The sequence below is a fragment of the Gastrolobium bilobum genome, unplaced genomic scaffold, assembly GCF_033153095.1.
Source record: "Gastrolobium bilobum isolate Gb01-03AN ecotype WA unplaced genomic scaffold, APGP_CSIRO_Gbil_v1 utg4431, whole genome shotgun sequence".
Taxonomy (NCBI): domain Eukaryota; kingdom Viridiplantae; phylum Streptophyta; class Magnoliopsida; order Fabales; family Fabaceae; genus Gastrolobium; species Gastrolobium bilobum.
This window is the reverse complement of record NW_026899844.1, coordinates 615666-676613: the sequence shown is the minus strand read 5'-3', so window position 1 is coordinate 676613 and position 60948 is coordinate 615666. Positions and strand designations below refer to the sequence as shown.

Here is a 60948-nt window from a genome sequence, read left to right as displayed (position 1 = left end):
AATCGCGGCTATCCTCGTGATTTTCCACAAAAAGAAATTGAAATATTTTACCTCCACTTTCCCCGGCTCTTTTTTCTTTAGAAGGGCTACATGCAATTAATATAAATTGCAGTATGAAATTATTATTATTTTTTTAAAAAAAAGAAAAAGAAATGTGAGAGCTTACTCTCTTTATTTTCTCAGTGATATCAAATCTTGTTGACGAGTGCAATCTTCACAAAAATGCCTAAATTATACTTCACACTTTATATGGTCTAAATCCAATACTTTTGTATTACATGCTATTTAAATCATTGGACGCCCGAAAAATAGCAAATTTCTTATGAAATGAACTGCAGTCTCTCAGGGTGAATAAAAATTTGAAATACCAAAAATACCAGTGTTATAAGTACACCAAAAGTATAATAATATCTTTGTGATTGTTGACGATAAATGTCTTGAATTACCACTATTAAAAAAAATGCTTTAATGAAAACAGAATACAGATTCTAGTTTCAGAAATATGCAGGGCGGGCGAAGTGTAAAACCTATGAGCATTAGTGCACCAGGTAAGAACGTTGGCTGCCAATTAATACCTCTCATTCCTCTACTACAAAACTTGGTTGAGTATTCTACTCCCCATTTTCCAGACCGTGTTCCTCTTTTGAAAAAAATTCGTAATGAAGTCAGTATAGGCGCAGCTCAATTGAATTGAACATGTTTCAATGCCCTGCAACCAAAAAACCAACAATGACTTCAGAATCTCACACCATGGCGCAGAATCTCCTCTGCCCCTTCCAAACAAATCTGGAGCATTAGAACCACCGGGGTGTTTCATCTTTTCCGGTCATATAAAATCACCATAAACATACACACAGTGAAGCAAGGAAAAGGTAATGCTTGTAGATTAATGAGTTACATAATAAGCCAATTATAGAAACCTCTTGCAACACTTATAAGAAAATAGTAACTGAAGTTATAGTTTGAATTTCCATCCTTTCTCCACAAAATTGCTCACTCTTCTCAATATAAGTTGCTATTAGGGGGAAGAATAAGGAGCGAGGGGAAGGGAGACCGGTTATGGTGGAGATAACACGGGTCGCTGAACCTTCAGTTCTGAATTACTCTTTTCATAAATATCATTCAGACTAAAAATAATGCAATTAGGCCTTTGATTTCTTCCCTTTGGCTTCATTATCTGGTTTGGTTCCTGAAAGGTAGGAAAGTCTTTCCACCCATGAATGGTCTGAGAACTTCTGGTATCTCTACACCATCCTCCTTCTGGTTGTTCTCTAGTATGCAGCAAATGGTCCTCTCAGTTGCTGTGAGAGTAGAGTTCAACAAGTGAACATATTGCTTCATTTGCTCATTGCTCTGCAACACCAAAAACGATGCAAGGTTTGGTAATTTGTATATATTATTTCTGGGAAGTAAACAAATTTCTTTTAACAAGTTTTGTCAAGTCCATTTGAGTAGCACTATTTTGTGATTTACTCTTACCTATTTTGGCTGTAAATTTTTATAATGCTTTTTTTGAAATATAATTTGTGTTCTATTAAATGTTAATATTTTAATGTTTAGTTTGAAGGAGACTGAGACACTGCAGACTTTTTACGCCCACCTACATCTCACCAAAGGTGTTAATTGGACCGAAGAAATATGGGTCAACATGAAGCGTTATTATGAGGAACGATCGGGATACTGTGCTTCTGTGTCTTCGCTTAAACGAGCCTTTAAAAAATTTTCTGCTGAATATAAGTTGGCAATGGCGCTAGCTGATTTTGGATTACATTTTGATTGGAGATGTAACATGTTAAATGGCACGGATAATTGTTGGACTGCCACTGAAATGGTAAGTTCGTTTTTGCTATAGTTTTATTTATAGTTATCTTGATTTTACTTGGCTATTACAGTTTTTTGTGATATTTTTTTGGTTTTCAGGGCATGCCGGATGATAAAGAGAAAATACAAGCTCTGAGAGGACGCGAGTTTCAGAATTATTATCTGTTTACTAGTGTTTTTTCTCATTTTGAAAAAGTTCGTACTCATGGTGATTCTTCATTTGCTGGTAGCGCTTCACTTGAGTCAAGAGTCGCTGATTTAGAAGCACGACAATCTCGCACAGAGGCCGAGATTGTCGAGATAAATGCATCGCTACATGATATTTCCAGCCAGTTAAAATGTATGAATATAAAAATGGATCGTATATACATGGATCATCATGGGTACCCCATTATTGAGTCAATAGGTTCTGCTGCGAATGTCCATCCTTAAATTGTCACTTTTTTTATTTGTGTTTAATATTGGATTCTTGGATGCTTTTGGGGATCCCAATCCCTAGGTTTTGTATTTAATGTTGGATTCGTCATTTATGTTCCTTGTAGTGTTGTGAAATTATGTGTTTGATTTTGTGTGACTATACCCTTATACAAATGAACTCCGCCCATGTGTGCTTGCATGCATGGCCTGTCCCAAGCCAGGATAAAGGAGGAGGGTTGGCGTCAGGTGTTGCGAACCGGCCGTAAAAAGCAGCTATATTTTTATGTGATGAACCTATATGATTTTTCGTTGGGGCGTACCCTTCATAGCGACGCGTTGCATCGGGCCCCGGGTGTAGCGAAAAATGGGCTAGGGTCCTTGCCACAAGGCAAGGCGCTCCATCGGGCCCGGGGTGTAGTGAAAAGTGGGCTAGGGTCCTTGCCCCAAGGCAAGGCGCCAGGTCTTCATCCGGATTTGGTGAGAAGTATGCCAGGGTCCCAACACGCAGATGGGCGAGCGTGGCGGGCAAGCACAGCCCAGGGGTTAAGGATGAGATTAGGAAGCTGGAACATAGGAACCTTAACGGGTAAATTGAGGGAGTTGGCAGATGTTTTTGCTAGAAGGAAAGTGAATATTGTGTGTTTGCAAGAAACTAAGTGGGCTGGAGAAAAGGCCAAGGAAGTGGATGGAACTGGTTTCAAGTTATGGTACACAGGTACGAACAAGAGTCGAAATGGTGTTGAAATTATGATCGATAAAAGTTTCAGAGATAAAGTTGTGGACGTCAAAAGGAAAGGCGACAGGATTATTCTGGTTAAGCTTGTTGTGGGTGACTTAATCCTGAATATCCTCAGTGTGTATGCACCCCAAATTGGATTGCAACCAACTGATAAAAGCCAATTTTGGGAAGACTTGGAGGAGGTTTTGAGGGGAATACCTCGAGAGGAGAAGATTTTCGTAGGAGGAGATCTAAATGGTCATGTTGGTAAAAGCAATGGAGGTTTTGATAGAATCCATGGAGGTTTTGGCTATGGGACGAGAAACGAGACTGGAGAAGATATCTTGAATGTTGCACTAGCCTACGATTTGATGTCAGTGAACACCTTTTTTCAAAAAAGGGAGTCACACCTAATCACTTTTCATAGTGGCCATAATCGTAGTCAGATTGATTTCTTTCTGGCTAGAAGAGAAGATAGAACTTCTTGTGTCGAATGTAAGGTCTACCCTGGAGAGTGTGTCGCTACGCAACATAAGCTGGTAGTCTTGGATGTTCGGTTCAACAAAGTACGTACAATGAAGAAGAGGGCTCAGAATCCAAGGATAAGGTGGTGGAAGCTTAAGGAGGGAAAAGAGAGAGAGTTCAATGATAGAATGTTGCACGAAGGACCTTGGGAGTTTGATGGAGGAGTAAATGCAACATGGAATGAGATGGCTAAGTGTATTCAAAATTTGGGAAGGAGGGTGTTGGGAGAAAGCAAAGGAAATGGATTTCATACAAAGGAAACATGGTGGTGGAATGGAGAGGTGCAAGAGGCAATTAAACATAAGAAGGAGTGTTTTAGATCTTTGCATAAAAGTCCCAGTGCAGAGAACCTGCAAAAGTTTAGATTGGCGAGAAAAAATGCAAAGAAAGCAGTGCGAGAAGCTAGAGGCAAGGTTTTCGACGAGTTGTATAAAAATCTTGGGAGCAAGGATGGTGAAAGAGGTATTTATAAACTTGCAAAGATAAGGGATAAGAAAAGTAAAGACCTCACCCAAGTTAGATGCATCAAGGATGAAAATCAAAAACTTCTGGTGAGAGATGAAGATGTAAATGAAAGATGGTTGAAATACTTCAACAAGCTGTATAATGGGGATGGAGATACAAGCGAGGTGGACTTAGAGGACGCGTGTGATGATATGAATAGTTGTACGCAGAATTAATACACATGAAGTTAAGGAGGCTTTAAAGAGGATGAAGACTAATAAAGCCTTAGGGCCTGATGGTGTCCCTATTGAAGTGTGGAGAGGCCTGGGGGATGTGGCAATAAAATGGTTGACCAATCTTTTTAATAAGATTCTCCAGATGAATAAGATGCCTGATGTATGGAGGAAAAGTATGATTGTGCCTATCTACAAAAACAAGGGAGATATACAGAATTGTTCAAACTATAGAGGCATTAAGCTAATGAGCCATACTATGAAGTTGTGGGAGAGGGTTATTGAACATCGCTTGAGGAGAGATACCAAGGTTTCTGTAAATCAATTTGGATTTATGCCAGGAAGATGTACCATGGAAGCAATTTTCTTGATGCGACAACTAATGGAAAGATACCGAGAAAAGAAAAAGGACTTGCATATGGTGTTCATAGACCTTGAGAAAGCATACGATAGGGTTCCAAGGAAAGTTTTATGGTGGGTCCTGGAGAAGAAAAAGGTTCCATTAAAGTATGTAAAGGCAATCAAGGATATGTATGATGGGGCTACTACATGTGTAAAAGCTTGTAACGGATCATCAAGTTATTTTCCTATCACGGTAGGTGTACACCAAGGGTCGGCTCTAAGTCCTTACCTCTTTGCCTTAGTTATGGATGAACTAACAAAAGATATTCAAGAGGAAGTGCCATGGTGTATGCTTTTTGCAGACGATATTGTGCTTATTGATGAGAGCAAGGAGGGTGTTAATAGAAAACTTGAATTGTGGAGAAGCACATTGGAATCCAGAGGATTCACATTAAGTCGAAGCAAGACTGAGTATCTAAAGTGTGAGTTTTCTCTGGTACGAGATGAGGACCAAGAACCTGTGCATCTAAATGGTCAAGAGGTACCCAAAAAAGATGCTTTTAAATACTTGGGCTCCATTTTACAAAACGGTGGAGAGATTGATGAGGATGTAAATCACAGAATCAGAGCAGGGTGGATGAAATGGCGCAGTGCATCTGCATTTTTGTGTGACGGCAAAATCCCCCTGAAGTTAAAAGGAAGATTCTATAAAACGGCAGTAAGACCGGCAATGCTATATGGAGCAGAATGCTGGCCAGCACATAGGCAACATGAGCATAAGATGGGAGTAGCAGAGATGAGGATGTTAAGGTGGATGTGTGGTTACACAAGGATGGATAAGATAAGAAATGAAGATATTGGACGAAAGGTCGGAGTAGTACCGGTAGCCGAGAAGATGAGAGAACATAGATTGAGGTGGTTTGGGCACGTGATGAGAAGACCCATGGATGCTCCTGTAAGAACAGAAGTTTGTTACCAAGAGCTCAACACAAAAAGAGGCAGAGGTAGGCCGAAGCTTACTTGGGGGAAAGTAGTAAAACAAGATTTAATGGAGTGGGATATAGATTGGCGGACAGTATGTCTTAGAACGGAATGGAGAAAAGCTATAAGTATGGTGGAGGGTTAGACCCGCTGTTATTCTTATGTTCCAGATGGTCCCTTTTTAGTCCTTTTCCCCTTCATTTCCCCCACTTCTTCTTGTCCCTTTCTTTTTTACTTTTATTTATTTATATATACATATATTGTTATTTTATTTTATCTTATTTTATATTTTTATTTTATTTGTTTATTTTTATTTATTTATTTTTGGCTTTTTTACTTTTTTACTTTTTTATTTTTATTTTTTTTATTTTTATTTTTTTTTATTTTTTTAACTTTTTTTCAACCGTTTTGTATCTTTCATGTGGGTTCATCTACCACCGGCCCCAATTAATTTGGGATAAAGGTGTTGTTGATGTTGATGTATACCCTTATACAAATGCTATCAGGAATTGTGATCCTGATGGACCTCTGATGCTTTTATCTTCCGAAGCTGAACTTACTTGAAGAGCAGGTAAACATTAATTTGCACTAGCAAAGTGAAAATGATTAGTTTCGATGCTGTGCTGTTGCAGGCATTTGAACCCTGTGTTTGCTACTAGAGCATTCGTTGTTCCAGCATCTGTTTACTTTGTTCATAAAATAAGTAATATTGTAAAATTCATAAAATATAATTTATTTTTAATTATTTTTTATTTTTTAGGCGGGTTGACCTGCCAACCCACCATAAAACAGGGTGGATTGGGCTTTTCAATCCACATTCAAGAGACGGGGCGGGACGGGCCGACCCGTTTTGCCACCTCTACCTATCCCTATAATATAGCAGAGGCCTGTAACCGTTATCTAATTATATTGCTATTTAAAATTTGAACTAGTATAGAGGAATGGTACTAAACATATACTAGTTGCTTAATGAGGGGATAGAAACATACTGCTTTGTAGAAATCTTCAGAGTTCTTTAGCATTTCCTCATGCATGTCCCATGAATCATTGTCATTTGGGCTAGTAATGCAAAACTGCTCCACTTTCTCAAATTGATGAACTCTGAATATTCCTAGAGTATCTCGACCATGAGATCCAGCTTCTTTACGAAAGCATGATGAATATCCAGCATATCTATCAAAAGCATCTTTCCAAAGTTAAAGACGATGCAGTCTTCCAATGTTACAATGCATCATCAAATTCATATTACCTTATGGGTAGCTGGGAAGGGTGGATCCAATCATTTAAGTGATAGGCACAAAGGGGCTGTTCTGCTGTTGCAATCAGATATTTGTCGTCTCCTTCACCAGTTACCTGCATGATAAATAGTCGGACATGCTCAGACGAAAATTTTAAGCTTTGACGATTTTGAATGTCACACTACAATAGGGCTATCAGCACTAAAAGATTAAGCATATTAACTTGAGATTCAAGTGATGCAGACAAGAACTTAAATGATTTACTTGAGTAAAATAATTGAAATTGTATATAAAGGCTTCACTAACATAGACCACATCAACAAACTGTTGATGCTCATGCAGATAAATAATCGATTCATCAACTTACAAAATTTACCTTGTAAAGTTCTTCATCAAATTGGGCTTAATTGAGCACACTTTGACATTATATCTTTTCTCATGAAGAAAGGAGTATGCAATAAAGTATATCCTCTTTTCTCCAAAAAATCAAAGCCGAAGTTTATTAGAGCTTGATTAAGACGAACGCCATCTCCTTTAAGATAGAAACCTCTACCTCCAGCTACATTAGCTCCTATTAGATATCAAGTAAGAAGATAAAAGATTAAGATACATTCAGAGGAGATAGAATCAGAAATGCATGCATTAGTGAAAGACTTGGCTGGATCCGCTGAAATGCAGTAAACAATGTTCCATGCACTAGAGTGATGATTAATAACATGAAGTCTTCATGTGGCAAATGAGATGATAAATACAGCGTAAAAATGTAACTGCACAATGAATCACTGCATTTTTTAGGAAGAAGTTTGAATTCTTCCATACCAAAATTTTGTGCCGCAAGCAAAATGAATTAAAAATTAAAATATGGCCAAGATAGGTAGTACTGTAGTAGCAGAAAGAAAGGCATTCAAATGTGAAAAAAAAAAATCATACCTTTCTTTGTATCTGCTATTCCGAGAAGGTCAACCAGATCGACATGATTCTTGAGATTGGGCTCCACTCTTCTCTCTCCCCATGTTCGAATCACGGCATTGTTGGCCTATAATAACAATATAGAAGATATCATGTGATTGATGATATTAGGATAAATATAAAATTCAGAGAAAGGAATGAGAAGAGAAAGCAAACCTCATCATCACTGACTGGAACTGAATCGTGAACGAGGTTTCCAATGGTTTCCAATTTAGAATTCAAGAGTTTTAGAGTGTCCCCAACTTCAACCTCTTTCTCTGCTATCAGTTTCTTAGTCTCCTCCGATTCAGCAATGATCTTAGTTGCATCTTTACCACCCTAACACACGCACGGACACGGCATGAGTTACTTTATAATGATGAAAATATATAAATAAAAAAAAAATTAATTAGAAAATGAAAGGGTTTCGGGTTTGGACTGACACGCTTAAGTATAGAGACTTCCTTGTTGATCTTATTGAACTCTTTGCGGAGATTCTCTAGCTCAAATTGACGATTGCGCCATTCTTTGTCGAGATCGATGACCTGGTTGACTAGGTCGACGCTGGCGAAACGACGCCGTTGAGATTCGCGGATGAGTTCGGGGTTGTGCCCCTTTTCCTTCCTAAACAGGTTAATGTCCAACATCACGATCACGGCGACGGCGACGCCACTACACACAAACACCAATCACTACTAATGGCTACCGAATAAACTTACAACGAAACTACTCGTTTTGTTACGTTTTATTATTTTTTTTAAGGGGAAAGCAAACGTTATATAGATTTTATGTTTATTATTTTACATAACATAACTTCATTTTTTTACACACATTAAAGAGGTAAGGTCTACATATTTTTCTTTCTCTTTCATTATTTCATTTTCTCTCTCCTCATTATTATGTGTGTTAGAAACTAATGTTATGTAACATAACATTAATAAAACCCAACTCACGTTATATTACATGAAATATTTGTTTCCTCCCGCTCTCACATCGTTTTTTGTGCAAGTTTTTTTCTTTATTTTATTTCTAATATTTGATGGGTCCTACAAAAGCATGTTAACATGATGTATCTATTTTCATGTTACATGAAATTAACAAAATCTTTTTTTTAATTTATAAAAGTAGAAATAAAAATAAAATGGAGGAGACAATGTAAAAATTTATCAAAATGACATAATTTCATTAAAAATAATATAATTTTATATCATTTAAAATGATGAATATTTTTTTCGTAAAATTCACTCAAAACAAAAATTCTACAAAAATAGAAATATTTTTTCCATTTAACAATTATGTACATAACAATTTAAAATATATTTAATTTTTATTTATACATTGATCATCTTATGTGCTAATTAAGATGACCATATCATATGGGGAAATCATAACTATACATGGGTGAGTTAATGGTGATAAGAGAGGAGAAAAAAAAATATAAAGATAGAGAGTTACACAATCATCACCGTTAATTTAATTATTAATGATTAAGATCCTCGGATGACATGATCATATTACACATGGAAGAATCCATTTACTTTTTGCATATTTAATCGATAATCTAATTCGAACTGAATAATACCGACAAAATTCTCCTTACAAATTTTGTACACAACTGCATTCATTACTAGGGATTCATTTAAGTTGGAACGGAACAATCCCGCATGCTTGGTGATTTTTTTGTACATTCACTTTTACTCTCGCGACAAGTTGTTTTTTGTTAAGTTTTAATCTTGCGCTACAAGTAAAGGGCATCCCCATCCCATGTAATTCAATTAGCCAATGTGTGGTTGATGGTAATTGAATAGTATATAAATGAAACTGAATGTTTTGGTGCATAAACGTAACATATTTGGTCAAATTGCTGTGAACAGCAGAAAGAGAGGTGGTGTAACGCACACAAAAAAAAAAAATTAATATATTGAAGTGAAAGTTACGTACTTGTTAAGTGAGAAAAGCACAACATTTAGCTAATACTAAGAATTCCCTGATAAGAGAGAGATTCACTGGCAGGGTTGTCTGAAATATCTTAAAAGAGTTACATGAATAACATCATTACATTACACCACATAAACTAATCCCTAATTAAGTGCACACAACATTTACACGAGGAATAAAATTAAAGACTAACTAAACATATATAATGAAGCTTAATTAGAAGAAAGAAAGCGTGATATCAATCTTAGCTAGCAGTAGCTAGTTGATCATCATCACAAGCAGCAAAGGCAACAGCAAGAACTCCATCCAAGAAGGTTTAGCATGCAGAGAAATTGAAGCAGAGAAAGTTCCAGTGGTTGTGTTGGTAGTGAGAACAAGAACCATCCAATCGTGCTCGGAACCAAGCCCAGCTCCTGTGTACCTAGAATTGTTGAGATACCGTGCGTACCGATCAGAATGAGTGTAATTAGAAAGCAAAACAGTGGGTTCCAATTTGGCTACACAAACAGGAAGAATAACACCATCTGTGGTGGTGTTAATGTTAATGTCACATTTATCTATATGCTTCTGCAAGTTTGGTATTTTTATGTTTGCACCAGCTGGACCAGTAGGTGCTGGGTAGAATTGATTCACATTTTCACAGTGCTCGTCCTCTATTTCATCTGCAACCTCATCAGCTAAACATGATGCCTTGGCTACTCGGTTCAGGGGTGGGAGGTTCAGTGTTTGCCTGTAGCTATTTATTCCCTTAAACACACTGTCCTCTTCATCTAATGAAAACAAACATACATGTATAAGATCGTTAATAATAGAACAAATTAATCAAAACAAACATGCATTTGTTATACAATCAACCAACAATGTCATGGGATTATGTAATATGAGATCCATGGAAGAGTTTCATCATGCATGTAAACTAGAAAGTTTATGCAATATCATGGGATTACCGTTCATCCACACACACACACAACGAAAAAAAGAAAAGAAAAAGAGAAAAGACTTTATATATCTTGGAATTAGGTACTATGGTCTTTCTTGTAGAGAAAAAGGTGGCTAACTTGGGGGTAATAGACCAAATAGTTTACGGGGAAAGTACTTCTTATGTGACTGCAGAAGGGAAAACTTACAGCAACACTGGATACGCGTCCGAATCCTGGTTTTTTTTTGTTTTTTTTTTTTAGAATCCGCACGTGTATCCTAGGATCCACACGTGTATCCTAGTGTTAAAAATTTGCTGCAACTTTTTTCATCAGCAGTCACATGAGAAGCGACGGACCCATAGTTTATATTGCACGAAATATGGTAATTAGACTCTTAAACCATTTATTTATTAAGTTTGGTTCAATTTTTCATGCTTATAAGATGCTTCAAGTAAGTGAAACAAGTATCTCTCCTTTTGGAAAATTAACAGAAGAGATACATAATATGAAAAACAATTACATAGATTAGACCGCATGCATGTGTAAGGGAAAGAAAATACCTTTACACTGCGCTGGACTAGAAAGGAATAGGAAAGCAAAAACAGGTGCAAGAAGGACGAGGCAAAGTTTGAAGGAGGCCATGGTGAATTTGAGTCCCAAAGAACTTGACAAACTTTATGAGAATACAGTCTAAACTCTGAAGAGGTGGAAATCAAATTTTAAAATTGGTTCCTATGTATGACAGGTATCAACTGCTTCATCTTCCACGTGGCTGGCATGCAAGGTAACAAGTTAAGTCCATGATCTGATTAGGTCTGATAACTTCTGCTATATTAATCTTACATATCTACAATAATTGCCATTCATACACCGCAAGTAAATGACATTAATTAATAGTTATGACGACTTCGATTCAGCTTGTGACTTTGTTCCAAAGTGGAATTCAATCCTACTCCACGTGGCAGGAATATACTAATTAATATGACATGTAGAAGGAAGCTATATTTAATTATATCCATTAGACAAGTAAGTAAATGGTTAGTTAACATGAACGTAACCCAAGGTACTATAATGCGACCCTTGTTCCAAATTAAAGGATAACCATATCCAATACTAATACTAGGAAGGAAGCCACACCCACACTCAAAACCAAACCTTGTGTTGGTCTACTCTAGAGTACTGACCGTTTCTACAGACGTGTCCGCTGCATGCGATAAATACGACACGTCAACACTTCCTTCTGCCACTCCACACCGCGTGGCAAGCTCAAATTCTTTAAAAAAGAACATGTGTACATGGATAATACACATAGAGAGACATCAGAGCAAAGTGCACCACTACTATATGTTTACACGTACGGCACACACTTTTTGTTCAACAATTAAGATCCTTAAAAAAGCATCTCCATATATATCTTGCTTTCATTTCAAAATCAACATCCACTCAAGGACTAACTAAAACCACATATATTTCCATCAACTCAAAAAGATTCCCTTCTCTGTTCCCAAAAGCTCGTTTGTGAGAATGGCTTCCGGTAAACAGAATTTCCCCCCTCAGAAGCAACACACACAGCCTGGGAAAGAACATGTCATGGATCCAACACCCCAATTCACCTGCCCAGAATACAAGCCATCAAATAAACTTCAAGTATGCATATATATATATCACAGTTTCCCTTCATTCATTAACTGACTTTTTTCACAATTTAATCGATCAGTTCTATTTGTGTGTTAATAATTTTCAGGGAAAGATAGCAGTTGTAACTGGTGGTGACTCTGGTATTGGACGTGCCGTATGCAACTTGTTTGCATTAGAGGGTGCTACTGTGATTTTCACGTATGTGAAGGGGCAAGAAGACAAGGACGCGAGGGACACTCTTGAAATGATTAAAAAAGCTAAGACTGCAGATGCCAAGGATCCAATGGCTATACCAGCTGACTTGGGTTTTGATGAGAATTGCAAGAGAGTGGTTGATGAGATTGTCAATGCTTATGGCAGGATTGACATTCTGGTCAACAATGCAGCTGAGCAATACGAGTGTGAATCAGTGGAGGAGATTGATGAGCCAAGACTTGAGAGGGTGTTCAGAACTAATATCTTTTCATATTTCTTCATGGCCAGGTAAATAAATAAATAAAATTGGTTTTAAACATACATTAATTCACCTTATTTAGATTTAACTAATTAACCTTAATATATATATATATATATATATATATATATAGGCATTGCCTCAAGCACATGAAGGAAGGAAGCAGCATTATCAACACGACATCAGTGAATGCATACAAGGGACACCCAACATTATTGGACTACACGTCCACCAAGGGTGCCATTGTGGCATTCACTAGGGCCTTATCGCTTCAGCTGGTGAAGAAGGGAATAAGAGTGAATGGGGTTGCTCCTGGTCCCATATGGACACCATTAATACCAGCATCTTTCAAGGAGGAAAAAACTGCTCAATTTGGTAGCGATGTGCCAATGAAGAGAGCTGGCCAGCCTATTGAGGTTGCTCCCTCCTATGTGTTTCTTGCCTGCAACCAATGTTCCTCTTACATAACTGGCCAAGTCCTCCACCCCAACGGTGATTAAATGATACTTTTATATATGCTTCTGAGTTATTTTTTTACACCAGAATCAGAAGGTGATCGTTATATAACATTTTTTTTTTCCTTTTCAGGTGGAACCGTTGTGAATGCTTGATGATGAAGGATAAATGATGCTTGAAAAAAGATCGATATGTAAAGTGTTTGTGGTTCTTGTCGTCGTAAACTATGTTACAAATGGCAAAAAGTACGATGTATATGAATAAATATATGTATTCCAGCAGCTTCTCTGTACCTTATGCTTTCCAATGTAGAAACCTAAGAAAATATAGTTCTTTTGTGAAAGTATGTGCAAGTACTTTTATACATCAAAATTTGTGTGGTTATAGAATTTCGTTAATTTTACCTGAGAGACTTGATTAGACGACAATTTAATCCATTCACAAAAAATACCGTCACACTGGGTCATGTAGAATCCTGGAAATTCATTTCATTTATCCTTTAAATTTAAAGATCAAGATAAGGATTAAGGAGAGCAAAACTGGGTTATGTACTAATGAGAAATCAACATCTGAATCACTGACCATGGCATGCAAAAATGTCTTTTTCTAAAATGTTTTCCTACAAAAGTTTCTAATTTTAAATTTAACTTTTTGTAAGAAAATGCACCTATTTTTATATTTAATAAATGGGTTTAGTGTTTTAAGTAAGCAATAGAAATTATGAGAGAGAAATAATATTTAAATAAAAAATATTAAGTTGTGTCTAATTAAAATCAATTTTAATAATTCATGTAATTTACACTCATGATCTTACATAAAATTTATTTTGCTTCATCTAATCTTTGACATGACTATCCACATCTAAAAACATAAAAATTTACATTTTTGTTTTTATTGAAGTGATACTTTTTAGTACGCGTAATCAATTTTTTTTAATAAAAAAAAATAAAAAAAATTTATTTCTATTTTCTCCAAATTAAATGCACAGTAATTTTTTCTTCTAACTATCTAGAAAAAAAAACTCTAGAGCGAGAAACAGCTGTATTTCCATTTAAAATCATGGGAGAGAAAGTGAGTGATTTTTTTTAATATAAATTTTAAATAAAAAATATTTTTTTGTATCTATCTCTCTCTTAAAGTTACATAATTTTATGTCATTTAAAATGATAAACATTTTTTCTTATATATATATATATATATATATATATATATATATATATATATATATAGGGGCAGACTCATCTTACACTGGTGTAAGAATAACAAGTCTTACACCAAATTTTAACGATTTTCTGCATCTAACGCTTAAGATTTATAAGCAGCACTCATTAATTAATTTTTAATTCTCAATAAATTTCAACCGTTGGATGCACGAAAATCAACAGTTAAGATTTGGTGTCAGATTTATTATTATTACACCGGTATAAGTTGATCTATTATATATATATATATATATATATATATATATATATATATATCTTGACTTTAATTAATAGAAATTTTATGTTTTGGGTCATTTTTACGATTTACATTTCTATCATTCTCTTACAACATAGAAACTCAATTTTGACAACACTAAACAGAAAAACAAAATCCACCTCTTTCTACTGACGACAGGCAGGACTAGCAAACAAGACATAGTTGGAATCATGAATAAACTCAGGAGGCGGTGAAGCTTTGTCTTCAACATGATCCAAGACAACATTTAATCCCTTGAGAATAGAAAGAGAAATTCCACAAGCAATTGATGAAGTCCAGGGCTACAAGTTATAACAACATACTTGCGGATAATGAAGACTGAGAAGTGGCATGCAATGATTGGGACTGACCTTGGGAGGAACTCTCCTTAACCAGGTGGTGGGAGCAAATAGAAAGGTTGAGAAGGATGGGCGTGGGCATTAGAACTTCAAGAAAGGTCATGGGAGAATGGTAACTGATGCTATGAGTATGAAGTGAATGATGGATTATAGTGAATCTTATTAACCATGAACAAGTGTATGTATTACAAATTACATAAAATTGCTCCCGTAGTACAAAACACTTGGTAACATACAGATGATATCTTCTTAACCATGAACAAGTGTATGCACTACAGATTACATAAAACTGCTCCTGTAGTACAAAACCACTTGGTAACTTACATATGATATAGTCTTGGATACGCCAGTCCACAAGTCCCATTGACAACCATGTTCTGTACCCAAATCATATTCTCCAATTTCCGTTGAGGATTCAACAGAAGTCTAAAATTAATTCAAAAATAGAAAAGAAAACGTTACAGATTGATGCACAAGATGCTATTTATTTGAGGATCAGATCCCTTGATCATTGATGTCGCTCTTTGGAAAAATAAAACAGAGAAAATCAAGATGACACCCCAAAGCTAATTTCAACACCTTTCCCGCCAATTCCGGCAATGAAACATTGGAACCCGCATGACTCCAGTTCAGCAATTACTTTGTCAACAACGGTGCCTGATAGCACTGATTAGAGCATGTCAAGGAAGGGATATAAGAAACCGAGATTAAAGAATATATTCAAGATACCAAAAATCTATAAAATCATGATGGGTTGCAGAGACTAGGAAAAAACTTTGGTTTCTGTAGCATAAAGACAAGAAAACCATCCACCCCACCCCTAGAATCCTGGTTGGCTCTTCCTAATCCTATATGCCTCTCACATCAAATTTTTTTTTCTTCTTCTCCATTAGTGTTTTAATTACCTAAAGAGTATCTATCGAAAAAAACTGTGACGTTAGAAGTAACTTGAAAGTGCGGGGAACAAAGGTGACACGAGAAAGATAAAATGGAAGACTGCACTGGGTGTCCTCGTAAAAATAAGTATTCACCGTCACTAGCTGGCGTTCTTGCCATAATGCTTGTGTAGGTTTTATAAATGCCTCTATGCATACAAACACATGTGCATGCATATCTCCCCAGGCAGCACACACACGCTTGTGTGTCATATGACAAGGTCCACCCTCCAGGACAACTCGTGGCAGAAAGTAAGAGATAAGTTTGCCACATATGTAGGATTACTAAAGCATAAGCAAACATAATGTAGGCTATCAACTAAAAGTAGACAAGAAAATCGAAAAAAAGAAAACCAAAAATATAATGGAAAACCTTAGAAGCACAAGGAAAAGAAGACAATATAAGTGAAGAGGATACAGGTTGGAAGCAGCGTCAGAACACAGCCCCCGCCACCGGCTCCTGTCAATTTGGAAGCTAACTTGTACTTCAATGTTGTTCGAAGAACAGTTTCTATTGCGGCATGACTGACTCCCATACACTGGAGCAGACCTTGATTCATTTCCATTAGCTCTTCTATCTTCTCTTCTTTCTCAGTTACAGAGAGATCATCATCTGGTGTGGGAGACTTGAGAATGGTAGTCAATTCCTGGCTGATAGAATCAACAGCACTAAAAACAAAAGCCATTGCATCCCGGTGCCTTAGCATTCTCTCCGAAACACCAGACACCAATGCTTTTGTGTTTCTCCCTACTTTGGTGTTAGTAATGAGCATTTTAATCGACACATTCGACTTCATATGTGTCAAGCTACCAGACTTGAAGCTGATAACGTTGCCTGATAATGGTAGCTATTGAGTGAGTTGCACATTCAGAGGAAATAACTTACATATGTTGCGAACAAAGTACATGGTAATTGAACATTCCAAACAAATCACAATTTGTACAGGTATAATATATATTTCCCACCTAACACTATTGTGTCTTTCTAAACTCACTTGTACAAACCAATAGCTAATGACCTTAAATTATTCCTCTACTGCTAAGTAAATTAAATTTGATTCTAGGTGAGACTATTGACTGACCCACTAAAAGAGAAGACCTGCTTGTTCCCGTAGCTTTTCATAACCACAGAAAGAATTTTGTTCATCCCCCCTCCCCCCCCCCCCCCCCCCCCCCCCCCCCCTCTTACACGAGGAGATAAAAACCCACCAATTGCATTCCAATTCATTCTGGGCATACAAAAGGTTCGAATTATAATCAGTAACAACAAAAATTAAAAAAGACATGTTCCAAATAATTAAAATAAAATCAATGAAAGACAACGGAATTTTCTAGCAAAACCCTGGCGTACCATATGTGCTTACTGTGTTGTCAATTCCAGACGGCTTTCCATGAATGATCTTCTCACCTTCAAAAGCCCATTTATTTAACAAATCAAGTTCCTTCTCCCCAAAAGACAACCATCCTTGGTGGTTCACATCCACAGAAACAGAATCAGTGAAAGCAAGCAGGACAGCCGCCAGTGCCACACAGAATGCTGCTGATGAACCCAACCCTGAACCCAAAGGAAGTTCAGAAGAGACCACCACAGTAGCAGGCTTAAATCTACATAGAGAGATACAAACAGAATCAAAACTACAGAAAAAAACCCAAAAAAAAACTAGAAAAGTCAACAAAATGGATTCACAGTTTTTCACACCCTTGAACAGATGTGTATAGCCATAGAAACGCAGAAACACCAGAGGCAAGTCCAATATTGGCCTCTGGTATATTTAGTTCTTCAACTAGAGCTGCAATTGACTTGGCAGACTCCACAGAGCATGAGGTAGGCGTTGAAGATAACGGAACAGCAGATTCAGGAAAAGCTTCTCTTATTCTACTGATTGGCCATGAGAATTCTAATGCCATATCCTTAAGCTGGAGTTTCAATGAATCTTCATTATCTATGGCATAAATCATAAATTCCAAATTGAATGAGAAATCAATCATAAACAAGCGCATTGTATTGGCAAATACCATATAATTGAAATTCATACTTCTTTTAACCAAATTATTAGGTTAAAAAAGGTGTCCTATTTCTCAGCTCAGAACTACGTTTGGATCTTATATTACGAGCATAAAATGCATTCAAAGAACGTTACGAGTTGGAATCAAATTAAAGAGGAGTTGTTGGTAAAATGGATCGAAGTGAGGGAGAGAGTACCGGAAGGAGTAGAGAAGCGAAGAGAAACGTAGGTGAACAAATCAATAGAAGAAGCAACAGCGGTGGATCCATGAACCACAGCATGTTCACCGGCCAAGATAATCTTCCCAGGAGCTCTAGCTTTAACCTCCATTGTGTATTGTTTTATATATCTTCTGATCTATCTCACTCGCTCTCTTTCTTTCTTTCTTTCACTCACCATTCATTTTATTTTATTTTCCCCAATCAACAAGGTTTTCTCTATTCTGTTTTTTGTGATTTTGTTCTGTTCTTTCTCCTTCGATGAATGGGATGCACCATGTTTCCTATTTGAGTCGAGTCCTGACACGAGGTCCATGCGCAATGCGTGTCGTTTTTATTAACATCTACTACTGGAATAAATCTTTGGTGCTCTTGTTCAGTACATCCTACCAATAGAAATATTAAATATCAGTTAAAGTTTTCTTAAATATCAGTTAAAGTTTTCTTTTCTTTGTCAATTTTTTTCTCTCTCATATGATGTGTAATGCTCCTATTGACGAGATGCACTGAATCTTGGTGCATCAGTAGCACCATAGATTTTTCCTACTACTGCTGACCTGGCCCACTGCATAATTATACAACTTATTTTATATTTAGTCAGCACAAAATATTTTTTATTTTGGAATTAATATTTTTCTGCAATCTTGTTTGAAAAAAAATTTAAAGGGTATTTTAATACCGTTGGATTAGTTGTAAAGAACCACTTTAACTCAAAACCTAAAGGTATTAGGTGAGGATCTTTTTAATGGTTTATATCTAACACACACTCTCATGCAAGAGCTCTTTGGGCGGATCGAACTCGTGATCTTATGGCCAAGTTCTCTGATATCATATAAAGAACTACCTCAACCCAAAATCTTAAGGTATCATGTGAAGACCTTTTTAATGTTTTATATTATTCTTTAACATTAATTGGTTGAGCATGAATTTAGATCCAAGAAATGGATACAAGTAATTTAATAATGACGATATTTATTAAATGGTGGTAGCTCAGTTGGTGCATGGGAGCTAAGCAGGTGAGAGTGAGAGCATGTGTTCGAATCTTCCCAGTATCACCTTTGAGAGGTGTTTAAAGTCTTAATCCTGGACTCGCCCCGAATCGGATTAGTTGCGAAACAATGAATCGATTGAAATATTTCAAAAAAAAAAAATAACGATATTTGCAAGTTTGTAGATAAATTTTATTATAATTATTTCACATAACAAGAAAAATTACACTTGAAGATGAAGATACATTATCTCCATTTTGAACACGATATTCCTAAACATTGAGATTTGAATAATTTATCAACTATAACTGAGTTATATCAAAGATTGGCAAAAACTGAAAAATCAAATATTTATCCTCTTAGTGATAGATTGATTAGACTTGTACTAACTCTCTCAGTTATTACAACAATTGCTGAAATAGCTTTCTCAGCTATGAAGATAATCAAAAGTAAACTTCGAAATCGAATAGAAGACCAATTTCTTGATGATTCTTTGGTTACATATATTAAAAAAGAAATTGTTTTGAATTTTAGCACAAATTCAATTACAAAAGAGTTTAATAATATGAAAAAGTCTAGAGGAAGAGTTAAGTGAATTGATCTTGAATTTTATAATAAAACTCTTTCAAACTTTCTACATTAGGTTGATATATGTAATTTTTAATATAAAAAAATTTATTTTCGCCCCCAATATAAAAAATCCCGCCACTGATTATGTTTGGTTCATTTTTTAAGTGCTATCTGTAGCCTATATAAAACACACATTAATCAGGTATATCACTGTTGGCAAACATTCTATTTCAATAATAACATGTGTATGTGATGGTCAATACTATAGTATTTCATTGCTCTGATAATAATATTTAAGTTTATTAATATCTCCTCTGGAATTATTCCGCCAAAGAATGGTAATTCATTCAAATATTTAACAAATCAGATCGATATGCTTCTCTGCCACCTGATTAATCATTGTGGCTCAATTTTCCTGTCCACTTATAGCCACATAACATAATGGAGAATGGATACAAACTCATCACTTTCATTATTATATTTACATTTTCATTCCCATTCTCCTGTCAAACTGAAACAATTTGTTCACTGTAGTTTTTTCACTTTAATGTTTTGAAGTGATTATGGCATTAGTCCTGATAGAGATGGATCAAACTAGTTAGTTTATGGTTTCATAGGAATAAACCTTATAACAGCCCTTAATACAAGGTGGGTCTAGGTGGGATTGTTTGTGATTAACCCAAAATTTGAGGATGATACACCAAAACACCATTCTCTCTCTGTTAGCAAAATGCAAAACCATGAGGGATATGAAAAAGTTGCATGGGCTATTAATCACGACCCCAACTATTAAAAGTATAATCCCCTTGAGCAAGCTTATTGACTTCTGTGTGGATTCAGAATTTGGGGAGATCAATTACGCACACTTAGTATTTCGCCAAATCGATGCCCCAAGCATTTACATTTGGAACTCCATGATAAGAGGTTATGCTAACTATTACAATCCAAGAATGTCTATACTTGTGTATAGACAAATGATACAAAGTGGGTATTCCCCAGATCATTTTACCTTCCCATTTGTACTCAAAGCAAGTTCTGTGATTGCTGATCAAATTTATGGAAAATGCATTCATACCCGCATAGTGAAATCTGGGTTTGAAGCAGATGCCTATGCTGCTACTGGGTTACTCCATATGTATGTGTCATGTGTAGATATGAAGTCAGGACTTAAAGTGTTTGATAATATTCCCAAGTGGAATGTGGTTGCTTGGACTTGTTTGATTGCTGGGTATGTGAATAATGATCAGCCATATGCAGCTTTGAAGGTGTTTGAAGACATGAACCATTGGGGTGTAGAGCCCAATGAAATTACCATGGTGAATGCTTTGATTGCCTGTGCTCGTAGTAGAGACATTGATGCTGGAAGATGGGTCCATGAACGCATTCGTAAGGCTGGTTATGATCCCTTTATGTCTTCATCTAATAGTAACATCATTCTTGCAACTGCCATTCTTGAAATGTATGCCAAATGTGGTAGCTTGAAGACTGCAAGAGACCTGTTCAACAAAATGCCTCAGAGAAACGTTGTTGCTTGGAACAGTATGATTAATGCTTACAATCAGTATGAGAGGCATAAGGAGGCGCTAGATCTCTTTTTTGATATGTGGGACAATGGCTTTTATCCCGATAAGGCTACCTTTCTGAGTGTCTTAAGTGTTTGTGCCCATCAGTGTGGTCTGGCATTGGGACAAACCGTTCATGCTTATTTATTGAAAAGCAGCATTGCCACAGACATTGCCATGGCAACTGCTCTTCTTGACATGTATGCCAAGACTGGTGACTTAGGAAGTGCGCGGAAGATTTTTAGTGGTTTGGAAAAGAAAGATGTGGTGATGTGGACTAGCATGATTAACGGTTTAGCAATGCATGGTCATGGAAATGAAGCATTGAATATGTTTCAAATAATGCAAGAGGATAGTTCTCTAGTCCCGGATCATATTACTTACATTGGAGTTTTATTCGCATGTAGTCATGTTGGATTAGTTGAAGAGGCTCAAAAACATTTCTATCTAATGACAAAGATGTATGGTATAATGCCAGAAAGAGAGCATTATGGTTGCATGGTTGATCTTTTGAGTCGGGCAGGTCATTTCAGAGAGGCAGAAAGATTAATGGAGACAATGACGGTACAACCAAATGTTGCAATATGGGGTGCGCTTTTAAATGGCTGCCAGATTCATGATAACGTTTCTGTTGCTAATCAAGTGAAAGTACGACTAACAGAGCTTGAACATGTTCAAAGTGGAATTCATGTTCTTCTATCTAATATATATGCTAAAGCTGGCAAATGGGAAAACGTAAATATGACTAGAAAAGTGATGAGGCATAAAAGGATTACAAAGACAATTGGTCATAGTTCAGTTGAAATGAAACTGTTAAGCTACTGATCATCAAAAGATTCATTTGTTGTGTCATATGATAAAGTATTGATTCTTGGAGTAACTACAAGGGGGAAGAAGACACTATCCACATACTCTCAACCTCAAGAGTTTGAAATGCAAACTCAGAACCTTTGTCCACCGGGGCATTTCTTCATCTCGTTTCAGTTGCCTCGCTCGGTTGATCCCTAGCAATTTTCAGATAACTTTGGCATGATGGGATATGCCTTGAAGGAACTGTCATGAAAGGGAAAGACATACATGATGGCAAAGTTCTGTCTGATTAGAATCCTTCCTTTTCTTCCAGCGGTGAAGTTTACTATAAATTGATCCAAATTTATGCAAAATGTCAAATAGATGTGATCCAGACTTGAGTGGTAAAATTCTGTATAGTATCTCTTTATTTTATTTTTCAGTTTGACTAAATGGCATGTTGAACTGGCCATGGTATGATCAAGATTAACCTTGGACCGACTGAACCAGCTTCTTGAACGCAAAACTTTTCTTTCGCTTATTTTGGTTATATAACTACATACATGCTTCAACTTTTCCAATTTTGGTGGTGAATTAACCGTAGTAGTGTAATACTCTATTTCCAACTGTCCATGTTTTGGTTCACCGTCATGTTGTAAGTTCAACATGCACAATCATATCATTCACAAATATCATTATTTACCCAGCTGATTGTCCCCCTTGCCTTCTTCAATGCAGAAATGCTTACATGAAAGGGGACAACTCCATCAAATTTTACTAATTTTTCATTTTCACTTTCGATGCTCCATCTAGCCATATCATTAGTGATCTTTCAATGGTTAGATTTCTTAAAAACATTTTGTATAAGCATGACTTCTTAAGCCAAGAATATCCGGTGGTAAAACATTTAATTCTTTATTAATTAAAAAAGAGTAAAGTATCATTTGGATCCTCAACAAATATTACAAGACTCAATTTAATCTCTTAAGAAAAAAAATCGACTTGTAATTCCTTTAAAATTTAAAATAGACCATGTTAATCTTTTTTGAAGGACTAACATAGATTTTTTTTGAATTTTTGAGAGACCACGATTTCAACTAACTTAGTCTATTTTAAATTTCAGAAAAATCACAAATTAATTTTTTTTCTAAGGGATTAAAATATATCCCCTGATATTTGTTGTTTAAATGGAAAAGCTCAACCTCGACGAAGCTCCATCTAACCTCTCCGTAGACTTAACCATACACAAAGCCCTCTAGCATTTAAATTCTATTTTTATGAGGTAGAAGGTGTAATTTTGTCGGTGGAAGTACATACAGGGTGCATATATTATAAAAGCTCTCTAAATGTGCTCTCGCGCAAGTTGTATGCAAAATTATGTGACACAACTCATAATGCTATCGCAAAGGGAATGACAGAAAAGATGGCATAAATAAGTGCATAAAATGTAGCCATTACAAAGAAGCTAAATTTAAGTAAAAATCCAGGAAATATTACCATCTGAAGACCAGAAAATTAAACCATGAAAAATACCATCTTATCCAGTTTAATCGAAGTTATGGTAAGTTTTCACTAGCACACTATCTACATATGTTTATAGTCTGCATTCCTTGTAAACTATCAGCTATCGCTATGGACCTTCCCAACCATTCAGTTTGACATTCTCAACTGATTACAATGCCAGATAATCTGCAAGCCAGGAAATGTGCGCAATATTAGACACAAAAGGAACTATGATCTATAAGAGTACAGTAAAAAATATAAAAATAATTTAAGCTGATCAAGTAAATAAATAAATAAATAGAAAAAAGCTTTAGGTTGAAACTCGGTAAAGCTTATTTATAAAACAGCAGTACAAAAGGTTATGTGCATGTTTTAAACGAGTAAGATTCTATAACAGAAAAATATTAAATTCCATTAAGAAAAAAGAAGACAAATAAAATTGAAAACTTGCAGAATCAAAATTTACTATAGTATAATGTACTGAATAAGCATTTTAACGTAAAAGTTTAGTTCAAAACCTGAACAACTAACAAAAAGGACAAAGAAAGAGAGAGAGCCTAAAGTTCACCTTAATTTCCATGAATATGCATAATACAGCAGCTAATGATCAGGAGATGATTGTCGTTGGTCTGGTGGCTGTGGCCACATTTGTGGTGCCATGTATGAATGAGTCTGCTGAGCATACATATTTGGGTCCATCACAGGCTTACCCATTATGACACCAGCAGTTCCAACTTGGGGAGCATGCTGGGGTGGCATATAGCAATAAGGAAGTGCATCAGCAGGCCCTGCAACAGGCATTGTTCCTCTTGGGATTGAAGCAAGCACTTCATCTTTCAAATCCTCACGAGGGACAATGTCAACCAAGAAATCAAAGATATCAGTCCTTGTGATTGCTGCTGCAATATCATTTTTTTGAAGTGTTCTCCTTTTGTTCTCTTCAGTGTGATTCCAAGAACGCAGGGTTAACTCTAATATGAACATTTCACATGCCCTTGCAAATATGACAGGTGCCTCAGCTGATATCATTCTAACATCCTCATCAGCCTTCATAATCTTCTTGATCCTAGCCAGGGGAAGACTGTGGTTCTTGAAATCAGTAACCTTCTCAATTTCTTGGTATTGATTTGCCCAAAAGGCCTGGAGCTGTTGCTGAAGTTGCTGCTGTTGTTGCTGATGAATATGCTGATAAGCAAGTTGATGCTGTCCCAGCTGAGCTCCAGCAGGTTGACCGGAGGATTGAATGGTCCCAACTGATGTAACAACCGATCCAGGAGGCCCAGTTATCTGGCTTGGCTGATATGGGTTAGAACCGTACGTCAATTGAGCTCCACTCCCGACAACCCCCATAGATGGGTTCTGGCTATGCCCTTGATGATCCATTCTGTTTCAGGTGAAACCAAAACAACATCTCATGAAATCATTAAAGCAACTTTGCCCATGTACCAGTAAATTAAATGAAAACATGGAAGCAATAAGAAAAATGGGTCCCCAATGCAGTGCTCTCAATCATGTGTCATGAGGAAAAGCAACACAAGCTCTGTGCAAGAAAGAAACAGGCTTTCCTTTGCGACAAAAACAAAAACCATGCAGTCATTAAAGCAAATTTGTCAATGTATTAGTAAGTATACCATAAGTATGTTATTCAATGCAAACATGAAATAAGAAAAATAGGCCTCCAATGCAGTGCTCTCAATCATGTGTGATAATAGAAAATGACAAGCATCTACTTCGCAACAAAGACAACAAATCATGCAATCATTAGAGCAAATTTGTTGATGTATTAGTAAGTATACAATGAATATAAACGTGGAAGCAATAAGAAAAAATGAGCATTAATTGCAGTGCTCTCAATCATGCGTCGAGATGGAAAACGACACAAGTTCTGTGCAAGGAAGAGGCAGTCATCTTCTTTGTGACAGAAACAAAAAAACATGCAATCATTAATGAAAATTTGTCAATGTATTAGTAAGTATACCATGAGTATGTTACTCAATGTAAACATAGAAGCAATAAGAAAAAATGAGCATTCAATGCAGTGCTCTCAATCACATGTTATGATGGAAAACGACAAGAGCTCTGTGCAAGAAAGAAACAAGCATTTACTTCGCGACAAAAACAACAAATCATGCAATCATTAAAGCAAATTTGTCGATGTATTAGTAAGTATACCATGAATATAAACATGGAAGCAATAAGAAAAAATGAGCATTCAATGCAGCGATCTCAATCACGTGTTGTGATGGAAAACGACAAGAGCTCTGTGCAAGAAAGAAACAAGCATCTAATTCACGACAAAATCAACAAACCATGCAATCATTAAAGCAAATTTGTCGATGTATTAGTAAGTATACCATGAATATAAACATGGAAGCAACATGAAAAAATGAGCATTCAATGCAGTGATCTCAATCACGTGCTGTGATGAAAAACGACAAGAGCTCTGTGCAAGAAAGAAACAAGGATCTACTTCGCGACAAAATCAACAAACCATGCAATCATTAAAGCAAATCACGTGCTGTGATGGAAAACGACAAGAGCTCTGTGCAAGAAAGAAACAAGGATCTACTTCGCGACAAAATCAACAAACCATGCAATCATTAAAGCAAATTTGTCGATGTATTAGTAAGTATACCACGAATATAAACATGGAAGCAATAAGAAAAAATAAGCATTCAATGCAGTGCTCTCAATCATGTGTCGTGAACTCGTGATGGAAAACGACACGAGCTCTATGCAAGAAAGAGGCAGTCACCTTCTTTGCGACAACAACAAAAAAAGATGCAATCATTAAAGAAAATTTGTCGATGTATTAGTAACTATACCATGAGTATGTTATTCGATAAAAGCATGGAAGCAATAAGAAAAAATGGGCCTGCAATGCAGTGCTCTCAGTCATGTGTCGCGATGGAAAACGACAAAAGCTCTATGCAAGAGAGAAACAGGCATCTCCTTTGCGACAAAAACAACAAAACATGCAATCATTAAAGCAAATCTGTTGATGTATTAGTAAGTATACAATCAGTGTGTTAGTCAATGCAGAGCTCAATCATGTGTCGTGATGGAAAACAACACAAGCTCTATAAGAAAGAAACAATCATCTCTCCTTTCCTTGGAGTGCACGAAGCATAAAAGCAGGAGTTTCAGTCTACCCATTCTCAATTGTATCTCAAACACAAGAAATTCTTTTGAAAGACTTTGGCGCCTAGAAACGCATATGTGAAAGCAACATGCATGACACAACCAACAATTCACAAAGCAACATAAATATTAAATTTGATCAACAAATCTTCCTCCAAAGATCAAAATGCTTTCCATTTAAGAAGCTTCATATGACTCAAAAAATCACAGGACAATAACCCAATCAAACTAAAGAACCTTATGGTTCACAAAAGGTATACACACCTGAGAAGTAAATCTGTTAAGAAATTTATGGCTCTACATAACATACATCCGCTATATGTATTCTATTCCTTATTCAGAGAAGATAAAGTGGGATTTCACAGTGTGTCTGATATTAACAAGGAACCATCAAAAAAGGAGAAAACTTTAGTTGTCCTTATTTTCTAACAATTAAAATCAAAGAGAAGAAACCATAAAAAAGGAAAAACTTTTATTTTCCTTGTTTTCTAACAACTAAAAACAAAAGAGAATTATTGGCTTCCATCACATGTCAGTTCCACAGATGTGAAATTCACCACGGAAAAATCACGCAAAGGAACCGCAATGAAAAGAGCAATAGAAAATGGAATTACGGAAGCCCAATAAAAATTATCAAAAAAAAAAAATAGAAAGAAAAAATGCAGGGAAAATTATAAAGAAGACCATGTTACAGCATACCATAAACAAAATCACATATAGATATGTATTCGTGGAGCAAGAGTTGTTACCTTCCCTAACAGACGATGCTGTGCTCCGCAAGACCGCAAACACTGAGAACCCAGAACCTGAAAGGGATCAAAAGAGAAACAAAAAAAAAAATGATCAGAAATTCTCTTTGATTCAAAGATCTACGGCATGGGAATTTTGCTGGGTCGAACACAAGAAGCTCTTTTTTGGAATGCTTTGGAAGATCCCAAAGCTTAGAGCGGGCAAATATTTAGGGTTTCAGAAGAAAAGACATGAAAAAGCAGAGTTGTCGTCATGATTGATGATGTTTCTCTTTGGAACGAACCTTAGATAGCGAAGTGCGAAAAACAGCTCTGTGATCGATTCTGACTAACATTGTCAGAACCTAACTCCTTATATTTCGAAGTTTTTCCTTTTTTTATTTGCTGACGAATTTGCCCTTCGCCAAATCACCCCAGTTTTCCTATTCATTTTTTTTTTTTTTTTGAGTTACCCGACCCTAATTATCTTTGTGAGACGAGTTGGCTCCCTCCGGTATCCCCACGAGCTTCGACTCTTTGAGCCGGCTATGGGACTAATCCGGAGTGCGGGAGAACAGTGATGGCTAAAGGTTCAGCCCCCTATTCATTTTTTTATCTTTGGATTTGCATTCATCGTTTAATATAAGCTTAAATGTTTCTAGAGTGTAAGCTTTAATGTTTCTAGAGTGAAGGTAGATGAGTTATCTACATTCGCTGCTAAAACGACGTCGATTTGAGTTAAAAAATTAAAAATTTATAATAAAAAAGACTATTATAACCCTGAAATAAATTATAATTATAAAAATACCTTGATTTTCATCTCAAAACGACATCGTTTTGGGTTCAATGTAGATAAGTCATCTACATTGACTGTACAAAAAAACGAACCCTTTAATATAACCACAAAAAAGTTTTCTACACACACAATATTTTGTGGGACCCGCATATTTTGAAAAAAAAAAATTACGGCACGCAAAACGAATCTCTATAACATAACACAATCATTTTTCGTACAACACAACTCTTATAAAACTCTTTCTCTTTATCATAATTAACATAAGAGAGATATATTGACAAGTTTTTTTTTTTTACAAATTTATGAATTACACACAAAAATGTCTTACGAGTAAAATATAGTATAGTTTGTAAAGTTTATAAATAATAAATTTGTAAATACAAACAACCAATTAGGATTACTATCAATCAATTTCACTGTTATATCGATTATATTGATCCAACGGTTATATTTATTTTCATCTTTATATGATTGTGACTCCCCATATTTAATACGTTATATTTATTTTCATATTTAATATTTTCATATTAAATATGAGGAATCATAACCATACAAAGATAGAAACAAATATAAATGTTGGATTAAATTGATAATGATGAAATTGATTAGTAGTAACATTGGTAATAATCCTAATTGGTTGTTACAATATCCTACCATATATTATTTAACTATATTCTTATTAAAAAATGTTTAAGTATACTGATAAATTTTAACAACTATATATATATATATATATATATATATATATATATATATATATGTTACATTTAATTAACTTTCTATAAATTTTAACAATTCCATTCTTAAAGAAAGTGTTAGATTAACATTAAAGTACTCAGAATTGTAGCGATTGTTGACCCTAGTAACTCAATTAGTAATTGAGATCATTAGAATTAGCAATTGAGAAATGTACATTGAAGTCCTTTAACTAAAGTGTACTTATCCTACACAAAATGAGACTGTTAAATTCTTTTAATTTTTAGGGATTAACGTTTCTCTTATGAGATAAATTTATCTCATGCAATTTCAAAATTATATTATTTTGGGATATGAGAAAAAATACAATACATTTTAATAAAATTACATAATACAAAAGAAAAGTAAATTTATTAAAATATTCTGTATTTTTTTTCAAACCCTCAAAATGATATCATTTTGGGTTATATATATCTCATGTTTGAGCGGAAATATTTGTCCTTTATGAGAGTTCATATTTTTTAACATTATAATAACAAATATGTAAATTACAAAAAAATAAATTTATGTTTATGATTAATTATACTATAAATTAAATGCATTGCATTGTGTGTAGCTTTTACGATTTTCTTTAATAAATTTTATTTATTTGCCTTACTTATTCTATATTTTAAAATATTTATAATGAAAATGATATTTTTGACTTTGATGCTTCTCATATTATAGAAGATAAAAGTATCTCTTACATACATAAAAATATGTGGAATCCATATAAGATTATGTGAAGAGAAGAGAGAGAAAAAAATATAAATAACACATATTTTTATGCGTATATAAAAAATAAATTTATTTCCTATAACACGAAAATAAATTTCTATTTCTTTTAGCAGGCAGCACTATATATTTTTCAATTTTAAAAAAAAAACTATATAAAACTACCAAGTTTGGAGGTGGTCAATTTAACATTGATGATACAGTAAAGAAACTGAACAGAAGCTGGAAACTTTTTCTGAGCATTAGAAACAAACAAACGGACTCTTAAATCGCTCAAAAAAGCTCTCTCACTCTCTCTCTCATCTTTTTCTAACGTCCACCCTGGTTTCCCTGAAGTTCCTCAATGTTCAAGGTCTGTTTGTTTGTTTATAGAGTTACTGCTTCTGTTTCAGTTTCTTTACAGCATCATCAATGTTAAAGTGACCACATTCAAAGCTTGGTAGTTTTATATTGCATCATCAATGCTATTTGGCAACATTCAAAGCTTGGCAGTTGGCAGCTTTGAGTTTTTTTTTTTTTTTTTTTAAGTTAGGAGTGGCTCTCGTATTATGTGCAGCTTTTAGGATTTTCTTCAATAAAAAGTATTTATTCGTATTAACTTATTTTATTTAAAATTTTGTGCAATTACACTGTTATAAAAAATGGGTAATATATTTCTTCTGTTGTTAAGAAAAATATTAATATTATCTTCTACACTCATATTTTTTAAATGGGACGTCTCACAAGAATTTTTTTCTCACCTCTAACTTTTTTTTTTCTCTTGTTTATTCATTAAAAAATTGTTACATTTTTTTCAATTTGTATAAGAGGATTATACTGACAAACTTTTTTTTTACAAATTTATAGATTTGATTATGTCTAATCAATAAGACTTCATTCAAGAATATCTTACCAGTAAGATATAGTATAATTTATAAATAAAAAATTTATAAATATAATTTTGTCATAAAACTAAAAATTCATTTATGAGATAAAATTTACAAAGAGAGAAGACTGGGTGTCTCGTGATGATATATATATATATAGAGAGAGAGAGAGAGAGCGCTTTTTTGAGTGATTTAAGGGTCCGTTCCGTTTCAGCATCTTTGCTTTACTGTATGATCAACGTTAAGAGGTCATATTCATAGCTTGGTAGTTTTGTATTGCATCATCATTCATCAATGCTAAGGGGCCACATTAAAAGCTCGGTAGCTTTGTGTTTTTTGAGGCTGGGAGTGACAACTAAGTTGAGTAGTTTTATACTTATCCATTTACATTTTATTTATTTTTTAATCTTCTTTCACTTTTCTCATTGCTTCCATGCCTTACAATATATTGATTTCTTGTTACCTGCCGTTTAAAGTAAATTACATGAAAATTTAAAATGGTTATTATAAATTTAGTACTAAAAAAGTATCTATTTAATTTGATTACCTTTTCTTTTCGGTGGGCTAATTTAATTACCTTTTATTAAAATACTTAAAATATTGTTTCTCTTTATTAATCGTTAACATTAAAATAGGCAGATTTATCGCATACATCATCTAAGATATAAGATTAAATTGAAGCTAGTTTAATATCTCAGTTTAGAGATGTAAGCATAAATTTTAGTGCCTGTTTAGATCCTTTTATTTTTAAATTCTCTTCTACTTATAAGTAGAAATTAGACCAACCAGGTTATGAGAGATTTTAACATAATTATATATTCTTTAATTAGATCATTTGTCTCAACAATTTTAGATAAATTCTTAATGATACACATATCAATTATATTGAAGCAAGAAATAATTGTTATTTTAAAGAAAATATTTGATTATCTATATTTTAAAGAAAATAAGCAAGAAATATTTGATTATCCAACACTGAAATTGTTCGAAGGCTAGAGTGAATAATTCTGCAGCCAAAGCCTAGCCAGTAGTGTACATCTTAAGTTCTAGATTTCATGAAATAACCTAAGATTATATGATCATTTAGACTTCTTTCCTTGTTTTTTCTTGATAACTTCATCAACATACATTATGCCCTTGCCTTTGTAAACTTCTGGTGGCTTACAATTCCGAACAGTAGAAGCAAACTGGTGCACCCTCTGCTTGTCTATTCCAGTACAACAAATTACATTGTTTTTGAAGCAGAAAACACGGACAGCATGAGGCACACTTAATTCAACCTCATGACTGTACCCCAATTTCAGATACAATAGACGTCCTGCAGCTTCAGCTCTGGTTTTGTACCCAACACCCACAATCTTAAGAAAACGAAAAAAATTTGCCTCCATCAATTCCAAAGCAAATCAGTTGCCTAAAATTGCCAGAGAACAAAAATTATGGAAAAAATAGAATCAAACCAATGGGAACAAAACACAAAAGAGCAAGGTCTCACATCCTATCTTGTATAGAGAAATCCATACCCATTATAACAGAAACATATTGATTTTCATTTGCTAGCAAGCCGATGCAGACAGGAGATCAGGCACAGTTAATGAAATCAAAGCAGACACAATAAGATAAGTAGTATGCATACTAAAAGAGTGGATGTAAATTACCATGAGTTAAAGCAAACGAATTATTGAAATTGCATAACCAAGGCATTTATAATTATAATCACTTCCCATTAAACCCGACTAGCGAGAATGAGGTGGGTGCAATCCGTTTACGCAATCTTATTTCTCGGATTCGAACTCATGACCTTTTAATCATAAAGGAACAGCTTTATCACTACTCTAGGTTCTCCTCTTTTTAAGGCATTTATAATTATACAAACAAAAATGTGTGTAAAATATAGCTCCACCTGATGTGAAATTCACCACGGAAAAATCACGCAAAGGAACCGCAATGAAAAGAGCAATAGAAAATGGAATCACGGAAGCCCAATAAAAATTATCAACAAAAAAAAAATAGAAAGAAAAAATGCAGGGATACATAAAATTATAAAGAAGAGCATGTTACAGTATACCATAAACAAAATAACATATAGATATGTATTTGTGGAGCAAGAGTTGTTGCCTTCCCTAACAGACGATGCTGTGCTCCGCAAGACCGCAAATACTGAGAACCCAGAACCTGAAAGGGATCAAAAGAGAAACAAAAAAAAAATGATCAGAAATTCTCTTTGATTCAAAGATCTACGGCATGGGAATTTTGCTGGCACAAGAAGCTCTTTTTTGGAATGCTTTGGAAGATCCCAAAGCTTAGAGAGGGAAAATATTTAGGGTTTCAGAAGAAAAGACATGAAAAAGCAGAGTTGTCGTCATGATTGATGATCTTTCTCTTTGGAACGAACCTCAGATAGCGAAGTGCGAAAAAATGCTCTGTGATCGATTCTCCCTAACATTGTCAGAACCTAACTCTTTATATTTTGAAGTTTTTCCATTTTTTATTTGCTGACGAATTTGCCCTTCGCCAAATCACCCCCGTTTTTGTTTTTTTTTTTGTAATAAAGAGGGACAAAAGCCCCAAACAAAACAAAAATTACACGACGCGAGAACTTACAAGATCTACAGAAACATCCTGAAGAAGGAGCTCTAACAAAGGAGAAGGAGGAGAATGATAAACAATAAGATTATTATCATCCTCAAAATGGGCTTTTTGACCCTTATAACCTTTTATTAATAATTAATTACCAAATTGACCCTCATTATAAACTATTTCAAAAATTTAACCTCCCCAACAAATATAACACCGATCTGCCCATGTTTGACCGTTGACCACCAAGCCTACCCGGGTATTTTTTGAAATTTTTTGTCTGCCCGGGTAGGGAGGGGTGTACCCGGGTAAATCTCTGTCAAAAACCCCAAAATGAAATAAAACTCAAGAGACTAAAATGAAATCTCATTGAACTCAAGAGACTGCTACATAACAACTCCTATAGCACTTGTAAGTTTACTTACATTAACAGTCATCACCAGGAATTCTAACAGAACTCGGAAACTGACACCAGGCCTTGGATGCAAAATGAAGCAGGAGGAGGCAGAATAATGCATGGCCTCTGTCGAATAGGTTCAGAAATTCACACATCCAATGACAAGAAGCGATACCTGTTCAAAAACTGCAACAAACTAGAGGAGAGTTATATTCATTGTTTTCTCGAAAGGTGTGGACCCATCGAACATCCCAATCTTCAACAAGCCATTTGTGAATAACTAACAGAGGAGAGTTATATTCATTGTTTTCTCTTTATCATAACTAACAGAGGAGAGTTATATTCATAAATTTTTTTTATAAATTCATAAATTATATTATATTTTATTGGTAAAATTTCACTTGAAAATGTTTTACGGTAAGACATAGTATAGTTTATAAAAATTTATAAATAAAAAATTTGTAAATATAACATTCTCCTAATTAATATGCCTACTTTTCATATTATTATTTGGGGTAGGATATTATAACAATCAATTAGAGTTACTACCAATCAATTTCATAGATCGATCGATTATATGGATCCAACAATTATATTTATTTTTATCTTTGTATGGATATGACTTCCCATATTTAATACGTTATATTTATTTTCATCTTTGTATGATTATGATTTCTCATATTTAATATTTTCACATTAAATATGGGGAATCATAACCATACAAAGATGAAAATAAATATAACCGCTAGATTAACATAATCGATCTAATGGTAAAATTGATTGGTAGTAACATTAGTAGTAACCCTATTTTGTTGTTACAATATCCTACCCCATTTTCTTATTAAAAAAGTTTACATATATTGATAAATTTTAACAACTATATATATATGGGTCAAGATCATTTTACACCAGTGTAAGTTACACTCTTAATCTTGTCCGTTGATCCCTCTTATATCTAAGGGCTCTAATTTTTTTTAGTAATATGAGCTATTGGATACAAGTAGATCAATGATCACGATTGAGTGTAAGAGTTACATTAGAAGTCTTACACTCAATCGTGATCATTGATTCACTTGTATCCAATAGCTCACATTAAAAAAAAATTAGAGCCCTTAGATATAAGTGGGATCAACGGACAAGATTGAGAGTGTAACTTACACTGGTGTAAAATGATCCTGACCCATATATATATATATATATATATATATGAGAAAAGTATTTCTCCAGTCACCGGAGATAAAATTATTTCCAATGAGCTCAAAACGACGTCGTTTTGAGGTTATAAGATTAAAAAATTATAATGATAAAGACTAATATAACCCTGCAATATATTATAATTACAAAAATACCTAGATTTTCGTCCCAAAACGACGTAATTTTGAGCTTACTGGAGATAACTTTATCTTCGGTGATTGGAGAAATACTTTACCCTATATATATACAGAAAATTATTTATGCAGTTAATGTAGATAAGTTATCTGCATTTACTTTCAAAACAACGTCGTTTTGTGATTGAAATATTAAAAAATTATAATTATAAAGACTAAAATAACCCTGAAATAAATCAAAATTATAAAAACACCATATTTTCCGCCCCAAAATGATGTCGTCTTGGACTTACTGTAGATAACTTATCTGCAGTAGCTGAAGAAAAAGCAAACCATATATATATATATATATATATATATATATATATATATATATAAGAGAGAGATGTAGGATCCTTTGACACCAGTGTCAAATTTCAAATTTGACACCTAATCTAAGAGTCATTAGATCAAAAAAGATCAATTGTATCATGTGCTTACAAATCAGAGAACGACGTCGTTTTGGGATTGAAATATTAAAAAATTAGAATTATAAAGACTAAAACAATCCTGAAATAAATCAAAATTACAAAAACACCATGATTTCCGCTCCAAAATGATGTCGTATTGGACTTACTGTAGATAATTTATCTGCAGTAACTGCAAAAAAAGCAAACCATATATATATATATATATAAAGAGAGAGACAGAGGTAGGATCCTTTGACACCAGTGTCAAATTTCAAATTTGACACCTAATCTAAGAGTCGTTAGATCAAAAAAGATCAATGGTGTCATGTGCTTACAAATCAGAGTCATTGATCTTTCTTGATCTAACGGTTCTTAGATGAGGTGTCAAAAAATTTGACACTTGTGTCAAAGGATCCTACCTCATATATATATATATATGGGTTTAGTGAGTGTACAATAATTGAATACAAAATTTGGTCCAGTGCACTAAGTTCTCCTACGAAAACACATTTATAGTAAATATTATAACTATGTTCTCCCTGAAGAACACCTGGAGAACATCATTATAATATTTAGTGCACTAAGTTCTCGCGGGAGAACTTAGTGCACTGAACAGTCCAGTTAGTGATTTTTTTTTTCTCTCTCTCTATCTATATATGTTACACTTAATTAACTTTCCATAAATTTTAACAATTCCATTCTTAAAGAAAGTGTTAGATTAACATTAAAGTACGCTGAATTGTAGCGATTGTTGACCCAAGTAACTCAATTAGTAAATGAGATTATTATAATTAGCAAATGAGAAATGTACATTGAAGTCCTTTAATTGAAGTGTACTTATGCAAAACACATAATGAGACTGTTAAATTCTTTTATTATTAGGGATTAACGTTTCTCTTATGAGATAAATTTATCTTATCCAATCTCAAAATTATATTATTTTGAGATCTGAGAAAAAAATATAATATATTTTAATAAAATTATATGATACAAAAGAAAAGTAAATTATTAAAATATTTTGTATTTTTTTTTTCAAATTCTCAAAATGATATCATTTTTTTTTTTTTTTTTTTGATAACAAAATGATATCATTTTGGGTTACATATCTCATGTTAGAGCAGAAATATTTTTTCTTTACGAGAGTTCATATTTTTTTTTTGGTAAGTGAGTTCATACTTTTTAACTATAATAACAAATATGTAAATTCCAAAAAATAAATTTATGTTTATCATTAATTATACTATAAATTAAATGCAACGCATTGTGTGCAGCTTTTATGACTTTCCTTAATAAAATTTATTTATCTGCGTTACTTATTCTATATTTAAAAATATTTTTAATGAAAATGATACAATTTAAAAAAAATATTTTTTGGGTTTGATATTTCTCATATTATAAGTGATAAAAGTATCTCTTACATACATAAAAATGTGTGAGATCCACATGAAATCACGTGAAAAAGAAGAGCGAGAAAAAAAATGAATACCACATATTTTTATATATACATATAAGAAAAAAATTTATTTTCTATAACATAAAAATAAACTCCTATTTCTTTTAGCAGGCAGCACTATATATTTTTTAATTTGAAAAAAAAAAACTATATAAAACTACCAAGCTCCGGAGGTGGTCAATTTAACATTGATGATACAGTAAAGAAACTGAAACAGAAGCAGGAAACTTTTTCTGAGCATTAGAAACAAACAAACGGACTCTTCTCTTTGTTTGTTTATAAAGTTACTGCTTCTGTTTCAGTTTTCTTTACAGCATCATCAATGTTAAAGTGACCACATTCAAAGCTTGGTAGTTTTTTATTACATCATCAATGCTATTTGGCAACATTCAAAGCTGGGCAGTTGGCAGGTTTGAGTTTTTTTTTTTTTTTTTTTTAAGTTAGGAGTTGCTCTTGTATTATGTGCAGCTTTTAGGATTTTCTTCAATAAAAAGTATTTATTTTGTATTAACTTATTTTATTTAAAATTTTGTGCAATTACACTATTATAAAAAATGTGTAATACATTTCTTATGCTACTAAGAAAAATATTATCTTCTATACTCATATTTTTTAAATAAGTTTCACAAGATTTTTTTTTCTCACCTCCAATTCCTTTTTCTTTTTTGTTTATTGTTTGGGTAAAAGATAATAACTCTTGCAAGTAAGAAAAGTATTTCTCTATAAAATTCATTAAAAAACTGTTATGTTTTTTAATTTGTAAGAAATTATGAGAGGATTATATTGACAAATTTTTTTTTTCAAATTTATAAATTACATTACGTATTACCGATAAAATTTCATTCAAGAATGTCTTACCAGTAAAATATAGTGTAATTTATAAAATTTTATAAAAAAAATTTATAAATATAACTTTTGACATAAATCATATAAAAAAATCGTTTATGAGATAAAATTTACAAAGAGAGAAGACTGGGTGTCTCGTGAATCGTGATGAGAGAGAGAGAGCTTTTTTGAGTGATTTAAGAGGTCATATTCATAGCTTGGTAGTTTTGTATTTCATCATCATTCATCAATGCTAAGGGCCACATTAAAAGCTTGGTAGCTTTGTGTTTTTTGAGGCTGGGAGTGACAACTAAGTTGAGTAGTTTTATACTTATCCATTTACATTTTATTTATTTTTTAATCTTCTTTCACTTTTCTCATTGCTTCCATGCCTTACAATATATTGATTTCTTGTTACCTGCCGTTTAAAGCAAATTACATGAAATTTTAAAAAGGTTATTATAAATTTAGTACTAAAAAAGTATCTATTTAATTTAATTACCTTTTCTTTTTGGTGGGCTAATTTAGTTACCTTTTATTAAAATACTTAAATATTGTTTATTTATTAATCTTTTCTTTTACTTCACAATATAAATGATATAAAGTAAGAAAATAATTAATATTTAATGAGTTTTCTAAAATAACAAAAAATGAGGAAAAATGATATAAAAATACATGAAGACTATAGATAAAAATATAAAATGGAACTTAAAGAATCACTTTTATATGATGATGAAAATTTTGAATCTATCTCATATTATTATTTATTCATAATTAGTGATGCAAGCAAAAAAATAAGTTTAAATTTAATAATTTGAAATCTCGATAACTTAAATATATACAAAATATTTATAAGAAGAGAAAGTCTTAATATGCCATACAAAAATTAATTTCAAATCAAAAAATATGTACAAAAACTTATAAGACAAAAAGTAATATCATATTATCTTTTCTTTTATAAAACAATGTAGGGCTAACTATCGTTTTGATAGGTACACTTAAATTAAAGAGATGCATCATAAACTTTGTCATAAATAAAGGAATCATCCATCAAAATTACGGAATGCCAATAATTTGTATAAGGTGAACTTGAAGTTAAAAAAAATTATTCAGAAATTAATTTTATACAAATTTTATTTATGTTTTATTATGAGTGATAGAAAGACATAGGTTAAGGTAATGTTACGAGGGAATTGTTGTAGTAGAAAGTACGCACATAAATTTTAGTTCTTAAAACTGGAGATTATTAAAAGCAAACGAATAGCAAACTAACTACGACGAAACATCAATGCAACCGATGCACTGAAGTTTAGGGCATCCATAGTTCATTTTTACTAGGATACCTAGGTGGATTATGTGCAAAATTTTAGGACTTTGGATCCGCCTACATATCCTAATAAAAATAAACTAGGGATGCACAGGTAGCATTATAGATTTTTCCACTAACTACGAAGGAGGAACAACTTTGGCCAGAGTACGAAGAAGTACAAGAACAAAGAGGTCATTTTCAATCAAGAGACTTCACTAGTGGTGAGGGATGAAGTCCAGATGAATCCATAAGTGTCCTGAGGGAGGTTCTTTCACTTCATAATGGAGAATTTGACATGGGCGAAGAACAAGCAAATCAAGAGAGGAGGAAGAAGATGAAATGGAGATTACTTACGAGCAAGACCCGGATAGCCGTACTAACTTCAAACTGTCAGAGTCATGAAGTCACGGTGGAGAACATTGATTGTGAAACTCTTAGGGAAGAAAGTTTCTTTGAATATCCTTGACAACTCTCTCATATAGAGTTAATTTTAGGCTTATATTAGATGATTTAATATCATATTTTGTGTATAATGCCTTTAGATTTCTATGATAATTGTACTAATCTTGTCTCTTTATGTTTTGAATGAGAAATATGCTAAGTGTTAATATTTGAAGTTATTTCGAGTGCTAGAGTTATTCATTGTCTTTTAAGTTTTTGTTGCTAATTAGAGCCACAACAGAGCTATAGCAATCAGGCCTTTAATGAAACAGTGTGTTCAAGAATGGATAGACAGTTAAGCATTTGAATTCAAATTCAAACATAGTGATGAGACAGTTACGACATTGGACAAGAGATAAGATATATATCCTATCAAATCCTAAAATTCAGTTATCAAGAGGAGAAATCAAAGCTTAATGACAAATCCTAATCCTATTAGGATGCTACTTCTGAGGAAATTCAAATTTGAAGAGATGCTTGGAATTGAAGTCGCTGCTTTCTATATATAGAGTGTTAGAAACGTGGCTTCCATACTCAAGAGGGGGGTGAGATGAGTATTACAAAATTTTCTCAAAAAACCCCTTCTAGTTTTTAAGTTATCATTTTAAGCAAATTTTAATATATGAAAAGCTAATCAATACATTCAAACAATCAATAACATATAATATATCACAATTATAAAGCATATGCTAACACATATAAGATATCAAAGAAGCAATTAAAGTGCTAGAAATAAAGAGTGAGGGTTTAGAAAAATGCAAACTCAGTATATCCTGCTTCAATCACTACCACTTGTGACCTACGTCCAGACTGAAGCCGATCAATCAATTCTTTCATTATTTGTCAAGCTTCACGGGTACTTGACAAAGCACTACAACCTTCCAAGACTTCAGGCTATTGGATGCCTTACAACCTTCCAAAACTTTGAGCTCTTGGATGTCTTTCACTCCAAATTTACTTAGCTATTTGGGTACCTCTTATATACAGTGGATCTCATAACCCTCTCAACTCAAGAACACAAAGGAGGAAGTGTTTGGAAATAAACATACATTATCAAAGTATGGATATACAACTTGAAGCACTATGGGTATATGAATTTTTACAATATGAGCTCAAGTATGTTTGATCTTTAAAAGACATGAAAGAATATGCAAATGATAGTGTAGAGACTCTCAAAGTATGCTTAAGATGTGTAAAATAGATGCCTTAAACGTTTTAAAGTTGTTGGGAATGCATATATATTGTTTCCATTGAAAATTAACCGTTTATAGCCATTATATGCATTCTGGATAGTAAGGATTCAAATCTTTTTCATAAGGGATTCGAATCCTTACTTCTGGGATTAAGGAACGAGGGATTCGAATCCTCCCCTAATAACAAGAATATCGTTTTGTATTTTAGACATAACTTGAGCTATTCTTATCGGATTGATATGATCTTGGTCTCTTTGAAAAGATAAAAGAGAGATTTACAATTTCTATGAGAACACAAGATCCAAATCCATCATATTTGATACGAAAAATTGTACGAAAGATAACAATCAAATTATGCAACAAATTTCAAGTTCAAATATGTTCCGACTTGCTTCCAACAACTTTTTATGAAAGATCTTGACTTGATAAAAATATTTTGAAATTATAAAACATGTCAATAATCTTTTTCATGGATTTTTCAATTTTCTTTCAATTGTATAAAAGGTTATGGATTATGCAATTTGAAAAACATGTTTACTTTGAGAAAAACTTTGAACTCATGAAATGCAATCTACCACATACCCTTGAAATCATATCTAAGTCTTAAAAGTCTAATCTAATAGGAACAAGGACTTATATTATTGTGTTGATTCTTGGATCTTGATCCTCACTTTAACTTAATGCTTGACTTGTTGAATATGATAATAATTGACACTTTGTTGGTTTTGATCATTTTCTTTTCTTTAAGGTTGTCCATGTTTTTGTTGCCTTTGATATTGGTTTTGATCTTCTTATTCTTCCTTCTTGTTCTTGATCCATTGTTATATTTTCTACATAAGTCATCTATATTCTTGCAATCTTAATATCTCATTTCCTTTCTTATATGGCTCAATCATGTATCTTCAATCTTCACACATAGTTGATGCTTTTTGCTTTTGATCAATGTTATTTTCTTTTTGTAGTTTCCTCTTTGTTATCATCAAAATATACATTATATCTGTATAGAAAAGCCCACACACATTCAAAAAAAGTTGGTACAAGCGAAGAACGCCGAGAACACTTGGGAGATTTTGAAGACTTCGTTGATAAAGATCCAACGGGTCAAGGGGTGAAGCTAGGGTTCAGTAGAGAGATCATTGAACTCAATTGATCCCTGCACTACTCTGGTGGCTGAGAAAGGTGGAAGGTGGCTGGGTAAAGAGATGTTGCGAGAGCAGAGCTACAACAACATTACTGTTTATCTCATCATAGTTCTATACAGTGTTTTTCTTCCTTTGTTGTTTCTTTTATTTCAAGTATGTGCTAAACTATTTAAGATTGGGAGATAGAGTACCCGCATTGTAATGTAACTATAGTTGTCTAAACTTTGTTATTGTTATTTTTCATTAGTTGTTTAATAATTTTGTTGATTTACTGAGAGGGAGCTGCAAATGTTATAAGGTTTGGGCTATAGAGATATATGTGAAGCCGGAAACTAATTAAATAATATGGATTAACTTAATTAATTTAAGTTATGGGTAGAGATATCATTCACATCGCATAGGCAGTGAAACTTGCACTTATTAAATTTAGTAATTAGTTTAGCCATAGAGATATGAGAATTAGTTATTGTGTATGTGTTTAAGGTTGGTGAGAACCCCTACACACAAGCACATGTTCTGGTTACTGATAGAGGATAGCTATAGGATTGCTACAACATGCTGGTAAAGTTGCAATATTGAAAAAAATGATCTCAATCTACCTTTTAATACTTGAAACTTAATCTTTTCAGTGTGTCTCTCGTATTTAGTCAATTTTCTTAGTTTAGGTTAATATTTAGTTATTAGTTTAATTAATTTAGATTTTAGTTTAGTCCTTAATCATTATTTTCACTCTTATAGTTTCACTAAGGCTATAACTTTATAATTTTGTCTGTGGAAATGATACTTGAACTCACACATCATATATTACTTGTAGACAATGTGCACTTGCATTTATTGTGTGATTATTATTATTTGATTGCCAAATTGCATAACAATCATTAGGAAGAGATTGCAGTCTATGTGGGCAAGGGCAAGCAGAATTCAAGTGCCTGACTTGGAAAATTAATATTTTATATTTTCTTGTTCACTTTGAAAAGTAGGATGACTTGGAACATACTTGGACAAAGGGGCCATGGATTATCATGAACCACTATCTAGCAATATGTTCATGGACACTAAACTTCCAACCTTACATGGCAAGTATATATTGCATTGCGGCTTGGATTCTATTGCCGGATAACTCGGTGGAATATTTTCGGTCTAATGTCTTCAAAGTGATAGGCAACTGGTTAGGAAAATTTATCAAAGTTAATCAAACTACAAAAATAATGGCAAGATGAAGATTTGCTCATCTATATGTAGGGATGGATTTGAGTCAACCTCTAAAGGGCAAATAAAAGCTGGAGAGACAATTGAAAAAGGTTCAATACGAAGGACTCCATATGATCCGTTTTTAATGTGGAACATAGAAGTGATGGTTATCCTGACGTTAGAGTAAGGAATATCCAAGAAGCAAAGATAACACGTAAAAAGGAGATGCAATAAGAAATTAATGTCCAGAATCAAATAACCAACGTAGGTAGCACAGTAAATCAAGTACTACCTACAGATTGGCCTCCTCAAGACAACTATGGCATTGGATGATTGTAACGAAGGATAGGAAAGGTAGGAATTCAAATTTAGAGCATGATACGAACTCGATAACTCCACCGAGATTAAACAAATCGCTCAGTTGAAGCATTCCTCACGATTTGTTGTGCTTGCAGAGCTAAAGGTAGACGTTACAAAATTGGGGAGGGGAATCATGGTGGAATCATTGCCAATCAATGCAGAGAGTAACAGTCCACTTAAGGAGAGGAAAGAAATTACAAAGAATGAAGGTGCAATCATTCCAGAATCACTATCAATTAATGTGAATGGTAGTAGTCTAGTTAAGGAGGGAAAAGAAGCGAAAGAGAATCATGAATATTATGGAATATTTACTAACTAATATGGCCGGTAACCATCCAATTAAGGAGAAAAAGCACACAACAATTTTGGCGGATACAAAAAATTGATTTCAATTAGCTTGGGACAAGATATCAAAGAATAGTTTATATATTAAAAAAGAGCTTATAGATGTTGTCAAGTTGGTGGAGGAGGTTTCAATTAAGCTAGCAAGAGCCAAAGAAAAATATCATGTGGACTATACCAACCTACATAACTGGACTACAGGGTATTCTTAAGGGACTTGAATACGTATGAGAAAAAAATATTCAAAAGGTAATAGTATAGAGTGACTCCACTTTGATGATCATGATGCTTATTGGGAGCAGTAATGCATTTTGAGAGACATAGATTGTAACTCGCATTCGAGTTTAGACATGAAATGATTGACAAATAAAGCTGGCCCATACTTACAAGGAAGGAAATTATTGCGCGGTGGTATAATTGTGGGAAAGCGTTTACCAAGAAATAAGGATATAAGTGTAACAAGAAACATAAAAAGCAAAAAGAATAGAAGACACACGATCTTTACTTTGTTCAAAAACTTGTGGTTAGCAAGTTTTCTATATCGAAGGGGCCTAAAAGGGTTAAACTCCTCTGCAAATGCACTTTATTCACAAATTGAATATATGTACAATGTTTTGACAAGAAAAGAATTTAACAGATTAAACTAAAGAAGATACAAGATATACACAGATATTAAATATACATCATGCAAATAAATCCTAAATCACATATTATAGAGCCAAGAAAGGAATAAACTTCACCAATATTCAATGAATCACCACAAGAATCGTTGTTCTACATCAGTGGTACTGAATCTGTCTTCAGCAATCACATATCAAATCCTCACTGGATCACCACTCCAAGTCACAAGCTCAAAATGCCAAAATCAATCGGTCAATCGATGCACCTTGATGAGTTATGCAAGGTTCTCTAAAGGATAGCAGTGAAAAACACACTCCATCATATTGATTTTGCACAAAAACCTCACACCACTCAAACCCTAGATGGAAGATTCCAAAGAAAATGAGAGATAGAAGAAGAAAGATATCTGATGTTAAAAGATCACGTATTTTACACAATCACCTCAGAGTTTTAGTTATTAAGCCATCATAGATAAAACGACACTGTTTCCCGTGTTACTAAAATAACTGAACTCAATTAGTCATCAACAATGATATCAGATAAATGGGCCTAAAAAAGTTTATTTACTTATTATTGGCCCAACACACACAGTACTAAAAAATATGGCCCAAGATAAAGCTATCAGAATTATAAAGCCCAAGTTTAGGAAATTCCAATAACACGCGGATTGGTTGACCAACTATATGTTGCATGCTCAAGCTACAAATCCTTTTAAGAAATCTCATGTTTCTCCGTATGGTGAATCTTTTGGTCTATGAGTAGGATCAAACACGTTAGTTTCTCTTAATTTCTTCGGAGCTTTCAACCCTTGTAATAAAAAAGGTAATGTTGTGAGGAGCTTCAACTTAGCAACGCCCGCCCACCACCTTTGTGATTTGTTAAATGTTAATTAAAAAGAAAACTTTAAAACTAAAGGAAAAAAGAAGGCAAGAGTGTTTGTATACTCTCAAGCACATGGTAATTAAAAACTAATTTTAAAAATTGCGTATTTATGTTTTTATGATTTTTTTAATCAAAATTTTAAGTACTTTTATTTTTTTACGATTTTACATTTTATGATTTTTTATCCCTCTTTCTTTTTTAGATAAAAACTTGATTTTATCTACTTGCTCAAGCGTCCCTCGGTATTACCAGTAAAAATGGAAAATATTAAAAAAATATTAATGCTTAAAAAACTCAAAATTTTAATATATTTAATGCTATATATTTGTTGGTCTTTTAGAAAACCTATTTTATTTCATTTGTTTGTCGACGTTAATATTTGAAATAAAGAAAGGCATGAAAAGTAAGGATTAGAATATTTAGACAAATCCTAAATCTAATTGTTTATTTTAAAATAAAATTGGAGAGAGAGAGAGAGTACCCTTTGGCATTTTCTCTTATCTGAATGAGGAACGAAAAAAACAAATGATTGTTTCCAAAAAAAACAAAACAAATGATGTTGGGGCTAACCAAAAAGATTTCTTTGGGGAAAGAAAATGAGAGAGCAAAGAGAATGTTTCAAAATTATAAACTTCATAAAAAAAAAAACACTTACACCTATTATACACATAATTACATTTTCTTTCTTTTTACTTCTCTGCACAAATAAACAAAAGAAAATGATATTTTTTTATTATTTTTTCTCTCTTTTCTCTTCAACCAAACATAAAAAAAAAAAACACTCCTCATTAAACTCCTAATTCCGAATAAGATTATTATTTTATTTTTTTAGAAAACTACTGGAATTAAAAAGACTACAAAACAGTACACATTCTAGGGCTAGCCACACCCGTCATATCCCTCCTTAGCAGGGTAAGCTCCCGAACTCTAGTAACAATAGAGGCCAAAGGATGTTGCAGATCACACCCTTTGTTAATGAGGGCAATTGCCACTTGGGAATCTCCTTCAACCCATAGTTGTCTAATGCCCCGCATCCCACGCAAGTTCTATGCCAACAATGAAGCCCCAAAGCTCAGCTCTTGTAGAAGAACCCGAATACGAAATGTTGACACTGTTAGCCCAACTATGTTTTGCTCGCCTGCGACCTTGTTCTTCTTCATGAGAAAGGATACGCTACGATTATGAAGCAGATTGCCATACCGAAACAGGCGTGAAGAACTGGGCCAAGGTTATTGTCACTTGCATAGGACCTTAACATTTGTTCAACTTTTATCAACCAGAGATGTTCCAAGTCATCTGCGAGTTCAGGATTAAAAGAAAAAATATGCCTTGGGACAACCCGTTACACGTTTATTGATTACTGATTTCATAACAAGAATACATGAGTCTTCTAATTTTTAAGTATAACTAACAATCAAAAAAATTGATGACTACAAAGTAATGAAAAATGAAAATAAAAATTAATCAAGGCTACCGAAGTAATGCCCTTTGTAATTAATCAAGGCAATCCAAAAGAAATAAGATTTGTAAACAAAAAATCAGCCTACAAAGCCGATAATGGGTAAGCAACGGGACGATTCCGGACTGCTTTCGATTGTAAATTTAATATAACAATTCATGTGATCTGGATCCAACTAAAATTTTCCATCTACCAAAACCTAATGGAAAAACCGAAAGGAAACACTAAAATGATTTAACCGCTATATCATCAATTTACTATGCTAGTGTAATTCTTCTTTCCACAATGCCCATCTATGTTGCTTTGGTTTGGTTATGAATATAAATCATAAATCTACCCAAGAACAATCACCCTGAAAACATGGCTATTACCAAACTCACAGCCATAAAAACAATATAGAGGCCTACCAGGCAGAATCCCCAGAACCTAGGCACTCGAAATCTGCACCAAGTGATCACCAAGAGAGACCCCATAAGGCTTAAAAGCAGGAACACAAATGCGATGACGATACCAACGTGGAAATTAAGCTCATAGGCTCTAGGATAAATATTGGCCGTCTGTGTCACCAAAGCAGTTCCAAGACCGACAAGCATGTTAAACATTGGTCCAGCAAAGCATCCAGCCATTGCCATTGCTGGATGACCGGCTTTAGCAACTGCAACATCAGCAACAAGATCCCCCACTGAATTTCCCCATGCCAGCACCGTAAGACCTAGAAGTGCTGGCGGCAGTTTGAGGAGCGTACCTAGAGCTTCAAGGCAATTCACCAGCTCTCCAGCAGTAGTAGATATCCAAAACACGCTCATAACAAATGCCATGAGCACCACAGGCATTTGCTCTGTTTTTGGGGGTTCTTTTTCCATTGCAAGATGAAGAAATGCAAGAGAAAAGCTTGCCATGAGCACCACTGACCAGAGGGGGAAATGAGTGTTGGGGAGGAGGAAAACTATGGGATAATTAAATGGCATGAATGAGTTGCAGGCATACAAGAGGGCTAGCGGACAAAGAGCGATATTGGCGGATGCATAAAATCTGCTCCATTGCGATGGTGCTGGTTGAGGGATTGTCAATCTTAAGAGAGTTGAGACAGGAAGCTCCCATGCTTTGGAAATCTGTCAGCACAGAGAGCAAGAGGTAAATCAGGACAACCTCAAGTAGAATAATATTATTAAAGAACTAGAAATCTATCCATTGGCTATTTTTTTTTACATAGGGACCATTGGCTATATTTTACTCAATTATTAATATCGAACTAAATTAAACAGTTATTATCAAATCAAAAGAATGATCATGGCAGCATCAATTACGTCAATCTAATTAGTTCACCATATCTTTAATATATCAAACAAAAAAAAATAAAAAACTGAAATCATTTGGATTTGATACTAGAATCTTGAAATGTTACCTGCTGGGGCATGACTCAAAAGTCTATCAACAAAGGTATAAATTGGTTAACCTCCCCATATTATTTTCCCCCCCTTTCGTGGGTTGTCCAATGAAAAATGGATTAAAAGGTTAACCCTATCAATGTCTAACAACAAAGGGAACAATCGGTTAACCCCGCCATATTAGACCATTTTCATACGCTTATGTGGTGTAAACTTTTTGGAAACTATTCCATAATTCCCTGTTTTAAGTAAGTGCATTTTCGAAGTAGTCAGTCACCATGCGAGGGTGACCTGCGGCCATCTATTAAAATATTTTCACCACTTTCATACTGTCATATAAACTACTTAGTTATTATAACAAGATGATCTCAATCAGACAAGATCACAAGAATACAACCTGCTTTGCGGCATTATTGATAGACTCTATACCTATTGTTTTCCCCGTTTTTCATTTAAAAAAAAAAGTTATACATAAGCATCTATTGGGTCTAGTTTCCTTCCAAATTTGAACTCTTCATACTTTCCTTATCTAGAACATAGAAATATATCATATCACCAAAACTGGCTACATGAAAACATGAAAAGTGATGCAATATACTAAAATTGAGTATTTTGATGATGAAAAGAAGTCACGGCATCTCATATACACAAAATATGCGTCGTTACTCCAACTATAACTGAGCTCCCAGTTTACCACATCAAAGATGAAAACTAGAATACCAAAAAAAAAACAAAGCTTTTCTCGCAGCCATTGGTCTTTCAAATTTTAATCAATTTCAGGAAATCCAAGATGAAAATAATCAAGTAAAACCACTGCATCCATGAAAGGCAAAATACCAGATTCAATTAATGTCGAAGCTAGCGATGTAAAAGCCAAATTGTCATCACTAAAGCTAATTGAAACATACCAATTGAATAGCTCCGCGGAATCCAGAAATGCGTTTCTCTTCCGAAACTTTGTTGATTTCGCAAGCGACAGCGAGCGATTCCTTTTGTCCCTCAAGATCCGAAGAACTCTTATACCTGCGATCTGGCAACCCTAAATCCATGTAAAAAACAAACCCGACGAAGAAGATATAAAACCCAACGAATCCAACGGCTTGCCAGAGGAAAATCTCAGCACTGAGATAGACGTAGAAGAGGAAGAAGGCGGCAGTCAAGTAGAACAACACATCCCTGACAAAGGGCGCGGGATCGACCGAGAAAGGAGCGGCGTAGATTGCGACGAAGCCAACGACGAGAGCGGAGACAAAGGTTCCGGCGGAGAGTATGGCACCGAACCCGGTTCGGTATTGACCGGATTGGAGAGCGGCGAGGGATGAGAAAACGTCGGGAGCACCGTTGCCGAGGGCTAAGAGAGTGACGGCGGCCATGCTTGGTGAGAGATTGAGGTGAAAGGCGAGCTTAGTGGTGACGATAGAGAAGTGGTGTTGTGCAGTTTTGATGAGGATGTAGAAATGGAGGAGTAGGAAGAGAGAGAGAGAAGGGATTGAGATGAAGGAGTTGTTGTGGCCGAAGAAGAGACAGTGGTAGTTGAGGAGTCCATTGGATTGGGAAGAGCAAGAGGAAGAGGAAGATGTGGTGGTTGTGACAAGTGACCTACGTGTAGAGGAGGGAGTAGGAGAAGAGGGTAAATTTAAGAACAAGGACGAGAAGAAGAAGAGAAAGATGAGGACAAGGGTGATGATGAAAGCGAGTGAAGATTTTTTAAAAGACAAAGAGAGAGGGGAGGGAATGAAATTGAAGGCCATGCCAATGCTAATGCCATTCCTCTGTGATTCTGAGTATACACACACACCATCCCAATCACAACCCCGTCAAAGGCCTCTCGTTCTCCCCTCCTTGGCTTGGCCCCACTCCATTTCCGCGTTCATTGCTTTATGAAATGCGCAGTTACCAACTTATAATTCAATTTTACTTTAATATAATTTTAGTTAGTTATTTTTTAATTAATCTATATGTTTTCCTTTCCCTGGACGAAGGAAATCATAAGAAATCACCTCATTTACACCTAGGTTTCTCTACTACTCCTCATTTCAGTACTCTAGAAGAACATATACTTTTTTTTTTTGGTTTCTTAAATAGTTTTTCTCAACATACTTAATGCTACTTAATTTTTTTTTTTTTAGTATATAAAGGAATTAAAAAAAACTACAGATTAACGTATCTAGGCAACATGTTGCCTCTAGTATCCTCAGAAACTAACTGCTCACAACCCAAAGGAATTCTCTCATACCACTGGGTAGACCAACTCGAAGGACTTCCATTAGCAGCCAACCAGTGAGCTACTTGATTTCCTTCCCTATATATATGTACAATGTTCACCCTCCAGTGACCCGACAGTAGCATCCTGATCTTTGTCAACAATGGATAGCACGGGTGGGATCTAGAGCAACCCTCCTTTACCAGTTGGATCCCCATCAAGGAGTCCCCTTCTATTATAATCTGATCAAAGCTTTGGTTCCATGCCCATTCCAGCCCCACAAAAGACCCCAAAGCTCTGACATTAAAACTGATTCTGGGTTCAGTTTCTTATAATAACCCATGATCCAACCACCATCTGCACCTCTACAAACTCCACCACAGCTAGCCCTTGAACCACTCCCTGCAAGTGAGCCATCAAAATTAATTTTTATCCAATCAGTAGGAGGAGGGGACCAGTTAACCAAAACTTCAGTGTGACCTTCCACTTCTAGACCAGCCCCTGACAGAATCTCATTAGCCTCCTTAATGTTGTTAACATAAGTCATAACCTGATGGAAAATCTCCATGGGGGAGGATCCCTTGCCATTGAAAATGAGGTTGTTCCTGTCCTTCCAAACAATCCAACAGGTAACACCAAAAATCAACCTCCAGCCACAATTCTTCCTGTCCCTACTGAGGTTTGCATTCAACCAGCTATCCAAATCCCCATTCAGGATGGAGTCCATATCCTTCTCTTCTAACCAGTAGCTCCAGATCTCACGAGCCCAGGAGCAATTCCTAAACACATGGATATCTTCCTCCACACCACTATTGCATCTGGGACAAATAGCAGTCATTGTCATATGTCTTCTAACTCTTTCACTATTTGTCAGTAAATTATTCCCAGCCAAGAGCCAGAGGAAGAGTTTAATCCTCTGAGGACCTTCCCATTTCCAAACAACATCCCAGTTCCTATTACTAGCCCCACTTTCTTGACCTGAGAGATAAGCATAGGCAGACTTGACAGTGAAAGAGCCCGAACTGGAAGGAGTCCAAACCAATTTATCCTTACCCTCAAAACAATTAGGAGGGTTTAAGGATCCTATAGCATCCAGAATATCATTAGGCAGGAGAGGGTTCAACCTGTCCCAATCCCAATTTCCCTCCTTGACACAATCCCATACTACCCAATTTTGATCCTCCTCAGGGATACTGACGACGACATGATCCATTAATTTACCCACATTGGGCACCCATCTATCCCTCCAGAAAGAAGTTGTCATGCCATCTCCTAATATAACTCTGGAGCCATCTAAAGTTTGGCTCCAAGACTTCTGAATTCCTCTCCATGTATTGGATGTAGGGCTATTCACATTGATTACAACATTGAAAGAATTCTCAATTTTATACTTATTCCTCAGCACCTTGATCCAAAGGTCCTCCTTATTAGCCAGCACATTAAATCCAAGCTTCATAGCAAAGGCTCTATTTACCAGAATCTGATCCCTGAAGCCCAATCCTCCATCACTCTTGGGCTTACACACTTTCTTCCAACTAACAAGGTGAGTCTTTCTATGGGCTTGGGAGGAACCCCAAATAAAACTCCTTGTTAATTTCTCCACTTCTATGCAAATTCCAACAGGGAGGACAACAGCCTGCATGGAGTAAGCAGGTATAGCTTCTAGGACTGATTTAGCAAGAGTTGACCGACCAGCCAATGAAAGAGAATTCTGATTCCAGCCAGCCAATCTCTCTTGAATCCTTCCCAACACGTTATTGAAGGTCCTTTTTGTTACCCTTTTATGGTGGATAGGGACACCAAGGTACTTCCCCAAATCAGTTGTAATCCCAATACCAAGAGATTCACTGATCTCTTTGGTCCTCCCAGGACCAACATTTTTAGAGAAAAACACTCTTGTTTTCTCCTTGCTAACTTTCTGCCCAGAAGCAGCAGTAAAAAGCTTCAAAACCTGATTAATTACATGGGCTTGATCCATACTAGCTTCAGCACACAGTATTATGTCGTCAGCAAAAAACAAGTGAGAGATTGGTGGACCATTCTTCCTCAAAATAATTGGTTTCCATGCTTTAGTCTCAACTGCCACATTGATGAGATGAGCCATCCTTTCCAAGCACAACACAAACAGGTAAGAGGAGATAGGATCCCCTTACCTAATACCTCTCCAGGATTGATGCCTCTAGTTATAACTCCATTCCAGAGAAGGTTCAAAGATGTAGTGGAGATGCAACTGTTAATTAAATCAATAATAGAGTCAGGAAGACCAATCTCCTTCATAGTTTCCAGAATGAAGCTCCACTCTAGCCTATCATGGGCTTTCTCCAAGTCAACCTTTATCATCATCCAACCTTTATTGCCCTTCCTAGCTCTCATAGAGTGGATGACCGCTTGGGCTATGATGATGTTATCAGACCCTTGCCTGCCCTTAATGAAACTGCATTGGTTAGGGGAGACAATCTTAGGCAACATATTCCTCAACCTCTCAGTAATGATCTTTGTAACAGTCTTGTACACCACATTGCACAGACTAATGGGTCGAAAATCTCTCATACCTTCTGGACTCTTTTTTTTGGGGATCAGACAAATCAAGGTACCATTAACCTCTCTCACCTTATCAGGATGGTCAAATATATCCCCCACAAGCTGACAAACTGAGTTCCCAATAGTATCCCACTGACTCTGGAAGAACAAGGCACTCAAACCATCTGGTCCAGGAGCCTTGAATTTCCCCATTTTGAAAATAGTCCTTCTAATTTCCTCCTTACTAGGCTTCTGCTCCAGAAACCTCTTTTCTGGACAGGTGAGACTAGGGAAAGAATTCCTAACAGGAAAATCCCCATCTCTCTCATCATCAGCAGTTAACAAAACTTGATAATAATTGATAGCCATACTCACAAGAGCCTGAGTATCTGCTACCCATTTCCCCTGATCATCCTTGAGAGAAACTATTCTGTTATGCCTCCTTCTATTAATTGTAGAGGAATGAAAAAATCTAGTGTTCTTGTCACCATATTTTAACCATTGACTACGAGACCGTTGGAATCAAATAAGCTCTTCTTTAACCAGAATTAATTGAAGTTCCTTCCACAGCTTCTTCTGGAGAACTTCTGTATTATGGTCAAAATTCCTATACCTATAGCTATCCAGCCCATTCAATCTAGCATACAACTTATTTTTCTACTTGATCTGCTCCTTGAAAACATTCTGATGCCAAGCCTTAGCCTCAGATTCAAACTTGTTTCTGGCCGAATTCCAGCTGCCATCATTCTCCCAACTCTTCTTGACCAAGTCCTTGAAGCTTTTATCAGTCAACCAGGCAGCTAGGAATTTGAAACTCCTTGAATAAACCCCTGGATTGGACTTCCTATCATTGCAAATAAGGATTGGTCTATGATCCGAGTTGAAAAAAGGAAGATGCACAACAAATTTATCAGCCCAAGCAATAGTCCATTCTTCATTAGAACAAGCCTTATCCAACCTCTCATGGAGTCTCCCATGCTTCCAAGTAAAGTCTGGGCCCTTATAACCCAAATCAGTAATCTTGCAACTAGTCAAACACTGGTGCATCTCATTCATGCTACCCCAGCATACCTCCTTTCCCCCCACCTTCTCAGAAGCTGTCAGAATAGAATTAAAGTCTCCCAGTAGCAGCCAGGGACCAGAAATAGACAGACTAAGAGTCTCTAGTTCAGACCAGAGCATTCTCCTCTCCATCTTCCTTGGGCTACCATAAACAACAGTAACAAAGTCTACTTTATTAGAGTCCAAATACTTCACCCGCGAGTGAATAAATTGGGAATGAGTCATAAGAATTTCCACCTCCACCTTGGTATCATCCCAAAGAAGTCATAACCCACCAGAGAACCCAATCGGATCCTGCTTGAAGAACTTAGGAAAACCCAGATTCTTGATGATCCCCTCACCTCTCAAGCCACCAACCCTAGTTTCCAACAAAGCTAAAAAGCTAACTTTAAATCTAAAGCTTAAATCTCTAACCAGAGGAGGGAAGCATCTTTTACCCACCCCTCTACAATTCCAGGACATAATAAACATAAATGAAAAAATAAGGAGCCTGTACAAGGGACAATCCTGCAAGCTAACTGCACACCTATTGGCCAGAACTCCCCCCATCATAGGGGACCCAGCATCAGGAACCCTTATATTGGGCTCAAGAGCCACTACCTTGACCAGAGAAGGAACCTCTTTGTAATCTTTCTTCCCAAAGCTAATCCCAATATTGCTATGCTTTGACAGCAATTCTGAATTATAAGGACTCTTAGCTCTACTCCGGAGAGCACCTTTATTCAAACTCTCCAGCACTGAGATGTGCGGAACATTCTCAGTTCCCAATATCTTCATGGGAATTCTAAGGTTGGGCTTAGACTTATCATTCCCCTGTTTATTCAAGTTCCTCTTGTTACCACCTCCAGGACTTCTCAAAACCTTCGAAGGACTAGGCATAGAGGCCTCAGCCACCTTGACTGACTGAACTGGGTCCTTATCAACCTCCATAGACCCTTCAGTGTTTCCCATTCCAGCCGCCGGCTGAGAATTGCTCTGCATTTCCACTCTAAGCTCCTCAGGTGTTGCCACTATAGAAGCAGTCATAACACTTAGCACAGGCACTTCTGGTTTAGGACTAGCCTCACAATTTCCCACCACAGTGTTGTTCTGGCTAACAGGATTAGCTCTAAGTTTCCTGTTACGAGGATTTCTCTGGATAACCATCCAGTTGCCGAAAGCTTTATCCAAAGTCTCCTTTTGTGCTTCCTTGATAACAATGCTCTCCTCATTTTTCTCCAATCCTATGTTCCCCACCATGTGCTGTGCACACTGGGACTGAGCCTCAGGACAATGGTCCTTCCTATGTCCATATACCCCACACTTGAAACAGACCATGTGAAGGCCCTCATACCCAATCGGGTATACCTTTTCCCCCATCACGAATTTGGACAGAAGACTCTTTCTCAGGTCTATCTCTACACAGATTCTCGCAAACTTGACCCTCTCCGTGATAGTATCTTCCCCAAGCTCACTCTTCCGAAGGGAATTCCTATCAACCTTCAACGTTCTACCAAAGATGTTATCAATGCGCCATAAGTGGCGAGCCGTATAAACCTCAATAGGGAGCCCATGGATTCTTAACCACACTTCCAACTTCCTGATTCTATCATCATATGGGTCAAAAAATGGCCTCCACCGCTGAACAACCACATAGTGGTCATTGACTATCCGGGGTCCTTCTTCGAGGATATGCCGATAGTCATTGTCATCCTGGAACCTCAACAAGAGGTATCCATTATCCAGGTCAATATATTCGAAGGGACTCACCAGGTTCCACATCTTCTGCAATCTTGTCATCAGGAATCTTAGGCTGATGCGCTTCCCAAGCAGCTTGATGATGAGAGATTTGCGCCATTTCTCACAATCCTTCTTGTGTTCTTCAGCAGAAAAGGAGTACCCAGGGCAAAGGGGATCTTCAACAGCATCCCTCAACAGACCTTCCAGCAGCTCTGCCTCCTCATCCTCCCTCTTCTGTTTCATAATCCAGTCTTCATCCTCGCTATCCGATTGGCCTCCCTTCCCATTAAGGCAAAGCAACTTGTCCTTATAAGAAATAACTCTGATACGCGGGCCTCCACTCGCAGCAGCCAACTTCTCCTCCAGATTTAGCTGGATCGGTGTGCACGAGTCCGTACCACCCCTTCCTTCTTCGATCATGCTCTCGTCCATCGTCTCGTCCTCCATCACCACCCCCTTGGGTTTCTTACCATCCCGAGGGGTGACTTCCCCTTCAACACAGCTATGTTCCCTCGAACCCTTGGAGCCATCGTTCTCAGTTGGTGATTGCAGTTCACCCTCCTCAATATCCATCCTATCTCAAACTTGATTTCGAAACCCTAGCAGAGAAAGAAATATCGCGCGCGTGAGGCTACGCTCTTACAGTTTCACTTTAATGCTACTTAATTTGAACTAAAGTTATTGGAATAAATTCATTTTATGAAGAAATCATGTCAAGTATTAATCTCAAATTGCTGTTTTTTTATTTTTTGGTTTACTCATAAACATGACCGTCCCCTTATTCCTTTACCAATTCTCCTATGAGCATAATTAATTCCCCATCTCAAATAACTAATAATCATGTCAATAACAAGTTAGTTACTTTAGTTAGTCCGGAAGGAACACATACTGGAATAGTGATCATTTTATGACTGTTGGCAAAAAAAATTATTAGACTGCTACGCCAAAAATAAATTTTGCCAAAATGCCACGTGGCATATTTCGCTAGTATAGCAAAATATACTACGTCAGAACCAAAAATGTTACGTGTCAAACAAGGTGAAATTCGTTACACAGTGTAGTGAATTTCATCTTGTTTGACACGTGACATTTTTGGTTCTGTGCATTCTGACGTGACATATTTTGCTACACTGTGTAGCGAATTATTTGCACATATATTTCGCTACACAGTGTAACGAAATATGTCACGTGATATTTTGACAAAATTTACTGTTGACATGGCTGGCAATTTTTTTTTTGCCAAAAGTGACACTTTGGTAACTGTTGCAACATATACTAGTTTGATGAAGTCAATATCAACTTAATTACCCTATAGACAACGAGCGGACTCAAATTATCATTGTTGTTTGAAGATATCCCCATTTTTTTTTATTTGATAAAAACTCAATCCTTAATCAGTTATAAACTCACTCCTAATTTAACCATTTTTCCAGATTCTATTACCAAGTCCTCAGAATCAAAATACAAAAAAAAAAAAAAAAATGCAACCCAAAATAATAAAGGAAAAAAAACACATTTAGCATTTTTATTAATTTATTGCTCTAAACAATACTTATAAGTAGTTTTATATCTGTACTTTCAATTTTTAAAAGTTATAGGTTATGTTTGGGTATTTGGATGAATTTATTTACTTATTGATGATTTTATTTTTATTTCAAATAACTAGTGATTAAAAAGTTATTAAAAAAGTATTTTTTTTCCTTAAAAAACCAATCTAATTCAAGCATGCTAGTAGTAAAGCAACTGTACCATTGCATTTATTGAGGTTCAAAGTGTCTTAGGAATAACTACTGAAAGTTTCAATAAACTCATAAATTTGTTTTGGTACTCTATTTATTTAAATACTAGATAATTTTGTATCTCTCCCATTTTTATCAACTACTGTCGCTTTTAACTACCAGAAAACTGAGTCACAATTTGAAACTTTTCCAGAGGAACAGTGGCCAAGTAATTTTGATATCTCAAGTATTCATTATGGCATAGATATCTTTTTTCTGGAGGAAAAAGAAAGTTCAGACCAAAGCCAGAGACAACTGAAGACCACAAGCAAATTTTGGGTGTTCAAGTATTCAAACGCTATTCATTTCCACTTTCCAAAACACGAATTCCTTCCTTTTCGTTGATTCTAGTTCTTTGAAGTTTCAACTAACCTTCTATATCCGTTATAGAAAAGGCTAAAGTTACAGCAATAACATTAACACGAGAACAAGGCATCATCTATATTCCACGGGCAATCGGTAACCTGGCATGACTATTTTGGCTGCGAACATTTTGCCAGTCTTTGGCATAACATGCCAGTGCATAGTCAAGTTAAATTCTTTACCGCGCAAATTGCTTCCCTGAACATGAAAAATGACAAATTAAGGCCCAAACAAATCTGAAGCATTCATATTAGTCATAACATCCTCGAAAAGTTGTATACCTGGTCAATGAAGCGGTACTTATTTGATGTATGAATCCAAAACTTCGCATGCTCTTTAGAGGGAATGATACCATCCCACAGGGATATCTGTAAAATGGCATCTCAAGAACCTAAGCAACATATACGACATAACATACACCAAAGATGGCAGAGATGCAACATAACATGCAATGGCACAACTATCTGAGTGACATGAATACTGTAAACAAACTCCAAAGTCGCTGCCTCACCAATGAAATTTCGAGATTCACCTACCTACTATTACTAAGGCTTCCGTTCATTCTTTCCTTTTTAAAAGAAGCTGGAAACTTACAACTTAATTGTTTATATTTCAAATTAGGATGCAAACAAACTAATCAAAGCATACCTGATTCAAGGAATTCTTTGGTGTTTCATACTCAGCAGCTAAAAAGACAAAAACCTGCAAGCATATAAAAAGAGGCAAAACTAAGTCCCTGGACAGCCCCGAAATTCTAGCTTCTAAACTATTTATAATAATTCGTCAGATATTAGGAAATCTCGAGGATATGTAATATTAAGCAGTTCCAACACTTCCTTAGAAGTACAATTTGTACACAAACATAAAAATGCAAAGGGCAAGAATAGAAATATATATTTCAGAAATGAAACAAGATATAACGATAGGTCAGGAACCTTTAACATTAAACAAACATTGCCACATGGGAGGAACAGAAGAAAAACAGACAAAATCAACAATAAGAAATGCAAAACATTCTAATACAATTTTAATCTTCATTTTTCCCAAGCAGTCCTGACATTTCACTTCATACCAAGAGCATTCATACTTTTCAGAAGCAAAGGAGGAAATGACCAAAGGAAAAACAGATTACAATGAAAATTGCAAATTAAAGTCAAGAACCTGTTTTGTGTTCCACGTGAAAAGAGACTGCAAATCTGCTGATATATTCATTGTCATGCTCACCTGCAAGAATAGAAAGGCTTCCACATCAGATTGAGCAATGTATAAAGATGACATTTGAAATCAGAGAAAGGCATCACAATGAGCCAGTTTATGACACAACATTATATTCAGATCATAATATCATATGTAGCCTAGAATTCAGAGCATGTGCAGAGAAATATATGCATTAAACATGTATACAGTATGTAATGCGGTAAGAACTGGATCTTTTGCAAAGCAAATAGCACAATATAAGTAAGTACAAATTTTTTCCATGCTAGGCCAGTTTAAAATTGCGTTCTATGAACTAGAACCATCATGAAGTTTCAAATTATTTCTGACTTTGTTCTTCACTGGTTTAAAGCACGCACAAGTATTACTTATAAGTTGTATGGAAAAATATGTACATCCCAACAAGCATATGATGCAATTACATTGGAAAATCTACAAATTCGAAAGGAATTTAATGACTTCGTAATAAGTTCTTCATCAATTACACATTTTTTTTAACAGACACGGCATAAAAATAAACAAGGATTTCAGGAATCAAATCATAAAATTTCAGTTTAAATTTAATTTTGGTTTACATAACAGGGCATTGATATAGTTACCAAATATTCATACTTACGAATTAAAAAATTTATCAGACCCCATCAATCATCATGATCACATATTTCATGATTTCATTATCCCAGTAGTTGCACAAAAATATTTCACTGTCCCAAGTTTGTATGCATCTTTTATCAATCCATAACATTTGGCTGATGTAGGTGAGATCAAAACCTACCGAGATTTAATAAAGAAAGATTCAACCAGTAACATCCTTTGGTAAACACTTATAATAACAGTAAACCCGATGCACGAGACTTCCCGACTAAAACCTCCTACTAACAGTAAGATCCTAATAAGATTTAAGAGCAAGAGGACTACATACATGAAAATGCGATCCTTAAAAAAAAAAAAAAAATATTCAACAGCTGCGAAGCTCTATTTCTGTCACTGTTTCATAACTAATTCCCCCATAAGCACGATACTGAAAGACAATGATTACAAAGATTCTTTTCTTCAGCATTATTATGAAAAATACTCCAAATATAAATATACAGCAGACGTTCCACAAGTCTGTTATGTCCTCCACCACATCCAAATTCCAAAGTATCATACCTTAAATGACTTAAACAATCCTGAAAGAATCTGTAAAATTACTGTTCACAAGTACAGTTGACAGTCTTGGAAGTTGGAACAGGCAAAGGAATACATTTACTCCTTCTCCTTCATTTCATTCCATTTCAATGTGTCCACTTATTCAGACATTTCCTATATGACATAACAATCTACCAATAAAAGTAACCCGCATGCTATGTTTTAACTGTATATAGTCTTGCAAGTTGCAACCAAAGATCATTGAGGTGATAACTTGCTCATATTTAAGTATTGAGGTTTGGATCAATCAGAAGTTTCCTAAATAAAAAAGCTGGACCAACAGCAACAACTCGAGTTGCTTAATGCATAAGACGATTACCACATACCTAATTGCAGAATAAACTGCCCAAGCAACAATATCAGTACCGAGTTTGCAACGACTCTAAGATGAAACAGGAATAAATATCATGTGTGATATTGACCAGTATACAATAAAAATTGGACTAAAATACCAGCATTTAAACATGATCCTAAATCTAAAAGAGGTTCACCTCGTCATTGCCGTTCGGCTGTTTCTGAAACCAGTTGATATTCAACACCTACATCCGCATACATAAAACACAGTGGGTAAAACGAACGCAAAAATTACTGAATTACAGATCTGTAAAAAAATGAAATTATGAAAAATACAAATAAAGAGAGAGAGAGAGAGAGACCTGAACTTGCGCAGAGGGAGAGGGGGAGTTGAGGTTGTCAGAGAGAGAAGCCATGGCGCACATAAGGGCCAGAATGGTTACGGCAAATGTTAGCAAAGCGTTGGCTCTATAACCGAAAGAATGCATTTTGGGGTTTTGGGGTTTCTTCTTCTTCGACTGCGCTCTATCTGTTTGATTAAAAGAAAACGGCGAAATATGGCTCTCAGAGACTAAGCGAGAACGCCACTGGTTTTGTTATTCATTTCACTCAGCAGACAAGGCAACTTTCGTGCTTTCCTGCTCTCTCATTGGATCGAACACGCACTCTGTGGGGCCACATATCAAAATCACTTTTTCCTTTGTTTATTAAAAAAATAAACAAATAAAATATATTTGATTATTTCTAAAAAGGAAATATTATATTTATAAATTTTTTGTTTACAAA

At 35.1% G+C, this 60948-nt stretch overlaps 8 protein-coding genes and 1 pseudogene across 10 annotated transcripts; 2 read left to right on the top strand and 7 right to left on the bottom strand.

Moving 5' to 3' along the window:
• Nucleotides 1–580: 580 nt before the first annotated feature.
• On the bottom strand, nucleotides 581–8361 carry LOC133293877 (serine--tRNA ligase, cytoplasmic-like; annotated as a pseudogene).
• A 1502-nt stretch (nucleotides 8362–9863) lies between these two features.
• On the bottom strand, nucleotides 9864–11167 carry LOC133293832 (uncharacterized GPI-anchored protein At5g19250-like). The gene is made up of 2 exons (XM_061492431.1): nucleotides 11086–11167; nucleotides 9864–10375 (listed from the first exon to the last, which is right to left on the bottom strand). The coding sequence occupies exons 1-2, from the start codon at nucleotides 11165–11167 to the stop codon at nucleotides 9864–9866; spliced, it is 594 nt and encodes a 197-aa protein (XP_061348415.1).
• An 825-nt stretch (nucleotides 11168–11992) lies between these two features.
• LOC133293908 (NADPH-dependent aldehyde reductase 1, chloroplastic-like) lies at nucleotides 11993–13363 on the top strand. Its single transcript, XM_061492530.1, has 4 exons — nucleotides 11993–12172; nucleotides 12270–12646; nucleotides 12751–13109; nucleotides 13206–13363. Exons 1-4 carry the CDS (start codon nucleotides 12050–12052, stop codon nucleotides 13226–13228), a joined length of 882 nt encoding a protein of 293 aa, XP_061348514.1. The 5' UTR covers nucleotides 11993–12049; the 3' UTR covers nucleotides 13229–13363.
• Nucleotides 13364–15062: 1699 nt separating this feature from the next.
• Nucleotides 15063–18300, bottom strand: LOC133293875 (mevalonate kinase). 2 transcript variants are annotated; one of them, XM_061492499.1, is made up of 5 exons: nucleotides 18029–18300; nucleotides 17525–17768; nucleotides 17177–17430; nucleotides 16244–16660; nucleotides 15063–15556 (listed from the first exon to the last, which is right to left on the bottom strand). In XM_061492499.1, exons 1-5 carry the CDS (start codon nucleotides 18159–18161, stop codon nucleotides 15438–15440), a joined length of 1167 nt encoding a protein of 388 aa, XP_061348483.1. In that variant the 5' UTR covers nucleotides 18162–18300; the 3' UTR covers nucleotides 15063–15437. The 2 variants fall into 2 exon arrangements, with proteins under 2 accessions (XP_061348483.1, XP_061348484.1); XM_061492500.1 differs by having other exon boundaries at nucleotides 15063–15547.
• Nucleotides 18301–20300: 2000 nt separating this feature from the next.
• On the top strand, nucleotides 20301–22123 carry LOC133293829 (putative pentatricopeptide repeat-containing protein At3g05240). The gene has a single exon (XM_061492429.1). It carries the CDS (start codon nucleotides 20301–20303, stop codon nucleotides 21993–21995), a length of 1695 nt encoding a protein of 564 aa, XP_061348413.1. The 3' UTR covers nucleotides 21996–22123.
• A 1244-nt stretch (nucleotides 22124–23367) lies between these two features.
• Nucleotides 23368–27693, bottom strand: LOC133293847 (nuclear transcription factor Y subunit C-3). The gene is made up of 4 exons (XM_061492460.1): nucleotides 27637–27693; nucleotides 27353–27409; nucleotides 24031–24846; nucleotides 23368–23648 (listed from the first exon to the last, which is right to left on the bottom strand). Exon 3 carries the CDS (start codon nucleotides 24843–24845, stop codon nucleotides 24063–24065), a length of 783 nt encoding a protein of 260 aa, XP_061348444.1. The 5' UTR covers nucleotide 24846; nucleotides 27353–27409; nucleotides 27637–27693; the 3' UTR covers nucleotides 23368–23648; nucleotides 24031–24062.
• A 3726-nt stretch (nucleotides 27694–31419) lies between these two features.
• LOC133293904 (large ribosomal subunit protein uL6m-like) lies at nucleotides 31420–32899 on the bottom strand. Of its 2 annotated transcripts, XM_061492526.1 has the most exons (3): nucleotides 32856–32899; nucleotides 32529–32635; nucleotides 31420–31874 (listed from the first exon to the last, which is right to left on the bottom strand). In XM_061492526.1, the coding sequence occupies exon 3, from the start codon at nucleotides 31849–31851 to the stop codon at nucleotides 31543–31545; it is 309 nt and encodes a 102-aa protein (XP_061348510.1). In that variant the 5' UTR covers nucleotides 31852–31874; nucleotides 32529–32635; nucleotides 32856–32899; the 3' UTR covers nucleotides 31420–31542. The 2 variants fall into 2 exon arrangements, with proteins under 2 accessions (XP_061348510.1, XP_061348511.1); XM_061492527.1 differs by lacking the exon at nucleotides 32856–32899 and having other exon boundaries at nucleotides 32529–32849.
• A 12772-nt stretch (nucleotides 32900–45671) lies between these two features.
• Nucleotides 45672–49727, bottom strand: LOC133293863 (cation/calcium exchanger 5). The gene is made up of 2 exons (XM_061492486.1): nucleotides 48726–49727; nucleotides 45672–47541 (listed from the first exon to the last, which is right to left on the bottom strand). Exons 1-2 carry the CDS (start codon nucleotides 49566–49568, stop codon nucleotides 46777–46779), a joined length of 1608 nt encoding a protein of 535 aa, XP_061348470.1. The 5' UTR covers nucleotides 49569–49727; the 3' UTR covers nucleotides 45672–46776.
• Nucleotides 49728–57269: 7542 nt separating this feature from the next.
• LOC133293878 (signal peptidase complex subunit 3B-like) lies at nucleotides 57270–60720 on the bottom strand. Its single transcript, XM_061492502.1, has 6 exons — nucleotides 60525–60720; nucleotides 60360–60407; nucleotides 58624–58686; nucleotides 58111–58164; nucleotides 57744–57830; nucleotides 57270–57660 (listed from the first exon to the last, which is right to left on the bottom strand). The coding sequence occupies exons 1-6, from the start codon at nucleotides 60648–60650 to the stop codon at nucleotides 57535–57537; spliced, it is 504 nt and encodes a 167-aa protein (XP_061348486.1). The 5' UTR covers nucleotides 60651–60720; the 3' UTR covers nucleotides 57270–57534.
• Nucleotides 60721–60948: the final 228 nt, after the last annotated feature.

Excerpts from the sequence above, each read along its gene's own strand:
- LOC133293875 (XM_061492499.1), bottom strand. The coding sequence starts at position 18,161 with ATGGAGGTTAAAGCTAGAGCTCCTGGGAAGATTATCTTGGCCGGTGAA. Across the intron at positions 17,431-17,524 it reads CTATACACATCTGTTCAAGG|ATTTAAGCCTGCTACTGTGG; the intron begins GTGTGAAAAACT and ends CTCTCTATGTAG. Across the intron at positions 16,661-17,176 it reads CAACACAGTAAGCACATATG|GCAACGTTATCAGCTTCAAG; the intron begins GTACGCCAGGGT and ends TACCATTATCAG.
- LOC133293847 (XM_061492460.1), bottom strand. The coding sequence starts at position 24,845 with ATGGATCATCAAGGGCATAGCCAGAACCCATCTATGGGGGTTGTCGGG.
- LOC133293863 (XM_061492486.1), bottom strand. The coding sequence starts at position 49,568 with ATGGCCTTCAATTTCATTCCCTCCCCTCTCTCTTTGTCTTTTAAAAAA. Across the intron at positions 47,542-48,725 it reads TCCGCGGAGCTATTCAATTG|ATTTCCAAAGCATGGGAGCT; the intron begins GTATGTTTCAAT and ends CTGTGCTGACAG.
- LOC133293829 (XM_061492429.1), top strand. The coding sequence starts at position 20,301 with ATGATACACCAAAACACCATTCTCTCTCTGTTAGCAAAATGCAAAACC.
- LOC133293908 (XM_061492530.1), top strand. The coding sequence starts at position 12,050 with ATGGCTTCCGGTAAACAGAATTTCCCCCCTCAGAAGCAACACACACAG. Across the intron at positions 12,173-12,269 it reads AGCCATCAAATAAACTTCAA|GGAAAGATAGCAGTTGTAAC; the intron begins GTATGCATATAT and ends AATAATTTTCAG. Across the intron at positions 13,110-13,205 it reads CCAAGTCCTCCACCCCAACG|GTGGAACCGTTGTGAATGCT; the intron begins GTGATTAAATGA and ends TTTCCTTTTCAG.
- LOC133293904 (XM_061492526.1), bottom strand. The coding sequence starts at position 31,851 with ATGGAGGCAAATTTTTTTCGTTTTCTTAAGATTGTGGGTGTTGGGTAC.
- LOC133293878 (XM_061492502.1), bottom strand. The coding sequence starts at position 60,650 with ATGCATTCTTTCGGTTATAGAGCCAACGCTTTGCTAACATTTGCCGTA. Across the intron at positions 58,165-58,623 it reads TCACGTGGAACACAAAACAG|GTTTTTGTCTTTTTAGCTGC; the intron begins GTTCTTGACTTT and ends ATATGCTTGCAG. Across the intron at positions 57,661-57,743 it reads AGTACCGCTTCATTGACCAG|GGAAGCAATTTGCGCGGTAA; the intron begins GTATACAACTTT and ends TTTCATGTTCAG.
- LOC133293832 (XM_061492431.1), bottom strand. The coding sequence starts at position 11,167 with ATGGCCTCCTTCAAACTTTGCCTCGTCCTTCTTGCACCTGTTTTTGCT. Across the intron at positions 10,376-11,085 it reads TAGTCCAGCGCAGTGTAAAG|ATGAAGAGGACAGTGTGTTT; the intron begins GTATTTTCTTTC and ends TGTTTTCATTAG.